Consider the following 70,641-nt stretch of genomic DNA (forward strand, 5'->3'; position numbering starts at 1 on the left):
CTGGCTTCTATGTCTATCTAGTGGCTGTTCTGTTCTCTGACTCCAGATAAGTTTATTAGGGTGCAAAATATATTGGGGGACACAATATCACCACAAAACAGAATTATAGTAGTTATTTTCATATTCAGTTTGTCATATGCATTTATATTTATATTCAGTTTGACTCTGATGTGAACTGATATATTTCATTGTATATTCCAAAATATTGTTCCATCTTTATCTGTGCATGTTATACACACTCGGAGGGGTTTTTCCCTCTTTTAAGTAGGAAATGAAGAATGTTTGAGGAGGTGGTTAAAAGCTTCTAAAAGGACAGATCAAACTAAAAAAAAAAAAAAGATGATTCTGAGAGCACAAAAATTTGGTGAAAAGGTTCAGCTGAAGCAACAAGACTTGTGTTTGTAAATGGAATGTACCAAAATACCTTTGGGAATTTGAAGGATATTGGGGAGGGCCTTATGGGAGGGAGGGTTTGGAGGGAGTAAAGGGAAGGGAGAAATGTAATCAAAGTATAATCTCAAAAATAAAAAAATTGACACAAAAGAAAAAAGAGAGCATCATTCTTTGGCTTACAAGATGATGGGAGACTTTAACGAAATGAGTGAATTAAAAATGTGCAGGATGGAATTGGAGGAAGATGGGAGAGGGTGGATTGCAAAGGCCAGTATGCATTATGTATAGTTGTACAGTTATTAAAAACAATCTTGATAAAATATTTGGAAATAAAAAGTATAGTTTATTTATGAAAAAAAGAAAGAAAGAAAGAATACAGCTGTTGCTGGACCTGACACGTAGTGGAAGAGCATTGGTAATTGGTTTGCAGGAAAGGTTTGGGAAACTGTGACCAAGCAGACTCCAGAAAGCCTAGAATGCTGCAGGTGGCTTCAGGGGTGACGGCTCCATAGATCAGAATGCTGACTGATAACGGCTAGGCTGATGAGATTTCAGATAAAGATGAGCAATCTGACAGAGATTGTTCTGTGGCCACTCCTGCTCCACTGTGACCACTAATCTGGAGGTATCTCATCCATTTCGGAGATTCTGTGGGAAGCTGAACTTCAAGTTGACAGAGTAGTTAATCTGCTGGAGGAAACTGCACCACAGACTGGCCGCAGTGTGGGCATTACTGTCTGCTTCTAATAGAATGGACAGAGGAGGGCAAAGATGTATGAAGATGGGCAGTTTGTTGAGAAAATAAGCACAAATAAAGGATCAGTCTAAGGGTGCCTTAGTTCCCTTTCTTGTTGCTCTGATAAAACACCCTGACAAAAGCAACTCCAGGGAGAAAGCATTTATTTTGGCAGACAGTGTGAGGGGACAGCCCCCCGTGGCAGGAACGCTGGCAGCAAGGGCTTGTCTACACATTATGTCTGCAGTCAGGAAGCAGAGAAGGATGAGCTTTGGTGTGCAGCTGCCTCTGTCCTTCTTGCAGGGTTCAGGACACAGGGTCAGGGAATGGCGCCATCACGATGAGTGGTTCTTCTCACCTCCATTAACTTAATCACAGTGCTCCCTCACAGGCCTGCTCAAAGGTTTGTCTCTTAGTTGATTCCAGATACTGTCAAATTGATAATCAACACTAACATCATAGAGGATGCAGTTGCAGTTATTAGTGCCATTAAAACTTAAAAGTAAAAATACATCAGCTTGGAAATTTAGAATACAGATTTCTGTACATTTAAATAATAGGTCACATGTGAGGAAAATCATTCAAGGAAACACAAATTAGATTCTGTGAGACACAGTTTGAGGTTAGTTCTTCATAATAAAAGAAAGCAAGTGTTTTGTAATCACAATAGGAAATATTCCTTGAAAGTGTCTCAGGAATTAGTAAGCTATAAAAGGTATATATAAAAGGTATAAATTTTTATTTTTTTAAAAAAGAAAGTATTTAAAATTACCTGGGGTCATATGTTTTGTTTAGCATAAAAATAGCATAATTTGAAAACTGACTGTGGTTGAAGCATGCTTATTTGTCTGCGTAACAATAAAATATTTTTCTTCTATAAAAAGTTGGTGTGAAGGTTCAGCTGAAGCAGCAAAACTTAATGCTTGTAAATGTACCATGCCCAAGCTGTGTTAGAATCTGCAAGGGGATTGTACCACAGTGTTGTCAGAAGTTCGAGGACATAAAGAGTGTTTGCTAATCTTTCATAAAAGCTATCTCCATAGCCTTAGATATTGATGAACAGTTAAGTAATAAGGCAAGTAGCTTAGGATCAATTCATTATCTGTTTGAAGGGGGATAGCCTCAAAGAAAAGTAAGTATGGATGAACTGAAGACCATTTTCTGTAATCTATAAATTCTGTATGAATTGATCCATAATTCACATGATTGGGGAGGACACAGTAGGGAAAGTAGATGACTTCTTAATAATCAACAAGATGTGAAAGCAATTTCAATATCCAGTGATGAATGGATAAAGAAAATAAGGCATGCATGGAAACATAAATGTCACATAATATCACACATATGTAGAACCTAAAATAGTTGATTATATAGAAGTTGGGAGTAGGAGAGTGGTTATGAGGAGATTATGTTATTGAATGGTTGGGTGAGGTTGGTCAAGGTATACAAAATTTCAGCATTTAAGTAGGGTGAATAAGTTCATGAGATCAATTGTGCTATACAGTGACTATAACAACACATTATGTTCTTGAAAATACTGCCAGTGGATGTTAAGTGTTCCTACTACAGAAGTGCTAAATATAGGAGGTAATAAATACTTAATTTACTTAGGACTACTCATTTTATTATATATGTGTGAAACATAATGCATGTTTCAAAACATCATGCTGTCCACATAAATGTAATCTTTAATTGTGGATTTGAAAAATAAATGTGATTAAAGTGGCATGAGGATACCTAACTCCTGTGAAGGAGTATACCCTTATACTAATTATTTGTAGCTGCATAATAAGCTCAGGAGCTTAAAGCAATGTATATTTATTATTTCCCTTATTTTGAATCAGGCATTCAGGCAAGCCTTAATGGGTTCTTCTCCATCAAAGCTTTATCAGATACTAGTAAATTAATGACCAGATAATAAAGCATAAATTTTTTTAGAAAGATTCAATCTGTTGCAACCTGCTAGAGCCTCAGTCAGTTGCTAATCTTTGTCTAGAATATACCTCCATTTCCTCATGAAGATGTGGACCTCTCTATAGGACACAGCATGACAAAGTACTTTATTGGAATGAGCAAATAGGAGAGCAGAAATCTGATCGTGGCAGAAGCCAAAGTCATATGCTAATCTTGGAATTGGCATCTCATTCTTTTTGATATTAGAAGCAAATCACTAGGTCAAGCATGTATTCAAAAGGAGAGACATTTATAGAACATGACTAACATGAGGTAGAGTCATTGGCAATGATCAAAGAAATAACACCATCGATTGGCCTACTTTCCAGAGCTTCACAGTGAAATGAAAGGTAAGATCTGTACTGGATGTGTATTGATTGAGAAAATTCTACATCAGTACTTAATGTCAGAACTTCTGGTACAAAAGGGTACAAGTATGTTGTCAATGAAAGAAGGCATTACCTGAAAATAGGACTGTATCTTCCCATGAAGAAAACATTTGCAAAAGGATAGAAGTCTCTTAATATATCAACTCTGATCAGTTCACTTCTGGGAGTGGATTAACTCTAACACAGAAACAAGAGCATCCTTTCCTGTTCCATGTTATGAAGTAGACTCTACCTTGGATACTCTAATTACATAAGTGATACATCACTCAACTCAGAGACTACTTATATCCCCATACCAAATGATACTATGACAGGAAGGAACCTTCCTTCTCATATTCCATCATTAAGCAGTGTCTTCTGAAATCTATTCAAATGAAATCTTAGCAACTATCCCACAGATCAGGTTGCAATGTGTCAGACAATAATATTTTATTATGGATATATAAAAATCACCTGGAGTTATAGCTAATTAAATATAAAACAAATTTAAATTGAAAATTAGGAATAAATAGATAAATTAACTTGAGGCTGGAATAGCTTTTTTGGGACTTTTAAGAATCATATATTAATTGTACAAAAGAATGAGCTTCACCATGACATTGTCATCTCAAAAGCATATAGAATCTTAGAAAGCCAAAAACTCTAAAATAAATAAGTTGATAATCACAATTAATGTATTTTGTGGTAAAATTTAAAATATTTACACTGATGACATTTTAAAACAAAATTACATTCTTTGTTAAGGTAAAATTATATCACTTGCAGGAAAGTGGATGCAAGTGAAATTATCCTATCAAGTGAATTTACTCAGATTCACAAGGACAAACGTCACATTTTCAAAATATTTGTGGACCTAGATTTTTATCTAGAAACATGAAATAATGTATGTGTATGTGATATTACACTAGAAACAAAACTGTAGATGAATGAGAGGGACCAATGGGAGAAGGAAGGGGCAGAAAGGGGGCTGGCTTTGGAGACAGGGAGAGCATGGTTAACGTACATTTTCTCAGCTGGAGGATGGCCCGTCTATCAAGCACTTGCTTTGCAACGTGGTGACCTGGCTTGACCCCCAGAATTCACCACTAAAACAAAGTATGGAAGCATGGGCTTGGAATCCCAGTGCTGAAAAGGCAGAGACAGGAGAAGTCGGGGCCTTTCCAGCCAGCCCTTCTAGCCAATTTGCGAGCTTCAGGTGGTGGATTCTACATCATTGAGAATGACACCTGAGACTGTACTATGGCCTGCACATGCACATGGACATACATTTGCACACAGACTTACATACATATGCAAAAGTATACATACAAACACACATGTACACAAATGTGCATACATGCATAAAAAGTACATTGTCGAATAAGCAAATGACAACATATCTTGGTGTGGATGTGGGGGAAAGTAAACAGCTTATACACTGCTTGTGGGAGTGCAAACCAGTACAACACCTATGGAAATCAGTGTCGAGGTCCTCAAAAAACTGAAAATAGATCTACCACATGACCCAGCTATACCACTCTTGGACATATACCCAAAGGATTCTATAATCTATTACAGAGATACTCATCAATCTATATTCATTGCTGCTTTACTCACAATAGCCAGGAAATGGAAACAGCCACGACATCCATCAATTGATGATTTGATAATGAAAATGTGGTACACAATGGAATATTATTCAGCTGTTAAAAAAATGAGATTGACAGGTAAATGGATGGAGTTGAAAATAATCATTCTGAATGAGGCAACCCAGGCACAGAAAGATAAACATTGCATGTTTCTTATCATTTCTGGATATTAGCTTTGAACCTTTTTTTTTTTTTTGAGACAGGGTTTCTCTGTGTAGTTTTGGTGCCTGTCCTGCATCTCACTCTGTAGACTAGGTTGGCCTTGAACTCAGAGATGAGTTCACTTGAACTCACTGTCTCTGCCTCCTGGGTGCTGGGATTAAAGGAATGCACCACGGCTAGCTTTGAACCTTTAGATAGGTATAGTCCATTTGGAATACCCACAGAGGTCAGGAATTTAGTAAGGAGCCATTAGGAGGGCCTTTCAAGAGAAGGGAGATAGAACACAGTGGTATAAAATGTTAAAGGTGTATAATGGAACAAGAAGCATTAAATTGGAGTGGAACATGGGAACGGAGGGTAGAGGATAGAATATGGGAAGGATAACTAACATTAAATGCCGTATGAAAAAGCCATATGGAAACTTATCACAATAGAAGCATCATAAGATATATACATACACATTAATATAAAGTTTTATTGGAGTTATCCTAAATGGAGGTACAATACCCCAAATAGACATCTCATTTTGTTAACAAAGAAAATCCCCAGTACCAGGAATAGGTTACCTCTTTTTGAGTTGCTGGCCAATGAGGGCCACATAGACCTTCCCCAGAATAATAGACTATTGCCAGTACTCTTGACTACTCTCCAGAACTTGATGATTAAGACTGTTACAGACATTGCATATTTGAGTCACAAAACATGGAGAAATCAAGGTGGTACTCACCTGGAACCTTCATTCCTATTGGCTGGCTTGTATGGCACTGGAAGGTGCTATGCATACTGCTAGGAGAGAAAAATAACCCACAGTACCACCCATCTGGGAATACTGAAAGCTATAAGGACTGGTCTAGTCAGATATGCCCTCTGGTGTGATGGTGGCACAAGTGTTATGAGGTAACCAACCACTTTCTGATCGGATCTAAGGCCTGCTCCATGAGAGGGAATCCATACCTGACACTATTAAAGGGCCCAAATAATGTGGCTAGATAGGTCTTAGGCCCCAGGGGAGAAACCATACTACTATTCTGCTGAATGAACACACTATTAAAACAATTCCTAGTGACACTTTTTAGCTATACCCAACAGATCAAAGCATCTCTCAACTCTCATCAGAGAAGCTTCTCTTTACAGTAGATATCAGTTAACACACAGAGATTTCTGGCTGGCCAATGTGCAGAGAATAAGAGACTGTGTGGTGCTAAGCACTAAATGGGACATACATCTCTCTCTCTCTCTCTCTCTCTCTCTCTCTCTCTCTCTCTCTCTCTCTCTCACACACACACACACACACACACACACACACACACACGCGGCTCAGGGATCTTTGTGGAAGCAGTGAACGGAATCAGTGTAAGAGCTAGAGGTGGTTGATAACATCAAGGAAACTTTTCTAGACACAACAGAGCAGTTGGACATAGGGACTCACAGTGATTGTGACAGCCTGCACAAGCTCCAGCCAGACAAAATCCCAGGACAAAGATGGGAAGAGGGGCACAACATCCCACCACTAGCTGAGGAGAGAGTCAGTTTTCTTTAACGATGTGACACCTGGTAGGTTGACCACACACTAGTTCAGACCCCACTACTGAGACTAGCTGAGCAACACAAACTGAATTTGATGGAGAAAGAAGAGGAAGAAGAGGAAGAGGAAGAGGAAGAAGAGGAAGAGGAGGAGAAAGAAATAGAAGAGGGACTCAAAATCGAGTGGGAAGGGATGGGGTAGTGAAGAGTGGTTATGGGAAGAGTTGGGGGAGGGAGGGTGAATACGTCCAAAATACATTGCATGAAATTCTCAAAGAATTAATAAAAACATGGTTTAAACAAGTACATTATCTACTTGTATGAAATGTCCTTATGGAGCTGAGTGGATGTGGGGCGTGTAAGAACACTTTCTCTGGCAGCATGAGTACTTAAGGTCTAATAGCACGTAAAGAGCCAGGCATGGCCATCACACATGTAAGCCCAGCATTGAGGAGAAGAAACGGGGGTGGGGTGGGGTGGGGTGTCCCAAGAGCTTGCTAGCAAGTCACCTTAGATGAAACCGCATGTGGCCGGTTCAGTGAGAGACCCTGTCTAAAAAATCAGGAAGATATCAAGGTCTTCCTCTGGCTTCCCCTCTTGCATGCTTGGGTGCTCACCCCTACCCTCACGTGGATGCGTCACAGAAATGCATTCAGTCACACAAAAAGAAAATGACTTCATGAAAGTCAATACTGTGTACAATGAATATACACCAATAAACATTAAATTTACTAAAATACTAAAAATGAGCCTGGGGATATAGCTAAGTTGTAGAATACTTCCCTAACATGCACGAGGCTCTGGGTTTGATCCCCAGCAACACATTACACAACAACAAAAATGACAAAAATGACTCCCTCAAAAATGGCTGTGGTGGCCATGCCTGTATATGCCATCACTAGGAGTAGAGGCAGGAGGATCAGAAGTTCAAGGTCATCTTCAGCTATATAGCAGGTTCAAAGTCAGCCTGGGATACATGAAAAGAAAAGTTAGAAGATGAGCAGATTATATATAATGAACTAAAATTAGTCCAAACCAAATGAAAAATAAATGAATCATTCCAAGAATCTGAAATGATGGAAACCCTGTAAGTCTTATTAAAATTTGGAATGTTGTTCTCTGGTAAAGATGTGCTGCCAATGACTAGCAAACTACCTACAAGGATTTTTTATCATCTATACATTGCATGTGTTGATCAAATAAGTTCATTCTAAACTACATTTCTTTATTTCCTTAGTATTGACTGATTATTGACTGAAGTACAGAAAAATCTATAGATTTCGTCTTATACCTGAAGACTGCATTTCTCTCAATACTTTATGTTGCATCCTGCATTCATATACACATAAAACACACATATTCACATACACACATGTACACATGAATATATATGTAAAACAGATTCTCACTAAGTCTTTGCAAATTTAAAGCATAGGAGAGAAAGTTGTACACTACCTCTATACATACCATTCAAACACCACACTAAGCACACTGGGAAAACAAGCCTGAAGCTTATACAACTTGGAGATACTGCTTTAAGAAAGAAGTATGAAATTGTAAATACAAACTTAGATACATCAGTTAATTTTTATTCACAATGAAGCTCATTATAATGCATTACATTTTTTTCATTAAAAAAATTGAGCCAGATGTGGTGGGGCACACCTTTAATCCCAGCACTTGGGAGGCAGAGACAGGCGGATCTCTGTGAGTTCGAGGCCAGCCTGGTCTACAAAGTGAGTTCCAAGACAGCCAGAACTACATAGTGAGATTCTGTCTCAAAAAATATTGATTAAAATATAATTACATCATTTACCCTTCCCTTTCCTCCCTTTAACCCTTCCCATGTCCCCTCCCTCCAGTTACTTCCATGTCCTATTCCTCACTCCCCCTCAAATTAATGAACTCTTTTCCTTGATTATTATTGTTACATATATAGGTACAAATATATAAATACAAATTGCTGGCTAAAAAACCACCATAAAATGTCACAAAACCTACAAAAGTATACATCTCTTATTTTGCATTTGTTGGTTACTCTTTTTTTTTTCTTGAGCTGAGGATCGAACCCAGGGCCTTGAAGGTTATTCTTCTTTGTTTCATATAAAAAGAATTACAAAATATCATTTGATAATTTTTAGTTATTGATAACAGATATACAAATAATAAAATTCATATGTGAGTATGTGCTATAAATTACATATATATGTTTCATGAAGGCAGGGACTACAATGAATTCTTTTCAATCAACTTCTATTTTTAAAAAAGCAAAAAATAGCCGGGCGGTGGTGGCGCACGCCTTTAATCCCAGCACTCGGGAGTCAGAGCCAGGCGGATCCCTGTGAGTTCGAGACCAGCCTGGTCTACAGAGTGAGATCCAGGAAAGGCGCAAAGCTACACAGAGAAACCCTGTCTCGAAAAACCTAAAAAAAAAAAAAAAAAAAAAAAAAAAAAAAGCAAAAAATATAGTTCATGCATAATTAGTTTCAAAGTCAGCTAGTAATATGAGAGCCAAGTATAGACAAAAGATCTGAATATCTATTGAGTTGCAAGTAAACATGCAATGTAGAATGTTGTATTAAAAAAGTAGAATAATATTTATGTGTAACTGAATGACCTATGATATATGATAAGGAGATCATTCAACTTATTGTCGTTTTTATTATTTTATATATTTTTCTTTTTATTTATTCTTCTCTCATACAATACATCTTGACCACAGCCTCCTCTCCATCTACTCCTCCCAGTTGCCCCCTACCTCCCCTCTCCCCCAGACCTACTGCTCTGCTGTTTCCCGTCCAAAACAGAGCAGGTTTTTAAAAAAAAATAAATTAGTATACTTTGCTTAATTTTTGTTTTGTTTTGTTTTTTGAGACAGGGTTTCTCTGTGTAACAGCCCTGGCTGTCCTGGAACTCACAAGAGATCCATCTGACTCTGCCTTCTGAGTGCTGGGATTAAAGACGTGTGCTACCACGGCCCAGCACTTTCCTTAACTTTTAAGTTATGAACTTGGTACTGGTTTCATATGGCAGTTTTATACACATAGGTTATTATACTTTGTTCTTATTCACTGTTTCCTCACTGTCCTCTCCCATTCCTCTCGTTCTCCATGGTTAGTGGTCCTCTTCTTTCTCCCTTCTCCTTCCATGCCATATGCATCTCATTTCCCTCACCCTTTTATGGTCCATTTCGCCTCCATGCCCCCTCGCACAATTTGCAATCTGGGTGGTGTAATATGGGCTAAACATGTAGTATCTGTCTTTTTGAGGTTGGTATATTTCACTCAATATAATGATTTCTAATTTTGCCCTTATTTTTGAAAATGCCATGGTTTATTTTGTTTTTCTTATCAGCTGAAACATTTTCTACTAGGTGCACATACTAAATTTTCTTTAACCATAGAACCTACGAGGGGTTGACTTTCTTAGCTATTGTGAAGAGTGGCAAAAGAATGGATATGAAAATATCCTTGGATATTTGTCCAGGCATAATATAGCTGGGTAATATGATAGTTTTATTTCCAGGTTTCTAAAGAATAAGCTTTATTTTATGTATATGGGTGTCTTGCCTGCAAGTATATCACAGCCCAGAAGAGGACATCAGATTCCCTGGAACAGGAGTTACAGACAGTTGTGAGCTGCCATTGGGGGTGCTTGGGATTGAACCTGGATCCTCTGGAAGAGAAGCAAGGCTCTTAACTACTGAGCCATCTCTCCAGCCTCTAATTTCTAGCTATTGAAAAACCTTCATACTCCCACTGGCATTACTATGGCTTTTTCTTTTTCCCACGCCACAGTATCATCTATTGCCTTTTTTTTTTTTTTTTTTTTTGGAGGCCTTCCGACTAGGATGAAATGAGGTCACAAAACAGTTCTAATTGGCTACCTTTTTTTTTTTTTTTGTTTTTGTTTTTTTCGAGACAGGGTTTCTCTGCGTAGTTTTGCGCCTTTCCTGGTGCTCACTTGGTAGCCCAGGCTGGCCTCGAACTCACAGCGATCCGCCTGGCTCTGCCTCCCGAGTGCTGGGATTAAAGGCGTGCGCCACCACCGCCCGGCTGGCTACCTTTTTTGATTGATAATTTTTTAAAATTTCTAAAATTAAAATTTAATTACATCATTTCCCCCTTCCCTTTCCATTCATGACACGTCAACAATATAGATGCCTAACCCAGACCTGAAGGACAACACCAGCAGACACACTAAAGGGGGAAAATCTCACAGGCTCACCCCTAGACAAAGAACTACAAACAACTAACGACTGCTGAGAGAGGGAGAATTAGTCTTCCCCAGGGATGAGCTCCTAAGTAGTCACCCCTGAAATAATATACAATGAGAACTTTAAATCATTAATTATGGATACCGAATAGCGCTGTTTAGGTGGTTCTATCTCCAACACAAAAAAGAGTCATTTTCAAGATATATACCTTAAATAGAATGTATCTCCCAATTCTATTTAACTGTGTTTCATGCATAATGAGTGAAAAACATCAGCACATAAGAATACACATAATACATTCATACTAACATTTGGCTTAAAATGTACCCTGGTTTTTAACAGGGGGTTCTAACTGACTAACTTTTTTCCCCAGTATCAGAGCTTTATTAGGAGGAGGTGGGGCAGAAGAACCAGGTCTGGGGGAGACGCATGTGCAGAGTAGAGAGAGAGAGACAGAGAGACAGAGAGAGATAGAGAGAGAGAGACAGACAGAGAGACAGACAGAGACAGAGACAGAGAAGAGGTAGTGTGGGGGGAGAGAGAACAAAGAAAGCTGACTAACTTTTAAAAACAGTTTTTCAAATACTTTTTGCTATTTTACTTGTTTTGACAACTGTCAATTCAGATCATTAATCCATTCAACAGTTCATAATTTGATTTTCTGTGTGTATCTAATTTTCCAGGTTTTAGAAATGTATTCTTTATCCTCTATCTGGGGTATTTGGATTGTAATTCTAGGTATTAATCCCATGTCTGATGTAATTCCCCCCTAATTTCTTTCATGGCAAGTTAATTATTGATATATAGAAAAGTTACTGATATGCATGTATTGGTTTTTGTAATTGCTAATTTGCTGAATGTGTGTGTCTTGTCGAAGTTTTATGACTGAGTGTTTAGGGTCTTTTAAGTATAAGATCATATCTTCTTTGGATATGTACAGTTTGACATCCTCATTTCCTATTTCTTTTCTTATCTTTTTTTTTGTTGTTGTTGTAGCTAAACCACCAAGCCCATATTCAATACAGTAAAGAGAGTGAGCACCCTCATCTCATTCTGGCTTTTAGAGAAAACACTTTCAGTTTCTCCCTAGTTAGCATAGTATTTGCTGTAAGTTTGCCATATACAGTCTTTATTATGTTGAGATGTCTTTCTTCTATTTCATCTTTCTGAGGGCTTTTATTGTAGAACAGTGTTGAACTTTGTCAGTCTCTGTTTGGTGATATGATCACGTGATTTCTCTCCCTGAGTCTATTTATGTACTGAGTTAAATTTATTGTCTGCATATATTGAACCCACCATACAGCTCTGCAATGAAACCAACTTGGTCATGGTTATCCTATCATGATCACATTAATGCAGTCATGAATTCAATTTGCTAGGAATTTATTGAGAATTTGTCCTTGTGTTTATTGATATTTGGAACTGGTACATAGTTTTCATTTTCTTGTCTTTATCTGGTTTTGATTACAGAGTAACACTGACTTTACAGAATGAGTTTCATAGTGTGCCTTCTGTTTCTCTTTTGTGAAGCAGTCTGAGGAATGTTGATAATTAACTCCCTAAAGGTTTGAAAGAAGTGGTATTCTGGCTGGCCATGAGTTTTTATTTTTTCCTATGCAAGCTTTTAGTATGACTTCAGCATCATAGTATTGTGTTCAATTTTCTATTGCTGTGAAAAAACACTGACCAAAAGCAATCTGGGGAGGAAAGGGTTTATTTCATCTTACAGCTTGTAGTCCATCATGAAGGAAAGTTGAGGCAGGAACTCAAGGCAGGAACCTGGAGGCAGGAACTAAACAGAAGCCACAGAGGAATGCTGCTTACTGGCTGGCTCTCCATGGCTTGCTCAGCCTGCTTTCTTATAGAACCCAGGACCACCTTTCCGGGGATGGCACTGCCCATAATGGTCTGAGTTCTCCCACATCAAGCACTAATTAAGAAAATGCACCACGAACTGTTAAAAAAAAGAAACAAATGGAGAAATACATGGGTAAAATAGGAAGAAAAAAAGCAAACAAAAAGAGTTGGAGAAACTTCTTTCTCAAACCTCAAAACTTGTCTACTGCCAATATATGGCCAGGGGATGAGAGTCAGTTGAGCGTGTGAGCCTTTGTCTTTGCTATGGATTATGCTGGGGTTGAGCCTGTATTGAACATGTGTATGATGCCCACTAGCTATCTTCATCTTATATCGTTTCCCTGTTTTACATACCAGAGGCCACTGCTGGCCATATTTAGCTCTGCAGTGTGTGGGCTAGGCAGGTTCTCTGACCCTCTCAAAGCTCCCTCGATCATATCTTCTGGTGTGACTCATGTTCCAGCTGGGGACTGTCTCCCAAGTGTGATGGGAACCTGAAAAGCAACCACAGTACTGAGATGCATATGGGCTGGGGACCTGTCTTTATAACTCAATATATCCTAAGTTGCATATGCTCTTCAGGGTTGTCAGGCTCTGTATCAGCAAAGAGTAGAAAGATGGCTAAAGAAGATGATGCACTTGCTGACCTCAGACTCAGGGCTACCAAATGTCACTGTTTTCTTCGGTTTATGAGCTCTGCTCCAGGCCACTGGGGGCTGGGTTACATACTTCACTGCCTAAGCTGAACCATCTGCAGCTTGCACTTTTGTTTGGTAATGCTGAGCCCATCCCCTACTTCCCACAGCTACCTCTCAGGGCTGTATCATACCCTGGGGTTCCCTGGCTCATGGTTGTTCTCGCTTCTCAGTCTCCCCACCGGGGGCAGGGCTCATTCTTAAATGGCATGCTTTTTCAAGGTTACCAATATCTCAGCGCTGTCCTCTGAACCATATAGACTGGTGAGATGAGATCTCTCTCCATTGCTAACTCATCTGCTGGAGGAAACACTGTGTCACCCAAAGTCTCAACATGACTCGAGGCTTGTGAGTTCTGTGGACTTGCTTCCAGCATAGTCCTACCAATGGAATTGCTCCAGGGTCACCTGCTTTACCGTTCAGAGCATCTGCTTCCTTTCTCCTATTTGGCAAGTAGCCCAGATGGAGCTGCATTCTGTTTGCCTTACTGGGCTGCCCATCCTTTTCTTTGCATTCTTCAGATACCCTACTATTACCTCTGAGGGTTTCTGAAGCTCGTCCACTCTGTGGAATAAAGTCTTTGCTTTCTTATGAGACTTGTACTTAGCCAGGCCATGCAGAACCAATTTTTGGCCTTCCTTATTACCCAAAAGTCTAGTGGTATTGTAACTGTATATGAAAAGTAAGAGTTAAATGTCATATCATGTAAGAATTCCTATTTGAAATCATTTGTGTGTTTGAGGAGTGACTTATATTGCTTTCCATGAGGAAAGGTTTTGAGAAATAGTGACATCAGCCAAGTTGTAAGCCTGTGGAGATTACATATACAGATATCAAGAAAACATTATTGCTGTGCTAAAATACAAGAGAGAGGAGAGAGAGAGAGAGAGAGAGAGAGAGAGAGAGAGAGAGAGAGAGAGAGAGAGAGAGAGAGAGAGAAAACAATCTCATTGGGTTAAGCAGATCTAAGAATTTGGAATGAGAAATGGCAGTTTGAGGAAGTGTTAAGAGAAAATGAGAAATTAATAGAAAAATGGTCTGATATGGTTGTCGAGACCAAAATTTCTGCATCTGTACCTCACCCTTGTTAGTCTCTGAATGAATGAATGTCTATGCTTTACAAGGATATCTTAAAAAGTCTAAAGAAGCTAGGTGTGGTGGCACACACCTTTGGGAGGCAGAAGCAGGTGGATCTCTGTGAATTTGAGGCCATCTTGGTCTACAGAGTAGGTTCTAGAACATCCAGGGCTACACAGACAAATCCTGTCTTGAAAAAAAAGCCTAAAGAAAGTCACCTCTACCATGCTCCTGCAGTCCTCATTTAGGGACATGTTGTAAAATCTCAAATTCCTTTGGGCAAAAACCAAATAAATTCGGGGATGCCCATCAGGGGAGGCAAGGTTTTATAGCTGTTTTTCAGTTTCTTATATTCATAAATACAGCCTGCTCAGTCAGTATAATGTTACTTGTATATATGTTTTTAGGGCTGACCATTTGTCACTGGACAACCAATTGGTGTGCTCTTCTCTCTTTTTAAAGGAAGATTCTACAGTAGTAGTTTTCATATGAATTTTTTGAAAGGTCTTTAGCATTATTTATTCCTCCCCACACTCCTTCCTCTAACCTGCTCTCCTCTCCCCCACTCCAATTTAACCTTTCCTGTTCCATTATTCTGGAGAATTGTCTTAGTTAATTCAATTAATGTAGGAAGACCCATCCTACTTTAGGTAGCACCATTCCCTAGGCAGGGGTCCTGAACTGTGTAAGAGTGGAGAGATTGAGCTGAGTGCACTTGAGCATGCATGCATTCATTTCTCTCTGCTCTTGACTATGGCTGTGTGTGATATGACCAGTTCTCTCAAGTTTCTGCTGCCATGACTTCCCTCTTAATGGACCTCAACCTGGAGTGAGCTAAACCTGTTCCTTCCTGAGTTGCCTGTTGTAAGGGTGTTTTATCATAGCGATAGAAATAGACTCTAATGGAATGTTCTGTTTCATTCTTGATGCCATATTTCTCTCTCTCTCTCTCTCTCTCTCTCTCTCTCTCTCTCTCTCTCTCTCTCTCTCTCTCTCTCTCTCTCCTTCCTTCCTTCCTTCCTTCCTTTCCTCCCCCCTTTCATCCTTCCAAATTTTGTTAAATGTTTATCCATTTCATTGATATTTCTAAAAACCAGTCTTTTACTTTTGTGATATTCTTTGGTCTTCTATTTTCAATCTTATCAGTTTCTGATCCATTCTTTATCATGTCTCTCCTTCTTTATTTCTATTCATTTTGTTCCCTTAAAAAGGACTCTTTAAATATAAGACTGTTATTGACTTAGGGCCTACAATTTAAAAGTTATATATATATCTGCCGGATATTCTGCAAGAAATGTGGCAAGCACCAACCCCACAAAGTGACCCAGTACAAAAAGGGCAAGGATTCTTTGTATGCCCAGGGAAAGCGGCGCTGTGACAGGAAACAAAGCGGCTATGGTGGGCAGACTAAGCCTATTTTTGGCAAAAAGGCTAAAACTACAAAGAAGGTTCTGCTGAGACTTGAGTGTGTTGAGCCCAACTGCAGATGGAAGAGGATGCTGGCCATTAAGAGATGCAAGCACTTCGAACTGGGAGGTGATAATAAGAGAAAGGGCCAGGTGATCCAGTTCTAAGCTGATCTTGTTATGAAGACAATAAAATCATGAGCTTGTACTCTCCTCTTACAATTGCAGTTGGTTTTGGGGGAGGAAATAAACAAATTCTCTGAAAAAAAAGTTATATATATATTTTGATACTTCATGTTTATCAGTGAATTATTTGGAAGGGTATGTTTAGTGTCTAAGTGGATAAATCCTTACTGTCTTTTTTCTTCATTTCTTTTGGGGCACTGAGGCATTGAACCTCAACCCTCATGCATAAAAGGTAAGCTTTCTATGAATTCAGGTTATAGCCCCAGCCTCTTTTTTTTGTTATTTTCCCATTTTTTCACTCTTAGTTTGAAATCATTATTACCAGAAAGCAAGGTTTATGGTTGAAATTCTTTTTAAAAGCATTGAGATTGATTTATGACTTATAATATGTTCTTTGTAAATGTACGTTGTGAATGTTCTTATGAATGGGTAGTTTAAAATAATGACCATCCAGAGCAAAAAGAATCTTTGAGAGGTGTTACCTTGACTTAGGTGGAAGACTTATGGAATGTGTTCCCAGATCTATGCTCATAAACATCTCATTTGCCTGAAGACTGATCTGCACCTTGGTCTGACTTTGGTGCAACTACCAACACTAACTACTAAGGAGTGTTGGAAAAGTCTCATACATTAATGTTTCAGGAGGCAGTACCAATGAATTCAGCGTTGGCCATACATTTTGGAAATACCTTTTAACTCACATCTAGCTTGCTGTTCTGTAATTTAAGATCAGTTTTGTATGCACAAAGTACCAAAGCAGAATATATCATTGCCAGGCAAGGCCTGCCAACCTAGGTACCACAGAAGATCCAAAATGCATCAAATCTGGGCTCCAGTTTCACTGACTTTAAACTAAGACTAATTGTGCATCTGTAGGAGGCTTCCTGGGGATTTCAGTGATCTGTCACTGGAACATGCTTGCTGCAGTAGTATTGTTTGAATGAGAATGGCCTCCATGGGCTCATATATTTGATTACTTTGTACCCAGTGGGAGGAGCTGTTTCAGAAGTATTAGATGTATCATTGTGGGAAGAGGTGTGTCACTGGGGATGGGCCTTGAGGTTTCAAAAGACTCATATCATTCCCAGTGTTCAAAGGTGCACTCCCCCACCTACTATTTGCAGATCAAGATGTGAGCTCTCAACAGCTTCTGTCACCATGACTGTCCCACAATCACAGACTCAAAGCCTCTGAAACTGTAAGCCAAATAGTAACCTTGATCATAATATTTTGTCACAGTAATAGAAAAGTAACTAAAACAGTGGTTTGAGTGAGATCTCCATAGTCTTGGACTTTTAAATACTAGGTCCCTAGTCGATGGCTCTTTGGAATATTTAGGAAGTATGGCCTTGTGGGAGGAAGTATATCACTGGACACAGGATTTGAGAATTTAAAGCAGTGGTTCTCAACCTTCCTAATGCTGTGACCCTTTAGTAAACTTTCTCATGCTGTGGTGATCTCCAACCATAAAATTATTTCATTGCTACTTCATAACTGTAATTTTACTACTATTATGAGTCATAATGTAAATGTCTAATATGCCACCCCAGAGGGGTCAGGACCCAAAGGTTGAGAACCACTTGTTTAAAGCATCACACCATTCCCAGTGCTCTGTCTTTGCTTCCTGCTTATGTTTTCAGCTGCAAGGTCTCAGCTTCTGCTCTGACTACCATGCCTGCAGTCTGCTGCCTCAGGTCTGTAGCATAGACTCTCTGGAACCATAAGCCAAATAACTTCTTTCTCCTATAAGTTGCCTCGGTCATGATATTTCATCACAGCAACAGACATGTAACCGATACACTTGGTAACCTCAATAACATGATACATATGAAATTGCTTCAAATAATCTCAAGCCCTTCTCAATCATGGTCTCAGAATATTCTGCTTATTTGAAGTCCAAGCTAAGAGACATGTCTTAGTCTATGGGGCAGACGTTCTAACATCAGTATCAAAACAGATGGTAAAGGGCTGTTAATCTCCTCCCTAACTTCTCTCCATTGTTGCTTGATATACTTGCCCACACAGGACCCAGAGGTAGCCACATTAATCAGTAACCCCCACAGGCTGACCTTCTGACCTTAGTATCTTTATAAACTTTGACAAAGGAATCAAATATCTTGGCTGTGTTCTGAAAACAGAACTGCTCATGTAGGAGCCTACCAGGAGACACATCTGTCTGTGACCCTGGAGACAAACTAGAAGACCTTTGTCTCAGTTATAGACATGGAAATAGCCCTGCTACTCAGTTTTAGCCCCTCTCAGTCACGGGATTGGTTACGGCTGCATGCCTCCAAGTCCCTGCAGTGATTCAGTGCAACACTGTCAGGCACATGGAAGAAAGCACACCCATTTGTGCATATAATAAGAGGACTAGTGGCCCTTGTGTGAGTGCTGACCTGGGAACTGACCTGATATTCCCAGAAAAAAAAAAAACCATAAGAGCTGTTTTCGAGTCAAGAGGTTCAAGGTATTACTAGACAGTCTAACCCACTCTGATAGCAGACAGGATCCCCATTTGGTAGATCAAAAGGCTATGTTAGTATTCTCATTGCTGGGAAAACCGTATCTGACAAAAAGGGTTTTGGAGGTGGAGGGGTTGATTGGGCTCACTGCTAGGAAGGTATGCGGTTGGGATTCTGCATCTCCTCATGGATTCATCACTTCTGGAACAAGGAAGGATGCAGAGAAAGGGGGGTGTTAGTCCTCAGTTGGCTTCCTCCTTTCCCCCTTGGAATTCAGTCCAGCCCCCCAAGCCTGAGCCCATGGGATGGTGAATCACACATTCACAGTGTGCTGTTTTGCTTTAGTTAATTTTCCCTTAGGGACTCCCTCACAGACACATCTAAATGCATGCCTCACTAATGTCCTAGCAATTTTCAAATCCAAAATAGTTGACAAAGAGGACTAATGACCATACTATTCCACTAACCACAGACCAAACTGTAAACTCAGCTGGAATATTGCTTATCATATAGTAGGACTAGGGTTTCTTGCCTCTATCTGTTGGCCTGAAGTCCTTAATTCTGAGAGACTTCTTTCTACGGCCCTCTCCATCTTCAAAACCAGCATGTTTTGAATCATTCTCTTGTGTTGCATTTCTTCCACTTACCCTTCTGTTGCTAAGACAATGAAATTCCTTTGAAATGGCTGTCCTGGTTTGGTCACACGTTCCTGGGTAATCTTAAGGTTAGCTAACTCAGGTCTTAAATTACATCTGGAAAAGTCTGCTCAGGAATACCCATATTAATGTCTTATTGAGTAATCAGAGAATGGAAACTTTGTAGGGCAGTTTTAGCATCTTTCTCCTTAGCCTCATAAATTCACATCCATAGAAAATGGAAATTAGAAGGCATCCTCATTTAAAGTCCTCAGAGGTTTTTCTCCACGGCATTATCAATTTAATGTCCATTTAGCTCTAATGTGCCCAAGTTTATCATCTCAGTCGTGAACATGAGATATGGTGAAAGGTCCCGGTCCATCTCTGAAGCATACCTTGGAGAGCACAGTCCTTCTCTGTCTGTGCCGCCAGCGCTCTCAGCTTGCAGTGCTGAGGTGTGTGTGTGTGTGTGTGTGTGTGTGTGTGTGTGTGTGTGTGTGAAGGTTAGAGGACAACTTGCATGACTTGCTTTTCTCTTTCTGTAACAAAGGATCCTAGGGATCTCCTTCATGTTGTTAGGTGGCAAGTGGCTCATCTACTGAACTATCTCATCAGCCCCTATGTCCTTTTATTTAATGATTTTTTTCAGATAGCACATTTTTGTGATGTGTATTGTTATCCATTCTGGAGATAGCAGAGTATCATGCATTGCTATTTATTCTCAAATATCATGTCCCTTATTTGTAGTATATTTTCCATTTCTATTTAATTTAATTACAACTACTGATACCTTATAGCTTTAATCTGAATTTTTTTTACTTGTGCTATCTTTATTTCTCTTTTCCCCCTTGCCTTTCATTTATATCTTTTTGATTATTATACAGATATGCATAAATTTCATCAATTCAAAAACAATTTGTAAGAAATATAAGTATGGCTTCCAACAGAAGTGTGATCCCTGGTCTTGGTACCAACTTGTCATATATGAGTTTGCAATGAAAAAGAAACTTTCAAATTAAATAATTTGTAACCAGAACTTTAATCTCAAGGATCCTGCCAAACATTAAAAATGACAGCATTGGGGGAGAGGGGACACTTGCATACTAATTCCCAAACTCAGCTCCACAAGAACCTTTGAACTGGAAGGACAATAGTCTCTCGATATCTCAGATTTCCAAAGAAAGACTATTACAGAAGCTGTGTATTCATATACAGCAATCATATGAGGAACTTAGGCCCCAAACAATGGTTAAATGCCATTCAATTTGTTGGATTCTACATACTTTATAACTAGGCAACCTTTGCCCAGAGTGTATACTAGCTGGATTTTTCAACAACACTTGATTGTAGTCAGCTTTATTTGTTGGCTTGTGTTCACAACAGCTTTTAAAGAGTGCTTAGTCATTCGCAGCTATGAAAGAAATTAAATCTCTGTTCAATGGCTGCCACTTTGGTTTCAGCATGTCACACTTTAGGCTGAGCAAGACTTAGGGATTTAGTTCAGTCTGTGAAATTAAAGTTCATAGCAAACCCAATCTTCCTTAAGGAAACATTTTTTTTTTCGAGACAGGGTTTCTCTGTGTAGCTTTGCGCCTTTCCTGGAACTCACTCTGTAGACCAGGCTGGCCTCGAACTCACAGAGGTCCTCCTGCCTCTGCCTCCCAAGTGCTGGGTTAAAGGCGTGCATCACCACCGCCCGGCAAGGAAACATTTTAAAGTAACAATATTTTATGTATTCTGTGCCTCATACAAACCATTTCAAACCATAAAGAATTATATCCTATGTGGTTTCTGTTCCAAGAGACAAATCTGAGCAGCTAGAACACCTTAAAATGTACCAAGCTTACAAAATTTCAAACCAAACTTGAATTTTCTGTATACACTCCTGTTGAATGAAGTTATTTTCTATGTACCAGCTCTCTTGTAAACTGTTCTTTTTCCTTTGACCTAGATGGGCTACCAGACCTAAAGAAGAATGTGGACAGCTGTGACTTATCTCCCAAGGCAGTGACCTCTCTCTTCTCTATCTGGATGAGGGGAAGGTTCCCAGGGGAGGAAGAACCTAGAGGAAGAGGACCCCAGGCCCAGAGTAGCCACTCTCCCTCTCAAGGACTGGCTCTATGGGCATCTCAGCAGCCTGCTGTGTTCAATGTTTGATATCCAAATTAAAATGGTGCTTGTTTGGAAGAACTCAGCAGAAGACTTAACTTTTTGTCATGAAATGTTTTTTTCTCCTACTGTGATTGATAGTTTTACTGGGTATAGTAGTTTAGTCTGGACTTGCATCTGTAATGGTGTCTTAGAGCTTGTAGAACATCCATTCAAGCCCTTCTTGCTTTTAGAATCTCCACTGAAAAATTAGGTATTATTTAATAGGCCTGCCTTTATATGTGACTTGGTCTTTTTGCCTTGCCATTTTTAATATATTTTCTTTGTTCAAAACATTTAGTGTTTTGATCATTATGTGTCACAGGGAATTTCTGTTCTTGTCCTATCTGTTTCTTGTTCTGTGTGCCTCTTACACCTTGATAGACAATATTTTCCTTAGATTGGGGAAATTTTCTTCTATGATTTTGTTAAGAACATTTTCTGTGTCTTTGACCTGGGTTTCTTCTTCTTCCTCTGTTTGATATTTTCTTAGTGCCCCATATTTTCTGGGTGTTTTTTTGTTTTTATTTTTGTTTTTGCATGAATCCTCTTTAGATTTAACATTGTCTTTGACTGAGCTATCCATTTCTTCTACCTTGTCTTCAAGATGTGAAATTCTCTCTTTTACTTCATTCAATCTGTTGGTGAGGTTTATCTTCCAGCCTTTTGTTTGGCTACCTGAGTTTTCCATTTTGAGTTTTAATCAGCTTGAGTTTTCTTTAGAGATTCTATTTCTTTGTTAAATTCTACTTTTATATCTTCAATTGTTTTCATTATTCCATACACGTGTTTGTGTTTTAATGGTCTTCATTGTAGCATGAATTACATATCCTCTTTAAGGTCCTTGAACATATTCATAATTGCTATTTTGAAGTCCTTATTTCTTTTGTAGTTAAAGTGGCTTTCTTGGGGCATCTTACAATGGGGTGCTGGCTTCTGAAGGAGGTATTTGTCTTGGTTGTTGATGTTTGTGGTGTTGCAATGGGATCTAGGTATCTAGAGTTATGACATTTGTATTTTTTCTTGGTGTGGATAAAACTGATCTCACCTTCGTTAAGTTACTGTTTGGTTCTTTGGTTGCTGCCATGCCAGTCTGGTGTGTTGTGGCTCGGCAGAATGATGACTAGTTTTCCATCTTGTGGCTGCTCTGGGTTGCAGGTCTCATACCCTTAAGTAGTTTCAGGTCGGTACAGTGGGTTGTGTAGGTGATAAGCCAGCATGCAGGGGAAAGGGTTTCTTAAACAGGACTCAGGCTCCAGCTTCATGAAGGGAGGCAGACACAGAAATAGGGGCACCCTGGATATAACCACAGATGGCAGGAGTCCCCAGGGAATGGAGGTGGGTTGGAAAAGGGGGCTGAGATATGCAGTAGCAACTGACCTAGGGCTACCCAAGAGAGACCAGAATGGAGGAGGGGAAGGAGGGCACAGGTAGCCAGCCTACCTAGGTCCCAGGCAAGGCTATGGGATCCTTGTTGTGGCCTATGGGAACACTTAAGAGTGTTCTTTGTTTGGTGGGGAATCACAGAAGACTGGAATTGGGCTGGGAGGAATGTCTGAGGCAGGTGGTGAGGAAAAACTAGGGAGACCCTTGGTTCACACCAGGAATAGTGGCCAAGTCTCAAAGGAACCCACTTTTTTTTTTTTAACATTTTGTCTGTGATCTGTCCTGAGGAGTTTCTTCTCTGATCATGTCTGTTTGCAGTTCTGCATACTCCTTGTATTTAGATGGCTCCTTCATTCTCTAAGTTTGAGCAATGTTCCGCTATGCTTTTATTTTTATTCCACTGTCTATCTATGACATTTGATCTGCCTCTGCTCTTCTACACCATTAATTTTCAGGTTTAACCTTGGGAGCATAGCCCAGAATTGAGGAAACGTCGCTCACATGCTTTCATTTTTCCCTCTTGTATGCATCTCTTTGTATTATTATCTCAAATTCGCCCTCCATCCTTGAAATGAATTCTTCTCCATGGTCTTGCCTGTTGATGATGGCATGAATTGCTATTTTATTTGATTGTCCACCTGGTTCCAAGTATTTCTGTTTGAGTGTTTTGAAATGTTTCAATATCCTTGCTTCACCCCACCCCCATACTTTTGCCTCTAATTTACTAACTGTGACATTCACTTTGGAGATTGTCTTGTAGAGGCCTGGGGCGAGTTTCCATACGTTCTGCATCTTTTTGTTTGAATCTTCTATATGATCGTTAATTCTTTTCAAAAAGTAAGACTGAAGTCTTTCTCAGATATTTCTGCTATCTTTGTAATTTTAGATTTCCTTATAGGGGAGTTGGTTGGCTGATGATAACATTTGGTGGTTGTATCATATTCTTTGCTGTGTTTTGCACATATTATAGTGGGTTTGTTTTTCAGTTTTAACTTCCCCTTGTCCAATCCTATTTGGATATTTTGTTTTCTGTAATTTGTCCTAGAGGTATATCTGCCTGAAGTTTAGCTACGGGGACTGGTGTAACTTGGTGTTGATTGTCAAATGCAGTCACTGATGTGATCTGCACTTGTCAGTGTGCCAACAGGACCAAGGGTGGGGCTGCAGGCTGAGCAGCGAGGTAGCATGGTACGGTGAAAACCTTTGTGACCCTCTGGATTTTGTGAACACGTGGGGAGCAGGGAGGGAGGGAAGGGGGAGATACCAAACATCAGACCCACCAAAGTCTGTCTACTATCAGTGGGCTGTGGATAGAGCCATGAACTCAAAGTAACCTCTGAGGCCACAGTCATATAGACTCTGGATCCTGCAAAGAGCACTGGAATCTCAGGAATCAGAAACCCACATCCACACTGACCTTAGAGACTACTGGAACCAAAGCCCCAGTCTCTCGGGAAACCCTGGGCACACTCGGTGCCAAAGCTTAGGTTTATCTGTATTTATCTCTGAGGTCACTGGGATGCAGACCGTGTTGTGGGGTTCTTTCTGGTGCCAAAGAAGCCAGATATGTGGGCACACTGTGCTCTGTGGTCCTGTAGAAGCCAGATATGTGGACACACTGTGTTCTGTGGTCCTGTAGAACCCAGATATGTGGACACACTGTGCTCTGTGGTCCTGTAGAAGCCAGAAGCCTAGTCATACACTGCTTCTGGTTCCACAGAAGCAGAGACCTGAAGGCCAGCTGCTCTCTGCTCCTGGGAAAGTCAGAGGCTTGGTCATCCCTTTGCTCTCTGATCTCACTGGAGCCAGAGGCCTGGTCTTCCAGTACTCTCGAGTTCTGAAGAAGCCAGAGGCCTAGCCTTGTAGTACTCTCTGGTATGGCTAGAGCCAGAGTCCTTGAAACTTGAAAATAAAAAAGAAGCTAAATATATAAAATGCAAATTACTCGATGAACAAGAGTTGAAATAAAATGACTGAAGAATCACTCACAAATTGTGTGGGCTGTTTGAATTTTACTAATGACTTTAAGGTATTGGTGAGTCTATTCCATTAGAATTTCACAACAGAAACTACCTTGGATATGCTTCCTCCCCAAGTCTTTTTAGGTTCTAGTCTTCTGGTTTTTCCTCTCTCCCCTGACATACAACTTCTCTTTTATCTGTCTCTCTGAAGTCTTGGAAAAGCTTTACACTTTCCTGTGTGGAAAAGTTTAGTTTTCATGTAGCTAATTCTATTCTTTTTTTTTTTTTTCAGCTGTGTGGGTAGAAGCTCTTCTTATTTTTTTCCTTTTATTTTATTTTACAATACCATTCAGTTCTACATATCAGCCACGATCCCCTTGTTCTCCCCCCTCCTGCCCCCTCCCCTTCTCTCCAGCCCACACCCCATTCCTACCTCCTCCAGGGCAAAGCCTCCCCTGAGGACTGAGATCGACCTGGTAGACTCAGTCCAGGCAGGTCCAGTCCCCTCCTCCCAGACTGAGCCAAGCATCCCTGCATAAGCTCCAGGTTTCAGACAGCCAACTCATGCAATGAGCACGGGACTGGGTCGCACTGCCTAGTTGCCTCCCAAACAGATCAAGCCAATCGACTGTCTCACCTATTCAGAGGGTCTGATCCAGCTGGGGGCCCCTCAGCCTTTGGTTCATAGTTCATGTGTTTCCATTCATTTGGCTATTTGTCCCTGTGCTTTATCCAACCTTGGTTTCAACAATTCTCGCTCATATAATAATTCTATTCTTATATATTCCACCTAGCATATACTATAAAAGTCACAAACTAGGTAGCTATATTGTATAGTATTGAAGAAAGCCAGATAGCATTAAAGAGGGAAGGCTTACTTTTCAGATTGTGTGTGTGTGTGTGTGTGTGCGCGCGCCAATCTACATAGAAATAACTAAGGAGTGTGCTGTGGAAAAGAGAAAAGAGGTTTCTGCAAATGAGGAAGGCTTGCCTCATTAATGAGATAAGGGACTAATTGTCCCTGTTGGTTTGTCGTTATAGAAGAGGTGGCAGCCCTGTTTTTATGTTGAAAAGAACACAAGTAAAGACATAAAGTTGATGGTGGTGAATGTAAATGATTTTATACTCAGCAGATAATACACAAGCATTTTTAGTGTTTCAATTTTAAATTCTTAACAGTTTATATATTCCATGGTGTTTGTATTACTTTAGTTTTGTTACTTTTTCAAAAAAAAAAAATTCCAGGCATAAAAATTATCTGACGTTGATTTTTGAGAAGGTAATACAAACACACATATTTATATTCTTTATGTTAACTACAACTAAAACCCCAGATATTATGTACAAAACAAACATAATAATACTATGAAGTGTTGTGGGATAATCTTTCTGATTGGCTCAATAAAAAACAAAATGGCCAATAGCTGGGCAGAATTTTCAGGGCAGAGAAAACGCTGGGATGAAGAAGGCAGAGATGCTGAGAGACACAGAGGAAGCAGGACATGCAGGAGAAGAGGTAACAGCCACAAGCCATGTGGCAGGAGGTAGATGAATAGAAACGGGTTAACTTAAGTTATAAGAACTAGTTAGGAACAAGCCTAAGATATAGGCCAAGCTTTCATAATTACTAAGAAGTCTCTATGTCATGATTTGGGAGCTGGCTGGCGGGACTCATTGCAATGAAAGGAACAGAGAAGAAGAAGAACAGATATGATCTTAAGTCATAAGAAACAACAAGGTGATGAGTTCTATACATTTGTTTTATATCCCAGCCTGGGTACTAGAAAAAGCAGCAACTCATAAAAGCCATATTATGCAGACAATAGTCTTCTAAACTCTTGCTTACTCTAGCCAAGGAACCTGGAAAAGGAAGGGCTAACATAATACTTTTAGATAGTAATTACTTTTCTTTCTTTCTTTCCTTCCTTCCTTCCTTCCTTCCTTCCTTCCTTCCTTCCTTCCTTCCTTCCTTCCTTCTTTCCTTCCTTCTTTCTTTCCTTCCTTTCTTCCTTCCTTTCTTTTTTTCGAGACAGGGTTTCTCTGTGTAGCTTTGGTGCCTGTCCTGGAACTCACTCTGTAGCCCAGGCTGGCCTTGAACTTACAGAGATCCACCTGCCTCTACCTCCCAAGTGTCTGGGATTAAAGGCGTGCACCACCACTGCCTGGCATAATTGCTTTTCTTAAGACAAACATCACTGAAAAACAATGGCTCCCTCCTTTCTAGCAAAGGCAAGGTGCAAAATACAGTAAACTGAAATAAGAAGTAGAATAAAGCATCATAAGAGAGAGGAGAACAGATTTCCTGAAATTGGGGATAAATGAATAGAAATTAGTCTGAACAACAGAGGTAAACATGACTGAACATGAAAAATAAATCTTTAGGAAACTGGAGGACCATAAAATAGACAGAGAATATGGCTTGAATGTATTTGAAAAAAGCAATTCCTGACAATGCCTCAAGTATTCAATAATAATTCCATATGAAAATAATCCCAAAGAATTATAGTCAAGACACAGCATAGTGAAATATCTGAAAACCAGACAAAAACTATCTTGAGATCACTGAGAACGAAGTAAAACGTTACCTATATGGAAAAGCTGACTCAGTGACAGCAGCTGTTCTCAAACGAAGACACAGATGTCATAAAGAAATGCTGTACCAGGCTGAAGAGATGGCTCAGTGGTTAAAAGTACTGGCTGCTCTTCCAGAGGTCCTGAGTTCAATTCCCACCAACCACATGGTGGCTCACAACCATCCGTAATGAGATCTGGCGCCCTCTTCTGGCCTGCAGGGATACATGGAGGCAGAACACTGTATACATAATACATAAATAAATCTTTAAAAAAATGCTGTACCATTTCAAAGGGCAAGAGAAAAACATGGCAAATTCACAAGCCCGTATCTGACCCCAATATTTTTCAGCTATTAACAGAAGAATTAGATGAAAGAAAACTAAGAAAATTACTCACTAACACCTCTACCCTAAAAGAATGGTCAAAGGTCTGCAATATGGCTCAGTGAGTAGAGGCATTTGCCACCAAGCCTGAAGACCTGAGTTCAAACCACATAGTGGAAGGAGAGAATTGACTTCTGCAAATTTTCTCTGATCTGTACATGTATGCCATGGAATAAGTTCACACACACACACACACACACACACACACACACACACACACACACACAATTTGTTCTTAAAAGGCATGATAGAATTTTCTCACATACAAAGGAAGTCATCTTTTCAAAAAGGAACGAAACTATGGGCACAGCAAACAGACATGAGCAAGCCAACAGACTTCTTCTCTTCTAGAATTATCTCTATCGTGTTTAATGGTTGAGACAAAACTTACAATGCAATGCTAGCTGATGTTTTCTAGATATGCGGAGAGGAAGTATTGAGATGATGACTTTATCATCAAGGAGAACACAGCAATGCAAAGGGTGGTAAGAAGTTTAAAGTTGACATGCATTGATAAAATGGTACCAGAATCTTAGGATAAGCTATGCTATGTGTATATTATAACGTCACTAAAACTATATAAATAGGCACATCTAAAACCATTAGATGAATCAATATTGACTAATAAGAATATACATGAAACCATTTTGTGGATGCAGGGGAAGTGAACCCACAGTGAGAAGATAGCCCTATCAGGGTGTGTGGGTTTGAGTCTCCATATTTATTTTTCCCCTTTTTACTAACTAATTTCCATGGCATAAGCTAAGTACATATTTAACAGTTTGGGTTTATGTATACAGTACATTTACTAAGCTATGTACAGAGTTTGGTTCCTATTAAGTCAAATAACAAAGCATGTGAAAAGGAGATTCAAATGCATCCTGTGGGCAGCTTCAGCAAAGCGTGTTTGGAAGCTTGACTTTCCATTTATTTACATTATGGAGTTTTTTTTCCTATAGATGGGACTTTTGCAGCCTCATCAGGGACTGGGAAAGTCACAGGAGCGGAAAGAAGGCCCCAGAGCAAACAGTCCTTTCAATCATTTCACTGAGTGCTTATTGCTGTTTCTTTCTCCCTGACAACTAAAAGGCACCAGATGCTCATGCCCTCTTTGCTATAAGCACTGACAAGAGTTTGCACTTGGCAGCTGGAGGCCTGATTAAATGGGGTCTGCACGGAAATTGCCACCTCTTGGGCTAGGGAGAGGTGGAGGTGGTATGAGGCGCTCCCTCAGACCTCCTCATTTCCTGGCTCACTTTGATCCATAATCTCTGGAAATGCACACATCAACACATGAAGCAGAAGCAGGTAGTCAGCATTTTGTCTTCCCAAGAGACTCTGAGACTCTGCAGTTCTTCTTATGATATCAAAATGCATTGCGATTCTTGTTGATTGGCATGTAAGGTTAAGGGACCAAGGAGTGGGGGAAGGAAGTGGGTCTAGAGAGGGAAATAGCAAGTCACTGGTATTATAATGGGGAAATGGGGAAAATGGAGTGGGGGATTTAACTGGGGACTGGATAAGAGAGAGCAATACAAATGGAATGGAGGGAAGAGGGATAATTAACTCTAGGGATGTTTAAAAAAACACAGTAATTATATTATTTTATGTCCCAGACAGTGACATCATCAGTTAGCATGCCAGCACAGATGGCAGAACTCTTACAAGGCCTCACCCCTAGATGAATGAGCCCCTAAATGGCTATCCAATACCAAATGGCCAACTCTAAAAATACATAAATACAAGCAGCACTAAAGGGACTAAATGGCTGTATTTATAATTTTTTATTTCTTAATTTTATTTTATTTTATGTGCTGTGAGTGTTTTGCCTGCATGTCCATGCACCGTGGATAGGCCTGTGGAGGCCAAAAGATGATGTTGGATCTTATGGATCTGGAGTTACTGATTGTTGTGGGATATTTGTATAATGTGTGAAGATGTACTGCTGTGGTTGGTATAGTAAAAAGTTGAATGTCCAATAGCTAGGCAGGAGGTATAGGTGGGATTTTCAGGGAGAGAAAGGAAGAGAAGGGAAATCTAGACACAAGGGAGATGCCAGGAGACACAGAGAGGAAATAGGAGGTACAAGACGGAAGAAAGGTCATGTCACATAACAGAACATAGATTAATAAAAATATGGGTTAATTTAAGTTATAAGAGCTAGTGAAAAACAAGCCTAACCTAAAGGCCAAGCTTTCCTATTAATAATATGTCTCTGTGTTGTTATTTGGGAGCTGGCTGGCGGGAAGAGAAAGACTTGTTATAACTGATGGTTGTAAGCTGTGATGTTGGTGTTGAGAACTGAACCTGGGTCCTCTAGATGAGCAGCCTGTGCTCTTCTTACCTGCTAAGCTATTTCTCCAGCCCAAGGTTGTATTTATCTAACGCTCTCTAGGCCTCCTTCTTTTCCCCACCCCTTAGGACCTTAGCTAGATTTCTCATTGATAGATTTCTCATTGATAGCCATTCTGACTGGGATGGGGTGATATCGGAAAGTAGTTTTAATTTACATTTCCCTGATGGCTAGGGATACTGAACACTTTAAACTATTGGCCATTTGTGGGCGCTTTTTTTTTTTAAAATTAATTTATTTATTATGTATACAGTGCATATATCCCTGCAGGCCAGAAGAGGGCACCAGATCTCATTACGGATGGTTGTGAGCCACCATGTGGTTGGTGGGAATTGAACTCAGGACTTCTGGAAGAGCAAGCAGTGCTCTTAACCTCTGAGCCATCTCTCCAGCCCCATTTGTGGGCTTTTAAAAAGCTGTGTATTAGCCGGGCAGCGGTGGCACATGCCTTGAATCCCAGCACTCGGGAGGCAGAGCCAGGCGGATCTCTGTGAGTTCGAGGCCAGCCTGGTCTACAGAGTAATATCCAGGGCAGGAACCAAAACTACACAGAGAAACCCTGTCTCGAAAAAACAAAACAAAAGAAAAAAAGAGCTGTGTATTCAACTCATTGACTCATTTGTTGATTGGCAGTTTATATAGTATGTATTCATGTAAGGATCATAAAGAAAAATAAAAGAAATAAAAAACAGAAAAAAATTAAATAAAATTAGAGATAATTTAAAAGAGAAACCTGACAAAAAGCATTGGAGAGACTGCAGGGAAAGATAAATCCATTATTAACTGCTGGTGGCAGTTCAAATTGATAGAGCCATTACAGAATGAGTTTGGAGCCCCCCCAAACAATTAAAACAGGATTACCATATGACCCAACTATTACACTCCTGGGCATGGTATTTTCATCATCATGTTTATTGCTGATTTTTTTTACCATAACAAAGAAGTGAAACCAACTTAGTTGTCTATCAGCAGATGAATAAACAATGAAAATCTGGCACATATATAAAATGGAATACTACTCAGTTATAAAGAAAAATTAAATGTAAAATTTGCAGGGAAATGAATGGATTTTAAATGTATAATATTAAGGTCACACAGTCTTCAAAAGAAAAAATTTGCATATTCTTCCTTATATGCAAGTCCTAGCTTGTACTATATATATGTTATATATGATATACATTTATATATTACATATATATGTGTGTGTTTGTAAACAAATATACGTGTGGGTACAGTATATATGCATGTAGAAAGAGATCAAGAAAGGATAGATATTAGGTGATGAGGAAGGACAGCATGAAGGTAAAGGACACATGAATTGTGAAAGAGCATATAAAGTTAATTGTATACACAGTCTTAACTCTGTCGTGGCTTTTTTTGTGGTAGGTAGATAAGTGCATAAAATATAACTAATAGTGGAAGTGTAAATGATAGTGAGATTCCCCAACTTCAGAATGACAATTCTAGCCATATAAAAGTTCAGTGAGATATAAAGATTTCAAGTCTGGCTAATCTCATTGCACATTGGTGGCCCTGTTTGTAGAGGTTTAGGAGGTGTGGCCTTGCTGGAGGAAGTATGTGTCTGGGGGATGGGCTTTGAGAATTTAAAGCCTTGCCCCACCTCCAGTTCACTCTCTTTGCTTCATGCTTTTGTTTGAGATGTGATCTCTCAGCTTCCTGCTTCTGCTACCATGCCATCATGGATTCTGATCCCCTTGGAAGCACAAATAAAAAGGAACTCTTTCTCCTATAGCTCACTTTTTGTCATGGTGTTTTATCAGATCAAAATAAAAGTAACTAATACATGTACCCACTGCTGAGTTCATCAGGCTCCAGTGAATGGTCACAAAGACAGCACTGATTAATCTCAGTGGAACAAAAAACCCCAACAAACTAGATATTCTTCAATGTGTGAGATAGATTTGTGGAGGAGAGGGTGTCAGGTATGATGGGGAAGTGGGGAATGAGAGCAGTCAGTCAGCATGCATTGTGTACATGTGCAAGAAGAAGAAATTTGATGAAAAATAAAATAAAGTAAAATACACATCTGCTCTCCTATGTTTATTGCAGCCTTACTTACTACAGCCAAAAACTTAAGTGCCTATCAACTGATAAGGAATAATGAATGGGTAATGAAATATAGTATACAGGCACCAAGGAATAGCTTCTAGCATAAAAGGATGACATTCCATAATCTGTGAGAACAGGAATGAAACTGGAGAATATTATGTCTAATAAACCACATACAGAAAGGCAAATGATACATAATCACACACATATGGGTAATAGCTAATGAAGCTACACTATATAGGAAGGGAGGTTATGTGCTGTTATGCAAAGTAGGAATCATTATGAGAACCACAAAGCAAGTAACTGAATAATGTACACAGAGGAAATGAAAAAGGGCTCAAAGTGGAACACAGATAAAACATAAACACTAGAGAAAGCATTTATAGAGAAATTATGAACAAAAAGTGTATATGATACACAGGGGCCATCAAGATGGCTTATCATGTAAAGGCACCAGCTATTAAGCCTGTCAACCTGATTTTAATTCACAGGAACCACATCTTAGAAGGAGAGAACCAAATCATGAAAATTGTCCTCTGGCTTCCACATATATGCCATGGAACATACATGCCCACAGATACTCTCTCTCTCTCTTTCTCTCTCTCTCTCTCTCTCTCTCTCTCTATATATATATATATATATATATATATAATTGTATATATATACAATTTTTATATAATAATATATATAAAATTGTATATATATAAAAATTGAAAAAGCCACTTTGGGCAGGAGAGGTGGCTCAGCAATTAAGAGCCCTGAATTCAGTTCCCAGCATCCACACTGTCACTACTGTCTATAACTCCAGCTCCCCTGGAGCCAATGAACTCTACTGATCTCCATGGATATCTGGATACACATGCACATACACACAGACCTACACAAATACATATAATAAAAAATAAAAACAAACTTAAAAAAGACACAAAGGAAAAGAGTTGGATCACCATACTAATATCAGAGGAAATAATATTTAAGTTCAAGTAATTTATAGGAAATAGAAGAATTTCATATGATAATAAAGTGATTAATTCATCAAGAAGATGTAACAGTTATAAACCTATATTCACCAATCAAAAAGTCCCTGAAATACTAAGCATAACTGACAGACTACAAGAGTGAAATAGACAGCAATACAATAAGTGCTTATTATTAAAGTACTCTGTTTTCAATAGTAGATATAACATATACACAGAGGACTTGAACAAAATTATAAATCAATTATACTTGAGATATATGGAACATTCTCTGGGATAAACTTCTAGGTCACTATATATATTAAGCCTCAGCAAGCTAATATTTTACAAATATTAGCAGTATACATGGTGTCTTTTCTAAGTATAGCAGAATGAAGCTGGATATTAATAATGCAAAGAAAGCTGGAAATTTTGCCAATACATGGAATTTAAACAAACTCTTAAATAGCCAAGACATCAAAATGGAAATCACAATAAAAATGAGAAATTACTTAGGTGGTGGTCTGAATGAGAATGGTCCCCATAGGCTCATATATTTTTAAACTTGGTCCTCAGTTGGTGAAACTGGCATGGATTAGAAGTCATTCCCTTGTTGGAGGAGGTGAGTCACTGGGGTACAGGCTTTGAAGTTTCAAAAAGCTCATGCAGTTCCCATTTAGTAACCCCCGAATCCTGCTTGTGGATTAAGATGAACTCTCAGCTATTGCTCCAGATCCATGTCTGCCTGTATGCTTTCTTGTTTCCCACCATGACAGTCATGGACTCTAAACCTCTGAAACTGTGAGCCCTAAATAAACTCTATCTTCTCTAAGTTGCCTTGGTCATGGTGTTTTATCACAGAAACAGGAAAGTAACTAAGACACTTAGAGATAAATGAAAATGAAACACAACATACTAAAATTTCTGAGATGCAGTGGAGCAATATTAGTGGAAAATTTATAGCACTATATGCCAATATTTAACAGCAGAAAGATTTTCAAAATAACCTAACAATGAAAGGATGGTAAATGGTGCTGGTTGTGGTGTGCAGCACTGGTTACTGCGTGGAAAGGTCATGGTCACGACAGAACCCAGATTCAGTATTCAGAGCTTTATTAGGAGGAAAAAAGGGGGGAGAGGGGACCAGGTCGGGTGAGAGAGAAAGATGGGTGGGGGAAGAGGGGAGCAGAGCAGAACAGGGAGCAGAGAGCAGAGAGCAGAGAGCAGAGAGAGCATTGGGTCTGCATCAGCTTTTAAGGCACAGATTGCGTGACCACACCACACATACATAGTTGTCAGTGCCCCTGATGATGTAAGATGCAAGACCCCAAACTGCGCATGTGCAGGAGTGAGGACAGGGTCCTAACAAACAATGCAGCTCAAGAACTTCTAAAGATAAAATCAAACTAAAACCAAGGCTGACAAGAAGAAAATAATAAATATTAGAGTTAGATAAAATGGATAATAGTAAAACATTAGAAATAATAAATGCCAAATTTATTTCTTTAAAGACTTAGAAGATTGACAGTTGATAAAAAATACTAAAATCAAAATTTGTGATATTATTACTGATACTACAGAAATAACATTGATTAAAGGAGAGTCATTACTACAATTCACTGTAGGCTCCACCCTCAACTTCAGATAACTTTTACTAATATTTAAATGAGTAAATTTCTGGAAATGCACCAAGTCTTTAAAAGATGACATCCAACATCTAAATACACATATAATGAGGAGACTGAATTAGTAGTCAGAGACCATGCAGCAAAGACAAATTGGGGCTCATATGGTTTCACTGTTGAAATTTTCAAATCTTGTTTTGAGACAGGCCCTCTCTATGTATCCCAGGCTGGCCTGGGACTCATGATGCTCTGCCACTCAAGTGTTGGAATTGCAGGTGTGCACAATTCTTTCTGGCTGAATTTTGCTAAATATTTAAAGTATTCAAACTCTTAATGATAAAAATCTGTAAGGAGAAATACTCAGCAGTGGAAAACTAAAATCATTTACCTTAACATTGGGAACAAGGAAAAGATCCATGATATCAACATTGTGATGGAAGTACTAGGCAGATCAATCAGATAAGAAAAATAGTAAATGGGATTCACATTGAAAGGAAAAATAAATCTATGTATACTCACAAAGTACAACATCTTAAAAGTAGAAAATCATAAGTAATTGTGCAAAATTAATAAATGAATGTATAAACTTATACTAATGTAACACAGATCTAAGGGTATAGTCTGAGACTGGATTCCTCACCAGTAAACCAGAACACCATACTTCTTATCATTTGCAGATGCAATATCCCATTGCAGATAACTCTCCCAACCAAGATAAGATGGTGATGAACAAACATCACTTCAGCATTGTGCTAATTTTACACAGCAAGAAAGGGAATAAAGCAAGATTTCTAACAACAACTTGGAATTATAAAGGTATTCAATAATCCCCTGCTGAAAAGTATACTTTCTCTTACATTCCTGGTTCCACCCAAGAAGTTAATTAAGCTTTTGCTATTGTGACCTCCCTACTGTGACTGGCAAATCAATATTAGGAGTGTACTGAGGGTATAATCTAACAGAGTGACATTTATGCACTTTCAGATAATGCAAAATTTTGAAGTATAAGTGAACTAACATTTCCCTTGAAAATAATATCTTATAAATTTTAAATATAATTAACCTTCAGGTATATCAAATACTCATGGAAGATGACTAAAAACAAAAATTACTTTAAGTATTAATGCAAAAAATTTAAAATAGGATATACAATTTTAATCAAAAGTTTAAAAAGCTTGTCTCCCTCCCTCCCTTCCTTCCTCCCTCCCTCCCTCCCTCCCTCCTGTCCTTCCCTTCTCTAGCTCCTACAATCTTTCCACCCTGTCTTCCACAATGATCCAAGCCTTGGGAGGAGGGGTGTAATACAGATGCCTCATTGAAGTCTGAGCATTCTGTAGTCTCTTATTCTCAGCACCCTGAGCAGTTGTTGGTCTCTATTTTTAAGAGCCAAAAGTGGGGATGACGAAAAAATAATTAGCAGTTTCTGTACACAGCAGGGTAGTTTCACATATGAATTCAGAATGGTTAATTACCCAATACTAAGTGGTCAGCCCTAAAATCATATACAAGTAAGTAATACTAAATGGACCCACAGGTTGTATTTATATGTTTATTCATTTATACACAATAATACTTTTTTTTTTCAAGACAGGGTTTATCTGTGTAGCTCTGGCTGTCCCGGAACTAGCTCTGTAGGCCAGGCTGGCCTCGAAATCACAAAGATCTGAGTGCTGGGATTAAAGGTGTGCACCACCACACTTGGCCTACACAATAATAATTAAAGAAAAAGAGGCCATGAATTTCAGAGGGAGTCTGGAAAACATGGGGGTTATATAATATTTTAATTAAAAATAAAATTTTAAAAATGTGTGGGTGGTGATCAGACATTACAGATACCTTGACAGTGGCCTTAAAAATTAGTGGAATTTTGGAAGTTTTTCCTTAAATAAGGAAAATTAGTAAAAGGCGAAAGATTTATATGATCTGAAGAATAACCAGAGTAGGAAATGAGCTACCTAGAGTAGAAATGAATCATAACTAAATAGCCATCTAGCAGCACACACACATGTTATTTCTTAAGATGCTTGCTATATGAGCTCTAAGAGGTATAGGATAACCTTCCTATCAATATTACAATAAAAATCGAGCAATCAATGTAGCATTTATAATGCCTGTCATATCCCAGACCACTCTCATAACTGGTTATGTAAGGCCATAAAAATCATGTTTTTTGCTCTTTAAATACTAAAAAAAAATAAGTTTTTAAAAAGTAAAGCATAAGCCTGTAAGTGCTGATCTCTGTGTGAGTGAGGGACTCTGTTGGAGAGAAACCAGTTGAACACAAATATAAAAAGTTCTCAAACAAGAAACTAAGAGAGCTCATGCTTTCCCTGTATCGACAGAGCTCACCTGTCCTGGCATTTCACTGGGGATTGCGATCACGCCCTTGATTATATCAGTGACACTCACTGCCTGCCTGAGATCTTCAGTCCTGTATCCAATGATCTGTGAGGCCCCCTTCTTGACTGTGAAGTAGCAGAGTGATAGGAAGGCACACATGAACACAGACCAGAAGGCTCTAATCCAAGAGCATGGATGAAACACCAAAAACCTCCACAAGGGCTCAGTGACAGCTAGTTCTATCCTGGTCACACAAGATGGTTCATCCTGGTCACACAGCCAGCAACACTTCCAAATTGGTTCTAGGAGAAATGCTGGGCCTATCTTCTGTCCAATGACACATGGGCATAAGTGATGTGTATTATCCGTAGCACAGTGTAAGATAGCCCAGTGCAACTATTTCTCTCTTATCTCTCAAGTACACCGTTGTTAGTAGGGCCGAATGTAGTCATCACATGGGTTGTAGGGAAACTAGGTATCTCCATTTTCTACTTGAAGGAGAGATGCTCAGAAAAGCCTCCTGACAGGGAACATCCTTAGGAGTGTTTGTGTGAGTAAAAAGCACACAGCATCCAGTCTTTTGTACTCTTACTAACGCATACTCCTGAGAGTCAAAAGAAGACTAGGAATGATCAGCAGTCTATCTTTAATAATATATTGCAGATTATTATAAAGGAACAAATAAGGGTCACTATCATTTTTCAAGCAAAGAGCATGTCTCATCATGAATAATCAAATCACCTCTTTACTGAGTGGTATGTTTGAGGTTCTGCTGAGTAAATAGATAGCTCTGAAATATGTCAGGCTGGATATGAGCTCTTATCTCATTGTCAAGCAGGTGGGCAAACAGGCAAACACATTAACTGCACTAAAAACTGATGATGGCGCTGGCAGGACGGAAAGACAGGCGACTCCAGGAACAGGGACCGAAGCACAGCAGAGAGACATTAATAATGCTCTGAAGGGTAAGGAAGCTATTAACTGTCCGATGGTGACACCTACCTTTGAGCACATTGTATAAGTAAACTATTACCAGCATAGAGCCTGGGACCAGCTGGGCCTTTTTGTTTTGTTTGGTTTGGTTTTGATGTCACAACCTAGATGCGAGCCCTGGCTTTGCTACTTACTAATTTGCCACTTAGTTTCTTTCTTTCTTTCTTTCTTTCTTTCTTTCTTTCTTTCTTTCTTTCTTTCTTTCTTTCTTTCTTTCTTTCTTTCTTTCTTTCTTTCTTTCTTCCTTCCTTCCTTCCTTCCTTTCCTCTCTCTCTCTCTTCCTTCCTTCCTCCTTTCCTTCCTTTCTTTGTGTTTTTTGTTTTTTTTTTCAGAATTAAAGTCATGATCCACCACCGACCAGCTCCCATTTAGCTTGTTAAATTCTTTCCTTCAGTTCCTTATCTGAAAGAGAGGGATTTCAAGAACTACATTCAACGTGTTAGGGAAATCACAGAAGCAAAAAGCCCAGTGCAGTGATGACTATTGGTAAGGAACGACATTGTTTCCTTATATGTGGAGTCCAGATGTGTGTGTGTGTGTGTGTGTGTGTGTGTGTGTGTGTACACTAAAAAGGGGACTGTGTCATGGGAGGAAAATATCCTGAAGGAGGAGTTAGAGGACAAATGGAGAGGATAATGAAATGCATATGATGAGAAAGCAAAGGGGGCATTTAGGGGAAAGGGTCCAGGAAGAGTAGGGTAAATGAAAATCTATATATCTATGCCCATATGTTAGTGTGGCTCCCAGACTTCAGCAGAGAAATTTCCTTGTGTTGTTGACAGTGGTTAATGCAGGAACGTACAATGAGTCCAAGTACAGAGAATAAATGTCTGTGTACAGCAAGGCCACAAATCCGCCATCTACATTAGCACCTTGCTAAAAGCTCAGGGGCTGACCACTGAGGAAGAAAATGGCAGAAAGATGGTAAGAGCCACAGGCCAGGTGGGACTGGAGCGACACGGTCTTTTCTGGATATGACAGGACCAGTGGACTCATGAACTCACAGCACTTGTGACTGTCTGAACAAAATCAAGCCAGTCAACATTCCAGCATGGGCTGGGCGGCAGGCTCCAGAGGTCCAACCCCTAACTGAAGTGCTCTTGACAGCTGATGCCTTTTAGGGGAAGGGAGAGCCAGTTTTCTTTAAGGGTGTAAGTTAACCACACTCATCAGATGGTCCCCACCCATGAGTTCACATGAAACACAAGTTGGACTCAGAGTGGGCTATTATTTTCAAAAAGAGGACATGAAGCTGGGGGTAGGGAGGTGGAGATGGACTTGTTAAGAGCCAGGAGGGGCAGTGGGGAGTGAATATGGTTAAAATACACTGTAGTATAATAATAATAATAATAATAATAATAATAATAATAATAATAATAATAATAAAAGGCCAGGTGGTGGCACATGCCTTTAATCCCAGCACTCGGGAGGCAGAGGCAGGTGGATCTCTGTGAGTTCAAGACCAGCCTGGGCTACACAGTGAGTTCCGGGAATACTCGCAAAACTACACAGAGAAACCCTGCCTCAAAAAATCATACTCATCCCACCCTCCACAAAACAATAACAACAACAACAAAAACAAAACAAAACAAAATACATTGTCTTAAATTCTCAAAGCATTAATAAAAATGTTTTTAAAAGAAGGAGGCAGGGAGATAGATTGGGAAATGGGAAACAGGGACAAACAAGAACAAAATATAATGACATACACACATGAAAAAGTCCCAATGAAACCCATTATGCTGCATGCTAACTTGAAAGTTAATTTAAAATAAAAATAAAGGACATCATGGAGATGTCTACCTGTGTCCACAATGTGAAATTCTAAATAGTAAGGACTTTTTCAGCGCTGTCCCTATGATAGCCATTAGTCCTGCACAATTCTTGGCAACCAGGGAAATTGGAACCAAGCTTCAGTCTCTTCCATTTAAAAATTGAAAGTGTCTGACTTGGAGGTCCGTTGTCACGGTGATATTCAGTGTTTCTATAGAAACCGATTTATTTTTCCATCAAAGTCCTCTGTGCGGAAAGTTCCATTTGCTAGATTGTGACCATTACCGTGGTGTTTTTACATTTACACCCTCCATCTTGCGCGTGTGTGCCCATGTGTGGAAGTCAGTGGACAACCTGGCGGGAGGGGGGGCGGTCAACCCTCTCCTTCCACTATGTGGGACCTAGGGACCAAACTCAGGCCAGCAGACTTGGCAGCAAGTGCCCCTATCTGCTGAGCCACAGCACCAACACAATTACCATATTTGTTATGTGCATCTTTAAACTGTATATCCATAGGGATCCGCTAAATATGGTTGTTTACAGAAGATTGGATGACACAGACAAGACACATATCATTTTATACCCAGTAGACTTGACATCATATTCGAAAGTTGTGACTATAATAAATATCATTTAGCAACAAATGATGGGTCAGGTTTGTAAAAATAATGGAGTGTTGTCCAAAAAGTATTATCTGATTTTTGTTAAGTTTCACGGTGTGGTTTTATTTTATTGAGTATTCTTTCCTGAATATACAAAAAGCCAGATAGTGGACTATCTCCCTCAGCAATGATGAACCACAGGCTGGGAAGATGGCAAGTGTGAGGACCTGGGTTTGAAAGCCCAGAACCCAGGTAAAGGCAAGTGTGGTAGCTTGCATCTGTAACCCCAGATTACACTGAAGACATTATCTTAAGCAAGGCTGAGGGTAAGGATGAATACCTAAGGCTGTCTGTTCTCTGACCTGCACAAACACGCCATGGCACATGTGCATCTACATACACATGAACACATTCACACATAGACACATGATATTATTTATTTCAATTGTTTACTTTAAAAATTCATACATTAGTACTGTACCTCATTATTTCTACCTCTCCTCCTTTTCTGCTTCCTCTCAAATTAATAATCTCTTTTTCATTATTGTTATACACATACATATACATACACATATACACAGAAGCCTACTGAATCTACATACTGTTGCTTATATGTGTATGGGTTTAGAGATGACGGTTTGGGATTGGCTAATTCATCAGAGTGGCTCATCCCTGGAGGAAACTGAATCTCCCTCTCTCAGAAGCTCATGCTTGCCTGAAAGTCTTCATTTAGGTGTGATGCCTTGTGAGATTTGCCTTGTCTAAGCTGACGAGTTGACTGGTGTTGTCATGGTCTTGTTTAGGCAACATACTGTTAAGATTTCCTAGGTACACCTTCCCTGTCATGTCTAGAGGACAGTAGCTCACATCAGATGTTCCGGTCTTTTACGTTCTTTCTACCCCCACTTCCATGATTTTCCTTGAGCCCTAGGTATAGAAACTGTGTTGTAGATATATCAGTTGGGTTTGGGCATCCCACAGTCTGTTGTTCTCTGCATTTTGATCAGTTGTGAATCTTTGTAATAGTCTCTGTTGCAAAAAGAAACTTCTTTGATGATGGGTAATGGCTATGCTTATCTGTGGCAATAAGAATAAATACTTAAAAAATATTTACAAATTATATTGGTCTGTGTAAATGGCAGTCAAAGGTTCTACTCTAGGGTCTATGACCTCTCTAGTCAAGGGTAGTTGTCTATGTTTATAGTACCAAGAATGAATTCCTTTCTATTGAGTGGGCCTTAAATCCAACTAGCCTAAAAACCAACAGCTGTTGGTTACCTCCAAGATATTTAGTGCTACCATTTCACTACTGGGGATATCACCCTGGTCATTGTTGTGGTTTGTAGCCTCTACAGCTAGGTGAAACTATTGATTTCTTTTCTCCCTTGGCAGCTTGAGAACTAGTCCTCAGGAAGGCGGCCTCTAGATCAATCCCTGCAGGCTCTTAAGACACATAATCTTTTTATCATGTAAATATGTACATCATGTAGAGTGGGGACCCACATGACAAGATGGACTTGTGGGGGGTTAGAGGACAACTCTGTGGAATCTGTTCTCCTTTATATGGGTTCTGAGGATAGCACTCAGGTTGTCAGGCTTGTACAGTGTGTGCCTCACCACTGAGGCAGCTCACCAGCTCAAATGTATTAAAAAAAAAAACCTCTTAAATTATGCACCCGTGAAGCTAAATATTGTGGGTCTCTTGTTAAGTGAGAAAATTCTAGTACTTTGTATTTTCCCATATATATATATATATATATATACACACACATATATATATATATATATACATATACACACACATATATATACATACATACATATGAGACATTTCTATAAAGGATGGAACTCTGAATATAGGAAAAAAATCAGTGGGGGTCATTTATCAGGTTGTGAGAGATGGTAAAACCATGAAAGAATTGTACAAGGAAGTATTTTAGGATGCTATAGCTACTCTATATCTTGATTGTGATGGTAATATCATAAATCTATATATGTGTTTAAAAATCATAGATTTAATCCTAAAATATGGTGACTAGACCTTGAAAACTTAAAAGTTAAACTGTTTTGAGGATAACTGACTATTTTTTGATTGGATTTGACGTCTGCCCACTGGAAGAAACTCATGACTGATGCTGTAACCCTGGCTTAAATGGATGGTTGTGGAGGTCACAGGCCCCCAGGGAAAAACGACTACTATTAATTTTCTAAATGGGTGTATAGTCAAGCTACCTTCTAAATCCTTATATCTATCCCCATAGATTAGTGCTGCTCTTGGCCTTGGGCAGGAAGCTTCTTTTTGCAGTGTGTGATGGTGAATGCAGAAACTCATAACTGGTCAAAATTGTGAGAATAAGTATCTGTTGAGTGCTTACCCTTATAAGGGACATCTATATAACCTCTTCCAAGGCCCAGGAAACATTGTGGAAGACCAGGTGGAAAATGGGTAAAAGCTGGAAGATGGAGAAGAACACTATGAAAGCCTGTTTTCTGGATATGATATGGCTTTTGCAATCATGTACACAGTAGCTATGGTTGCTTACACAAGGTGGAGCTCTTCAACATTCTATCATGGATAGGTGAAGGGCTTGTGAGGCCCCCACCCCTGGCTGAGGAGCTATTGGCAGTTAATGGTTGCTAGAGGAGGAAGAGTAACTTTCTTCTGTGATAGAGCCACTAGTAAATTGGAGCCCATGCTTCAGTAAATAACCTACCCATGGTATACGAGCAGCTCCAATTAAACACACACACACACACACACACACACACACACACACACACACACACACACGTGAGGAAGACTAGTTAGGAAGAGTGAAGGAGTAGGAGGGGGATAAGACAAGGGATAGTGAGAAGGGAAAAAGATCTTTTTGTTTTGCTTTGTTTTGGGTTCTTTTGGTTGTTTTTCTGGGTTTTTAAATTTTCTCATTTATTTTGTTTTGTGTGTGCCTATGTGCATGTGTGTATCTGTGTTGGTGCACATGTGAGTGTGAGAGCATCAGAGGACAACCTGCAGTAGTATGTTCTCTCCTTCCACCATGTGAGTCCCAGACTGCCAGGCTTGGCTGCAAGACCTTTCCCTACTGAGGCATCTCATGGGCCTCTGTTTTGTTTTTGAGGTTCTCATGAAGCCCAGGCTGGCATCAAACTCGTGAACTTCCCGCCTTCCTCTCTCAAGGGTTAGGATTACAGACATGTACCATCACATTTGACTGGAAGAAGGTATCTTAAGGGAGGGATGAGGAAGGAGAAAGAGAGGGTAATGGAATTTACATGGCTTCCAAGCATGGGCTGGCTATTAAGAGGAAAGGGAGCCAGCCAGAGGGAAGCAGCAGGACAGGAAAAGCGTTGGGAGAGGGAGGTGGATAAGAACAAGTATGTATGAAAATGCCATAATGAACCCATCATGCTGTATACTAACTTAAATTTTTAATTTCAAAAGGTCCAGAAAGATGGCTCAGTGATTAAAAACACTAGCCATGAAAGTCTGACAGCCCTAGTTTGATACCTAGAACCCACATAAAGGCAAAAGGAGAGAACTGACTCCACAAAATTGTCCTCTGACCTCCACGTGTGTGTCATGGTATGAGTGTGCCCACACAAATCATACACATAACACACACTAGTAATAATAAATAAGATAAAATACATTAGTAATTGTCAAAGAACAAAATGCACTAATAAAAATTAGTAAATTAAAAAGAAGATTATTTTCTGTTTATTTAAAAGTAAAAGCATGTCCTTGCTACCTGGTTTTTATTATAGACCCAAGCTGCAAATTGGTTAAAGTGTTAACCCACGGGGGACTGATTAAACAAAGTGTGCCACATCTGTGCACTGATGTGTCATTCAGGAAAAAGAAAAACGAAAAATGATGAGTGAAATCATTCAAACAACAGAAAAAGACTGATTATCAATCTCGGTGTAGTAGTTTATGCCTTTAATCTCAGCAGTTTGGAGTCTGAGACAGAAAGACCACCCCTTGAAAACCAGGACTACTTAGCAAGATTGTATCTTGTTTTGTTTTTTGTAAATCACTATGTATTGGGCAAAGGAAGAAATACATATGATGAGGATGTAAGCAAAGAGGAAGGAACCATGGTGGGAGTATAAAGTGGTATAGATACTTTGCAAATCAGTATGCAGGTTCCTCAAAAGAATTAAATTGAATCACATATGACCCAGCTACACCACTCTTGGGTACTGACCTTAAGGACTCTACATCCTGACACAGAGATGTTTGCACATACTCATTATTTATTTCATTGTTTAGTGCTGTTGGATATGCACCAGGAGAGGAGCAGACAAAAAAGTTTGCTATACATACACACACACACACACACACACACACACACACACACGCACACACAATGGAATTTTACTCAGCCATGAAGAAGAATGAAATGGTGATATTTGTAAGAAAACGGTTGAAACTGGAGATCATTAGGTTAAACAAAATAAGACAAAGAAAAACAAATACTTCAGTTTTCTGTCATATGCAAAGCCTAAATTTACATGTTTATGTACATACATGTAAATGAAAGTGGAGAAGGGATTATGAGAAGGAAGGTGCCAGAAGGGAGGGATGAGTGTGGAACAAGAGGGGACTTGAAAGGAGGAAGAAGTATTTCAGGAGGAAGGAGAAAGTATTTCAAGAGGGAGGAGGGGAGTGGGCAATGGGGGGGAGGGGCATGCAATTACAATTAGTGAAAAAGAGGCCATGGATCTGAAGAAAAGTGGGGCAGGACGTATATGAGAGGGTGTGGAGGAAGGAAAGGGAAGGGAGAAATGTAATTATGCTATAATTTCAAAAATTAAAAAATGATTGAAATATTAAAAGAAAAAAGACCAAAATACAATGGCATATATTGATGAAGCTGCGCCAATGAAGCTATGAACCCCATTACTTTGCATGGTAATTCAAGACAATTTAAAAATTCTAGGAAAGCACTTACTGTTTGAATTTATTCCCATAAATGACAGGAAATGTAATGTAATCTCTTGTGATAGAGAGCTGGTAACTGTGCCTAGGATGGAGGAAAGGTAGAGAAAAGCAACAAAGGAGACAGTTATAACAGAGCAGGAAGAAATTTGATGACGAATAATATAACAATTGGGCTGGTGAGATGGCTCAGCAGGCTGACTAAAGACGCTTGCCTCCAAGCCTGAACGCCAAAATTCAATCCTCAGGTCCCACCGAGTGGAGGGAAAACCCCAGTCCTGAGGTTTGTTCTTTGGCCTCTGTTAGCATACTGCAGCATATGTGCACCCCCATGAAACAAGTGTAACAAAAATATTCTAAAAAAATGCAATGATTATCTTAATCCTAGTACCAGTTACACACGAGTTAAAATCTATCAAATTGTACAATTTTAGTATGTGCACTTTATGCTAATCACTCATAAAAATAACAAGGAGAAGATGTGCTAGTTCACCCATCAGACTGCTAATGTATTATACACTTAATGTTTAGGGAAGATGAAGATGTGGTACAAACATACTATCCATTCACTGCTGGTGATGCTTATGAAGAAAGGACACAACTATTCAAGGGAATAAGGCTGGACATTTGCATCATGATTTACATGTACCAAGCCATCCAAATCACTAGTTCTGTGACTAGAAATACAAATAAGTAGACAAGCACACAAATGTGTATGGAATGTTGCTTTTAAAAGCGAGCAACTATGTTTAAGCGGTGGGGTTCTAGTATAATAAATTACGGTGTGACTATACAGCATATATAATATTATAAACTAAAAACTCTATGTGTGCCTCAAGATCCTCACGTCATACTGATGATGGAACTAAAATATGGCCCATAGACAGAATAGTTTCTAATCACTGAAACCTCTGAGTCTGTTCATTTTGGCTTTCAGCTCCTCAAACATCTATTTGTATGCAACCTTTTCCCTTTTCTACTGCATATAACTCCCACTAAGCAGTAAGGTTTCAGCCCAATGTTGACTTACTTATTTAGATATACCCTTCCTGATTACACTAAATTAATCTGATATCGCTTACTTCATGCTTGGATGCCTCATGCATGGTTCTGCTAATCAGAGCCAGCATCTTTTACACTAAGCTTTTTGAAAATGCTAAGCTTTTAAACTGTTTTTGCTAACAGACTGGGAACTCACTCTGAAAACTCCAACGAGTTTGGATCAATGCCTAACACATAATAGATGTTATATAACTATGGTTCTTGCATAGATAAAATTTCTGGTCCAGAGCTATTGTTGTCACTAATATTTAATTTTGCACTACTTTATAATAACTAATTTAATCCCTCCCAAAGGAAATTACCTGACAAGTATAGTCTCCATGATTTCATAGATAGCAGTGATTCAGCAACATCCCAAGGATTTTAATCTCATATATGGTAGAATCTGGAACTGAGCCAAAAAATATCTCCCTTTGGAGTCCATGCCTTTAAAACCTGTATATGATTCTTTCCTCTAAATAAATGACCAGAAAGCACTATAGGAATCAGTTTTTGTGGCTTAGCAGAAAAAGCCTAGAGTCTAAGCCCTGTTCCCACTTACTTCTCTAGGAAAACTAGATGGGAGTTGAGGCCCTAGGCTATACATTGTTAGTTGGCTCTCTCTATCCTGCTGTGCAGAGTTGAATTGTCCTTGTGGAGTGAAACAATGGTTCATTTATGTAAAGACAAGGGGAAATGGCACCCTCTCCTCAATCCACTGGTGTGGCAGCATTAAATATACCCCAAATTGCGTTACCAAGCAGGAAGTGGAATTACATTCTCATATGTACTATCAAAATTGGAAAGAAATTACCCAAAATTTCAGTATATATACAAAATCAAAACTATGGTAATAAATGAATAAATATATAATAAATAAATCCCAAGTCAAGGGGACCTTCTGTAATGGTTCAGGGAACAGGGGCAAAGATTGGGGGCATAAAGAATGTAAGAGCCAGAGGACCAGAGACTTTGCTGTGAGATTGTGTCTCTTACTAATGTCAGAAAGCACACCCATAATGTCTCACCAACATGACAGCCTAAATGAGTGCTGAACAAGGATGACACCAATGAACAAGGCGAACTGGACTGGAAAAAACCCATGAAGTCTCAACCCTACACAAAAAAACTACTGGCAACTATGAAAAGCTGGGAACAGAAGACATAGTATTCCCCGAGGAAGAGACACCAACTGGTTGTCCAGTGCTGAACAGTCAGCTCTGAAAACATACACACAAGTAACATTATAGAGAAGGAACAGGTTCTATTTAGGAATATATACATATATGCGTGCAATAACAACTTGTGAAACAAAGAATCCTGAATTGAAAGGACAGTAGGAAAGGACATATGGGACAGTTTTGAGGGGCGAAAAGGAAGGAAGAAATGTTGTAATTATATTGTTATCACAAAAATAAAATAAAAGGAAAGAAAAAACTGGAAAATGACTAGTATGAAGTGGTAACTTCCACATAGACTGACAGCAAGCTAGACAGACAATGCAAGAGAGATCAGCTTTTTCTGTACAGAACAAGTCAGAGGACTGGGATAGTCGATACACTAACTCATCAAGGGCTTGGAACTGACACAAACTGGCCCCAAATTCATGTGCCCAGCTCTGATTTCAGTGGCTTTCTCCCCAGCAGCCATCTCCTTTCTCCCCAGATGCAGGAGTCTGGGCCTCTCTGGGTGACGTTCTGCTGGCAATCCTGTTGCTAGTGACACACTGCCCCGCCACGGAGTTCATTCACTAGATAAAGCCATATCCGATCCCCCAAACTCCACCAAAAAGCTGGGACATGTCAAAGTCTACGAGCGCCACGGGGTCAGTCCCCAGTAGGATTACAAACTGAGACTGTCCAGCACACGTTTCATCCCTTCTAGCCGAACAAGTACAAAGTATCCATTTGCCTTTTAAGAAATAAGAGCGCCTGTGAGCGGCTGGAGCCATGGCTCAGCACTCAGGAGCACTTGCTGCTCTTCCAGAAGAACCGAGTTAGGTTGCCAGCACCCACATCAGGCAGATCGCGACCACCTACGACTCGGTGCCAGGGGATCCCACGCCCTCTGCTACGCATGCACACAAATTAAAGCGCGTCTTCAGCAAACCCCCTGTAAAAACCTTTTCCATCGCGTACTTCTTCAACATGCACTTACTAAAGGCCACTCTCACCTGCTGCTGCTTGAAACCCACTTAGAGGCAAAGCCTGTGCTTACTATGCAGTAAAGGCTTTCATTGCATTCCCACAACCCTCTGAAGCCAGTACTTGAGTTACATCCACTTTAAAGGGGTGGGGTGGGGGTGGGGAGCCAGGCTCTGAGCAAGTTCACGCTTCAGATGACACAAGAAAAGCAGAATGCCTAGCTGTGGGGCCTCCCCTGGGGAGTAAGGACTGACTCATTCCTCTTTGGGGCAGGCCAGAATCAACTTGAGCAAGCAGGTGGGACTCAGGCGGTGCAGAATGGAGGGGAGGCATTTCAGGCAGAGGAATCTGAGCAAGAGGAAGGAGCGGACAGAGGTCAGAGTGTGCACCCGGGGAACAGGCCAAGGCAGGTGTGCTGGCTCGCTGGCCTGGAAAGCTAAGATCCAACTGCACTGTACCATCTCTCTGCTCCCCATTCCCATCCATTGTCTGAAGCCTGCCAGTGGTCTCCCTTCAAATGCCTTTCTGTCTCTCAGTCCCCATGGCAACAGCCTTAAAGCTCACTTTCATCCAGCTGCTTCTTATTCTAATTGCTTCCTCTGTGGCCTGCCAGGAAGTATTCTGGCCCTCTGTGAGGCTGCGCAAATCTAGGCCTGATCTTCTCACTGGCCCGCTTAATTGCCCAGGCCAACACGTACAGGCTCTGCGCCTCTCGAGCACTGCTAGCTGCCCCTGCACTCCCCTCCCCTCCCCTCACCCACCGCTTTGGTCATTAAGTCTATTATTCAGGTCCCTCATGGGCCCACGAATTAATTAGCCACACATAAACGCCTTCTGAAACCCGGGCGGGAGAATGAATGTGCTGCGTAAGCCAAGACAGCCAAGGAGGGCTGGGGTCAGCTGACCCCTTGCAAGACTATGCTCCGCCGCGCCCCTCCCCCACCCTCTCAGCCCGCCTTTGGTGAGAATGGAAGGGCCTGCTGTTTGCCAAAACCTATGAACCAATAGGATAACGTGTGCACCTGCCTAAAGAATACCGAGATTCTTCTCTCCTGCGCACAGGACAAATCCCCGCCAACCCTTAGCTGTCTTATCTACCCTTGTGGGACCCAAAATGCAGCCCGCTCCTTTTCCTTTCGGCGAGCGGAAGTTCCTGTGCGGGAGCGTCCCACTTCCTCTTGGGTGTTCGGCGTGTGCGTGGCAGGAGAGGCGGGGCCAACGCTGCTCCGGTTTCTCGCGCGCTTGGCGCTGCGGCCAGTGCGGGCGGCGACTGCTTGCGCAAGTCTGCTTGCCAGGGAAAGGGCTTTGTGGCCGAAACGACCGCTTCCTTGCTACAAAGACTCCGCTGGCGTTTGCGGTTCGGCGGCTCTCCCCGCGTAAGATAATCACGTTGCTCCGACGCTGCAGATCGCCTTCTCCAGAACTGCTGCAGGCTTTGAGCGCTTGGCAGGAGCCATGCCTCGGGGACGGAAGAGTCGGCGCCGCCGGAACGCAAAGGCAGCAGAAGAGAATCGCAACAATCGCAAGATCCAGGCCTCAGAGGCCTCTAAGACCCCGATGGCGGCTTCTGTGGTCCCGAGCACACCCGAAGACTACCTGAGCGGCCCTGAGGAAGACACAAGCACTCCGGAGAAGGCCTCCACTACCCCTGAAGAAGCTTCAAGCACTGCCCGAGTGCAAAAACCTATTACCCGGAGCAATTTCCAGGGCACCAAGAAAAGTCTGCTCATGTCCATATTAGCCCTCATCTTCATCATGGGCAACAGCGCCAAGGAGGCCCTGGTGTGGAAAGTCCTGGGGAAGTTAGGGATGCAGCCTGGGAGGCAGCACAGCATCTTTGGAGATCCGAAGAAGGTCGTTACAGAAGAGTTTGTTCGCAGAGGGTATCTGCTTTATAAGCCAGTGCCCCGCAGCAGTCCGGTGGAGTATGAGTTCTTCTGGGGCCCTCGAGCACACGTGGAGTCCAGCAAGCTGAAAGTCATGCATTTTGTGGCAAGAGTTCGGAACCGATGCTCCAAAGACTGGCCATGTAACTATGACTGGGATTCGGATGATGATGCAGAGGTTGAGGCTATACTCAATTCGGGTGCTAGGGGTTATTCCACTCCATAGAGAGATCCCAGGCAGACCCTTAGGAGTGGAAAAGAGAATCCAAAGTACTCCATGGAGTAGATAGGCAGGGTCCTAAAATCAAAACGATGTGGAGGGTGGGGAGGGCACTGTATTTGGTATTTGTGATCAGTACTAATTGTTAAAGTGCGAAATAGTGTTTGCTTTAGATATTGTAATCTTGTATTCATTTTATAACACTGTCGATTAAGAACCACAATATGTTTAAATTTATAAATGAAAAGATGTTTATGTTCTTGTTCCTGTCATTGACATTTGCTACAACAGCTGTGCAAACCTTATTAAATGAAGGCCTTCTGTCATGTTGTGGGATGTACAGATTTGTACCACGGAAAGGGGCTGTTCTTAGAAAGTTTGGAATAACCAGTACAATGTGAGTGAGGGAAAATGACAGGCTCGTTCTGTCTTACCTTTGTGTCTGATGTCTTGTGAAGAAACACATCTGTGCAAATAGCATAAATAAAAGCAGAGTAAATAGTCTATTTTCTTCATTTATTGTCCACCTGTTAAGTGAGGTTCAAGTTTACATTCTAGGAACAGTCCTTAGCAGATAGCAAGGACAAGCAGATAGCAAGCACCTATTTTCCAAGAAACTTCTACACGGTGGGGGAGGGGAAAAGGAGGAAACGCAGCAAGTGTTGTAGAGATTGAGAATTAAGAAGTAAGGAGAAGGTAGACAAGCTGATGATATCACCTGGGGGGATAGACCAAGAAAAGAGGGTGTCATAGGGTGCCTGGGAAACCAAGGAACACTTGGAGAATGTAGAGGAGATGAGGAAGGGCCATCATGATATATTATTTGGTATAGGGTGTGTCATTGGAATCTTAATGCACCTTGACAGAAAAGCCATTGGCAAAGATTTGAACCCCTTCTAGAATACGATTAAAATAGAAGATACACATTTATTGTCTTGAGAGAAGGATAGCAGGAAAAAAATAGGTAGCCGTGGGGACCCTAAAAGTGAAAAGGAGGAGACGATAAGAAAAAATTTTGACGCTATGTCAATCTGAGTTCTAAAGGTAATATTGGGTGAGAGTAAATCTGGAGACACTGAAGGCAACACAGAAATTTAAAGAATAAGAAATTCCTCAATGAACTGATCAGGTGTTGTTACAGCTTACAATAAGGCAGTGATAATAAAATCATGAATAGCCATGATGACCTGGGATACTTGGGAGAAAAGCCCTGAAACATCTGGCCTTCAGCATGTGGGAGGAGCCTGAGAGAAGATTCAACCTGTAAGTTCACAGCAGGACACTTACAAGTTTCTCAGGTGTTAACACTTTCTTGCACTGTACAGTGCTCAAAATGTTCAGTGTGTGTGTGTGTGGGGGGGGTTTCAGGGTCAAAGTAATGTTGGGATTTCCCTTTGAGGTAAGGTGGTGACTTACCTCAAAGGTAAGTGTGGAGATACAGTAGCCTCCTCCCCATTCTCCTTGCTACCTGGCTGAGAACATGGAGGAGAACTGTCCAGCTTTAGAGCTGACCACATTTACCACAAAGAAAGCACTAAGAGAGCAGACTGCACTCTCCTGGGGAACATGAAGGACATGCCAGACCCAGACATGCCACACAAACCAGAGACCAAGATGCTTTAGGCCTGCCTCCACTACAGTTTCACCTGGCACATAGCTGAGAACAAGGCCCAGTCACTGGGTGCAGGGCAGGGTGGCAGACCATTTCCTGCAAAGCTCAAACCCACAGCCAGCAGTGTGCAGGCTAAGAAGACTTCATGTGGAAGCAGAGCCCATGAAGTAAGCTTCAGCAGCTCCCAACACACATGGTGAGCACCTTCTATGGTGCAGGAGGGGCCCAAGAAGCCCGGCACAGACACTCAGGAGGCTGGTCATTTGCCCTGAAGGTACATGTGGGTCAGTCTCCCTAAAGAGGTGGGTGGACAGGGAAACCTGGGAAGGTCAGCAGTAGGCTTTCTGGGCCAGAGCCATTGAAGGGGTGGCCCTGAGACAAGATCCTGGGTCCCTCTCCACACTCCCAGAGTTCCTTTCTCTAGGCCACCCTGCTATCTGTTAAGGCTTGCCAGGGCACATTCACACCTCCAAGGAGATGTGAAGGTTCAGCCCCCTGTCATCAGTCCCATGGAAGGGGAGGCCCACTGGATCTCCTTGCACAGAGGCTCCTCTTAGCAGTCATTCACCCCAGGAAAATCAGCTAGGAGGTAGGAGAGCCTGTGGCAGAGGTTTCTCCAGCACTTCTGCATGCCAGAGGAGGGACACATTTTGTCCCTCCCAGGCCATGATGACCAATGAACCAGTTTTACAGAAGTGTCAGCTAGCTCAGGGCTGGATGTGATTTATGACCATCTAAAGCCTGCCTGAGTCTGTGACAGCTCTCTTGGGCACAAAGATCCAAAGGCCTAAAGTGGTTTTCCTGTGTACAGGCCAAGAAGCTTCGTGAAGACCCCAAGCGAAGGAGAGCCCCTACATGGGGAAAAAGAACAGGAGTAAGCCTGCAGCTGCACTGTACCACGGATTGCTGCTGGAATCCCAAAAGCTTGAGCAGGAGGCTCTGCTCAGCTGGAATGTGGAAACCAAGGCTTGGGTGGCCTGCTTAGCCCAGGGGTGGAACCTTCAAGGGGCTAGGCTCATCTCCCTGCAGGTTGAGTCCTCCCACCACACTGTTGAAGCCCTGCAAAGTGACCCTCTCTTCGGTGGAGTGAAAGGGAGGGAGGGCGAGATTCCCAGTGGCTGTGAGATGAGTGACAGGACTCGGGAGAGGCAGGAAAGGGGGCTCACGGAAGAGGGTGAGCCAAAGAGCATGCTCACTGTAGCATGCATCCACACAGATTCTTTCAGCCTTGAATTCTGTGGAGATGAGACAGCAAACTCTGATGCCTTGCTTCGGGAAACCTGAAGGCCAAAGTGGTCCCACCCCTGCAGCGTTTCCAAGAAATCAGTGGGAAAGCTGCGGTTTCAGTTTGCAAGATTGAAGGAGAGGGGGTAAACACCTGGGTCCTGGACCACTCCAGCGGGTTAGGGGACAAGGTCTTGCTAAGGGCAGAGAAAGGGAGCGGGAGGGAGACTCAAAGGGACAGCGATGGGGGATTGCCAAGGCTAGCAAGAGTACTGAGTTGGCCTCACCTGAGTACCTAAATGATGCCAGGCACTTCTGGGGCTATTTCCATGCACTGTCTCTAATCATGGGCCAGCTGCTATTTTGAGGTAGAGGACTCCAGGCCAGGTTGACAACATCAGAAGCTAACTTCACGGCCACAGACCCCTGGGGTCCTCATGTCTGCAAGTGAAATGTGAGCCTGGATAGGAGGAGGCACTGTGTGGCTTGTGCAGTGAGACCTGGCATGCCTGGAAGGAGGACTACGCATGACCCAATGTCGTCAGCATGGAGCAATTGCAGGCAGGGGAAGGGGAGCACAGGGAGCAGGCAGGAAGCCAGGCCAGAGATGGGCACTGAGGACTTCCTGGGCACACTCCTGTGTGGTGGGAACAGCAAAGGCCCTCCCCATTTCAAGGAACCTCCACAGATTTCCTGAGGAACTGGATGTCACACGTCAGGGAGGAGCGAGCCTGAATCTGGCTGTTCCCTCCACTACCCACTTCCTCTCCTCTGGGAAGTTACTGACCTGTGGTCAGAAGGCCAGGGATAGGGAGGGCTGCAGGGGAGAACGGGGGAAACAGAGAGGTCATCAGAAACTGAAGACAGCCCATGTGGGACCCAGATGTCCATGGGCACTTTGTGAACTGAGTAAGTACTTGCAGAGGCAACTCTGGAATTTGTTGAATGCTGTCCTTGTTAGGTTTATTAAGGATATGATGAAATAGCATGACCTGGGGAAGAAAACAGTTTACTGGACTCACACTTCCACTTAGGGTCCGGATCTCCAGAATGTCGGGAGAGGGACAAATCCAGGGACCCAAACTGGAGGCAGGAACTGATGCAGAGACCATGGAAGGGTTCTGCTCACTGGCTTGAGCTCCACGTCTTGCTCAGCGGCTTTCTTACAGAACCAGGTCAGGGGTGGCATCACCCACAACGGACTGGGCCCTCCCACATCAATTGCTAATTAAGGAAACGGCCGACAGGCTTACCTTCATTCTGATCCTATGGAGGCATTATTCCAAATGACGTTCCCTCTTCTCAGATGACAGCAGCTTGTGTCAAGTAGACACACAAGTAGCCAGCACAAAGGGTCTGTGCTGTAGATATGCAGGTGGCCAAGCTTTGCCAGAACTAAGCTGGGGGTAGCAGTCGACTGTCCATGGAGAAGGTCAGTAGACAAGTAAGAATCCTGAGCATGACAGCATCAAGGAGAAATGAGAGGTGCTCAGGGGCTGGAGAAGGGGCCACAAGGGATGAAGGAAGAAAACCAAGAGTCCCCTCTGAGCCACAAGAAGGAAACTCTGTCAAGAGGACCACCCTGACCACACTATTTAGAACGACAAAGGCAGCTGAAAAGGGGGCAGAAACCAGCCATTGGCTCCAGCAATACAGACGTCTCTGGCAACATTTGTAAGATGGACTTCATCGCAGGATTGCATGACAAGCCTGATCTGGAGAGGGTTAAGAGGCGACAGAGGCAGAGGATCAATGAGTACATGAGCATGTTAAGTGCAGTGTTGCAGTGGGGGTGGGGGGAGACGAAAGGTGGGCACAAGGTAGGAGACGCGTTCACCAGATGGGTAAAGAAGCCTGTGTAGAACACACACGCTGTGGAGGGAGGGAAATGGCTGGCACAGGGGTGGCAGAGCTGAACTGATAGTTCAGAAGGACAGAAGGGCTCATTTTGAACATCCATCAAGGGTTGCCCATTAGCAGGATCTGGACAGGTTAGAGGTCTTCCAGGCACTCTGGACCCAATTAACTCGGGTGCCTGCGGTCAGCCTGCAGCCCGTGTGTTGTACCAGGGTCTGTGGAGCATCTATAACTACCAAGCACACTTTAGGTACCCAAGTGATGTTTACTGCCTCAAAGGGCCCAAATATGGGTGCTATCCAAATGCCCGTTACTCAAGCGAGAGAGCTGCTCACAAGGGGAGGGTGTGGACTGGCAAGAGACAGAGAAAACAGACGGGAGAAGGGACCGAAGGCCTTTGTCCTACACACTGTCTGTCCAGATGTTTGTAAGCCCAGTCTGGGACCTTCAGCAAAATCAAAAGGCAGCACTGATGACCATCAGGCCCTTGCGGTAGGACAGACAAACCTAGTTGATGGAGCCGTCGCGTTCAGTGATGCCACAGAAGCCACAGCCTCTAGGCCTGGCACCCGCCCCACTTTCTTAGAGGGCACTGCCATTTCAGTGTGCTGGCACTGTTGTGCGCCCGAGGCTCAGGAGGCCAGGCTCTCAGTGACCTTGCGTTCTTGCATCAGTCCCTACCTCTGACAGCTGCCACTCACAGACAGCCCAGAACAACGCACAGAACTGTCCTCTCACTGACATTTGACCCCAAGGCCCTTTACCTGCTCCAGCTGGCCCACACAGCATGAGTTTTCTCCTTAGGGATTGTAATGAGTGCAGAGTCATTACTGTGGAGCTGAAGGCTTTTCACTTTGTCACCTGCCAGCTCCAAATCCAACTGTGTCAAAGAGTGATCCCCCCTGGCCGGACCCAGGAAGTAATCTCCATAGGAGAAGCAGAGCTCCAGGTGTACGGAGAGCCAGGCATTAATGACAAGTTGGGCAATATGTTCCTGGAAGGCAGGCCCATCCCTGGTCAGATCTACAGCCAGTGTCCTTCTCTGAGCTGCAGAGGGTGAGGCTAGAACATACTTGAGACAGAAGGGAAGGACCTATCATCATCAGACTCCCAGGTTTGGAAGGAGGTGTGTGTGTGTGTGTGTGTGTGTGTGTGTGTGTGTGTGTGTGTGTGTGTGTATTTTATGGTGTGTTTCCAGACCATCTTTTTCACAGCACACAAACCACCTTTCCTGTGACTAGCCAATGTCCTGTGTGGAAAGGAGAGTGAAGCTCTATGTGGAACCCCCTCTTCAGAGCACTTGGACATTTCATGTCTTTTCGGTCTGGTTTCCCCTGAACTGTCATGATTGAACATGTTTCTCACTATTATCAGAGAAGGGATCTTCTAAGACTCTATGGAACTGTTGTAGCCCCTGGCCAAGCGATTCCTGGGGTAGCCGGAGCTGTCATGGACCTGTGTGATGCTGGGCACTGGGGACAAGCTGCCATGTCTGGTGTGGGTGCTTCAGAATTCCTGATGGTGGCAGTTGATAGAAAGGATGCATGTTGAGAGAGCATGCTAGCCCCGGGACGAGGGTTTCTACTCCACAGCGAGTTTGGGGACGTTCTTGAAATTAACTAACACATGCATCTTTTGTTTACATGTCCCAAATCATGAGCAATGCCTCCTCAGTTGTGAACATGTTGGAACAATTCACCAGTGGGCCATGAACAACTCTTAGAGCAGTGAACCTCAACCCTTGGGTCACAAACACTTAAAAATATTCCTGCATAAAAGGCGGGAATATTAGGAAGGTTCTGGACCCTCATCTCCCACTGAGGCTTCTAACTCTGGGGTGAAGTAAAACTTACTCTTTTCCTCACATCAGTTCCCGGCAGATCAGTACTTCACTGAACCAATCAGAGGAAGAGTGGACTATTAGAACAAAGAGACCTGCTTAAGACATCTAAACCCAGATCCCTGTTTGATTTTGTCCTCAGAAAGACCCTGGCTGGGTGACACAGGCCTTCCTAAACGTGCATTGTCCCTCAGACCTGGGTAGACACTGGGCAAGGCAGCATGATTCCACAGGGGGCACTGGCCTCTGCACTGGGCTCCACAAGCCTTTCATCTAGATCAAGGAAGGCCTGGCTGGATGTGCCTTTGTAGCCTACGGGTGTTAGAAAAGTTCCTGACCACGGTTCAAAGGTCTACATGCCCTGAAAACCATGGAGGTATAAAACACTGCTCTATTTCCACAAACACAGGTTGCCTTGGCTAACATTTGTGCTAACAGGCTCAGGATTTATACAGGAAGTTGATACCAATGCTAATTAAAATAGCAGCCACACAAACATACACAGAGTCATGCTGTGGGAGCTCACATCCTTTTAAAGCCTCCTCCCCATATTCTGTCCAAAATGGAGGCCCTTCCCTGGGGGCAGCTCATGCTCTTAGCATTGCTGACCTGTCTGATAGAGATTCCTACACTTGTGTTTGGGAGAGTCCCAAAGAGTGACACATGACACTAAGCAGGCTCTTGTGAGTGCTAAATATCCACCAAGTCATCAGAGAGAGCCTTGAGAGAGCCTTGCAAAATCCTCTAACAGACCATGAGAGTCTGGTGTTGGCACCTCCTTTATGAGGGTCAAGACCCAGAGGCTGTTCCTGCCTTTATCCCAGGGGCCCAGTGGGGATGGTACCATTCCTCACAGTGTACTGACTGGCAACTTGTGAATCAACTCTGCTGAAGCCTCATAGTGGCCCCGTCAGGAAGGCTGATCCCACAGGGCCTCATTGCACATTCTCTATCTCTGTCACAGCTTTTCCACGGTTCAAGGGAAGTCACAGTTGTTACTTGACATGTCACAGCCACATTAGCATGACTTCAGATAATCTACAGTACAAAAATTAGAAAGAGACACTCTAGAGGAGTGTCTAACATCAGTGGATGGCCACGAGTTTCAGAAACCTGGCCATGTCACTTGCTGCAGCTGAAATAGATACACATGAAGGTTAGTTTCCACACACACACACCACACAGGCACACAAAACCATCACACAACCCCTATACACACACACACCACCACCACCACCACCATCACAGCACACAAAATGTCACACACACACACACACACACACACACACACACACACACACACACGCACACACCACAGGGATGCCACATGCTTGTTTTCTCATATGGACCCATATGAATGGGGTTCCAGAGAAATAGCTGCTTGGGTGGATGGACAGCAGATATCAGAGCTGACACATCTGTCCTTACCTCAGGCCGCTCCGGCACTGATTTCTGCACCTGAGCTTTCAAAACAATGCATTCCCTCCACAGATACTGCAGGGAGAAAGTATTATTTGCCTCTAGGGACTGTACTGCGGGCCAAAGATAAGCCAAACGATAAAGCCCTCAGCTGAGAAAGACTCATCTGCACAGAGTTCACGCCTGGAGCCAGTCTGCACATTGCCATCTGCTGGCTACTGTCCCCACCCCACAGACGGGGACTTAGGTCCTCCTTATTTGCCCACCATCAGGCTGAGGTATAATGGAGGTGGCACACAGTCCAGCTGGCCAGGGGGCCCCTTTTCTCCAAACTTGTTTCCCATCCTGCTCTGGGGCAGCACCTGCTTTCTCACACTCCTTCCCTGCATTTGGGCTGCAGCCCATTTCCTTGTTATCCATTACCTATGTCTGACCTCTCACTGTGGGCCCTGAGGCCCTGACAGAAACCAGGGAGCCAGCTGCATGTGGAGGGCTTGCTTCACTCTTGCACCTGACATGGCTGCTCTTGGCTTCCTGCCCCACACCCCGTCTCCATACTCCTGTTGGCCTAGGTACTCTCCCATCTTGGCTTTCCTGTCTCTCTTGGTTTCCCAAGAGGAGATGGATCCACAGATCTTTGGCTGATAGTGCTCACAGGCATGTACTGGGCCCCGAGTGAGAGAAGACCACTCCACACCATCTAACACTCATACCCCACTTTGTTATCCTTGGACACATGAACTGCTCCTCAAAAATGGATGACCGGGTCCCTTAGCCACAGACAGACACTTCACATATTTTGGGGTTCTCTGAAGTACAGAATCATCAGAGCCCAATTCCTTATAAATGTGTGTGTGTGTGTGTGTGTGTGTATGTGTGTGTGTGTGTGTGACCGGTGTGGTGGTTGTTTAGCATCTCATGCTCCACATCACATACATTCAGGTATGCTGCACACATTGGCCATCAAATTATCACTGGCCACACCTCCTCACCACACAAACATACCTCATGTTCTAGTGTGCCCTCAAACAAATCTGCAACTTCACAGGTACTTTTGAGGTACACATTGCAGGCATCTTATGCAGTCTCTGCTACACAAAGACAGGAAGGATCACAGAGCCGTATGATGCCCACCAAGGGATGGTAATGATTTATTTGCACCTCCACCTACTACCCTCCACATAAGTCACTAAGGAAATCACACTACACAGTTAGTCCATATGACACACAGGTGCACAGGGAATCACACAGACTCTTGAGATGTTACCAGTGGATAAAAAATGATTGCTCTTTGGATGAAGAGAGAAAATAAATGATGGGATCCTAAGCCAGGGCTCTTGCCCTTAGCTTTGCCTGGAAAATCCAGTGAAGAGGCACAAGGTCTGCATGGTGTGGTCTGGATCCTACAAGACAGAGCCGAGGCACTCTGCTGTGGTCCTGTTTCTGTATCTGTGTCTGTCTGTCTTCCTGCCCTTGCTCTTTCTTTTACTTATCTCGACTGCCTGCCCCTCCTTGTCTCCTGTCTCCCTCTCTCCTTTCCTCTCACCTCCACCGTACTGCTTCTCTGAGAGGGAGCAACTGTGTGAGGGACAGTATCCTTCCTCTTCCTGAGGAGCAGGTACTCTGAGATGGTGGCACATATACCACCTTAGACCACTAGTACACAGAGGACCCCACTTTTTGGTGCCCAAACTGCACAGCTCACATGGACAGAAAATGGTCACTGGCTCTCAGATCATTCTCTGTGCTCTCCTGGCTGTTCAACCTCCTTGCATGACCAGCTGGACACTGCCAGCATGACAGAGGTGGACACTGTTATCGTGTAAAACAAGCTTCAGAATTCCCACCACAGAACAAGGCAGAGTGTACAGTGAGTCTCTAGAGTATCCTGTACCTGCCATGGCAAGGAAGAGGAGAGTAACATGTGAGGTAGCAGGCCTTTACCAGGGCTAGAATGTAAGTGGACCAGACACAGTGGACCCGCACCCATTCTTGCCTACTAGAGATCATGTCCACCATCATGTACTGTGGGTGTGTAAATGTGTGAGTTCTGCTCCAATGGAGACCTGTGAACCATGAAAGTAAGCTGCTTTGGTCACACAGTGTGGTACTCAGGAAGAGGCAGACTGGCCATCATTGGGCCTGATGTCACTAGGGAAGGCCTTGCTAGACTTTTTCCACCCCTGAGTATGCATCATCAGAGAAAGCTTTTCGGGACTCCAGACATGCAGATATACGAATCAGGCACACAAATCAGACATTTCCAGATAATAAATCATACCGGTGGCATATTATGATAGTGGCGGTCAGGGGAGGCACATTTAGGGCCAGAGAGCCCAACAGGTGCTTTCAGGAAGTGTCCACAGTTAGTGGCAAAACTTCCCCAGAGCTTTTGCATTCAGTCGGCCCTGCAGGCCTTGGACAACTTGTACTCGACAGGCAGGCTCTAGTTTTGGCACATAAACGCCCTCAGAGGACAGCAGCAGCTCACACCCCACACACATGGACATCCAACTTGGTTGTTTTTGGTTTTTTGAGACAGGGCTTCTCTGTGTAGCTTTGTGCCTTTCCAGCAACTCGATTTGGAGACCAGGCTGGCCTCGAACTCACAGAGATCCTCCTGGCTCTGCCGCTCGAGTGCTGGGATTAAAGGCGTGTGCCACTACCGCCCGGCATTTTTTTGTTTTTTGGTTGTTTTTTGTTTCCAACTTGACCAGTTTGATTAAGACCAATTTGTCTAAGCCTCTCTTCCTGACCTGGGTTAGGCCTGATGGCCCCACCACCAACAGCATGGGGACCATCTTGTGGAAATGTATACCTCAGGAGTTCTGGCTGGTGCAACCCACTGGGAACAGGATCACACTGAGGGTTTCTGCAACCCACATCGGGAAACAGCCCGAGTAGGAAGTCTTCCCACAGCCTACAAGACAGTGTGCAAGACGAGCTCAGAGTGTATCCAACACTTCTTCAGGTTGGCCTCTATGCCTCACCATTTCCTGCAAGATGGATCAATGCTAATGCTGGCTACACAGGACTGTTAGCAAGTTTCCAAAGCATCAAATTCAAATGACCAACTTGTTAAAGATGTCAGTCCTGTCCTAACAAGCATTCGGAAAGGAATTGTATTTCATGGGTTTTTCTTGTCTTCTTGGCTCCCAGGGAATCAAGACAGGACACAGTCCTTGCCTTTGCTCCCATTTGCATATATCCTTGCTTTGGTTCATCTGCTTACCTCGGTAGCTAAGCATATTTATTACTCAAGGGAAGCTGAAGACACAGACAGGAATCACCGTGTTGCATTTTGGTTCATGGGGGACAGTAGAGACTACCCAGATCAGTCCTGAGAGGATAGACATCCATCTGGAGGATGGCGGGGTGGGGGCTTTATGTACCTTCAGGAACTCTGGTGTCCTGAGAGACAGTTTAATTCCCAAGTTATAATAGTGACTTCCTGAACCACCTTGTGACAAGCAGAATGGAGATGATTGTCGTGCAGATAAGAGCTGAGTAAGACTTCTTCCTTACATACATAAAATTTGGGTTTCTTTCTCTTTCAATAATTACTTAGTCTATGAATTGATAGAAATAGGAGCTAACTTAATGGTTCAGCTTCTGTGAGTATTTCCTAATAAGCACATTTCCTGTCATGTATTAGAGCAGACAAATAGAAGCACCAGGAGACTACAGACATGCCCACACTCATGTATAAAGACAGATTTTAAACAAAAGCACAGGCCTTTTAGCTCTAGCCTGGATGGATTACTTCACTCATTAGTTAGATTGCTTCAAAACCACACAGGGTCTTTCCATTGATCTGGAGGGCTCCCCATAACTAGATGGCAAGTTTCTGTTGCTGAAAACACCACACATTTTGTTTGCAGGATACAGAGAACCCAATCTTGATGAAAAGGAAGCTCTCCTTGCTAAATACCCCACAGCAGACCAGGAGGCACAATGCAGGTTGTTTGGGAGGCTGAGGGTGAGATTAAGAAGACATTAGTAGTCTATCCTGCACTGTACCTTGCATTCGACCACAGTGACCTGCCAAGGCAGAGGGTGTATGTAACATTGGTGCCATTGTTTATGGGGGTAATCAACCACACTCTTGGTTGCATTGAAAGCATGCTCTACAGGAGGAAATTCATGCCTGGGACTGTATGTAAACTAGCTTCAGAACCATGACCAAGGAAATCATAGGCCTCAAGGGAGAACCTATTGATGTTGCTTTTAAAGGCATTCTGTTACCTCCCTGCCCACTAAAAATGCATCTGTCTATCCCGATATTTGTGCTGCTCTCACACTGTGGCAATGGGTACTGCTTGATGGACAGACACATCCCTCTTCAAAGTGTGGAGAATGACAGACTCTGAGTGCTCGGTCACACAGAGAGAGGACACCTACATAAAACCTGCACCACACCCCACCTAACCAAACACCCAAGGGCCAGGAAACAGCCCAGAAGACCTGCCAGAAAGGCTTTATGAGCCAGAGAACAGGGAGGGGTGCTTTGAAAGGTTGTCCTCTGGACATGACATGGCCTTTGCCCACCTACATGGAACCAGGACAAGATCAAGCCAGTTAAGAATTCCAGCACATCGGGGGAGGGACTCCATCCCTAGACTAGCAGATATTGGCAACTGAGCGCTGGTGTGGATAGGGAGAGTCAGTTTCCTTTGGAATGGGGCCTTTGGAAGGTTGTCAGTGCCCCAGTGGATGACCCCAAATCTCTGAGCATAAGGGCAGCATGAGCTGCACTCAATGGACAAAATGAATGAATGATTAAATAAGAAAATGAGCATTAAGTCAGTAAAGACTCTTGAAGTTGTGGTGGAGATGGGATGGCATTGGTATCTTTACCACAATAGTTTCTCTTGGTTCTTTTTGTTTGTTTGTTTGTTTGTTTTTTCCAGACAGGGTTTCTCTGTGTAATTTTACTGCCTGTCCTGGATCTCTCTGTGTAGAAAAGGCTGGCCTCGAACTCACAGAGATCCACCTGGCTCTGCCTCCCGAGTGCTGGAATTAAGGGCCTGTGCCACCACTTCCCTGCTGCTCTGGGTCTTAAACATTGTTACAGCTTACAACCCTGTCTGCTCTCAGATCCTCTCAAATGACAAACTGCTGTCAGCCAGCATTTACATGAACTCTCAAACTACTAGAGTGTTACGGACATTACAACTTCAACAAAAGTCGGCACATGGCAAGGGATTGAAGCCCATCGCTCACTACTACTGCATTTGCAATTGCACAGATATGAAGACACAAATTATGCACATTGACTCTTGCATTTCAAGTATATATTCCAGTGGGACTGAGAGGCGATCACTTACATGGGTAAAGGGTCTTCAGTCCCTTCCACTTTAGCCACTAAATTTGAAGTAACTGTGTTAATTCTACAGTCTATTTACATCGTTTCCTCCCTATGTAGAAATCAGGAGCCTGGAGGAAGGGAGTCACTTTCAGCAGGGGAATTTCTGGGTCCCGTTCAGGCTGAGTGCTAGCCTTCTGGTTCTGAGGATGTGTCTGTGCAAGCTGGGTGCTGCTTCCTTATTGGACTGCTACTTTTCTGAACATGTGGCTACATGAAGAGAGTTCAGCATTAACTTGAGGTGATCTGCAGTGTGAGTGTCCAGTGTGAAATTCACTATTGCAACAGGCTTTAATATACTTCATCAGAAGCTGTCTGTGGGCTGAGTGGTACTCCAGCCTCAAATTTAGTGTTTCAAAGTTCCAAACTTTCCTAGCTGTCATTAGTCATGATTAGGCCATACTGCATTGGGGCAGACTCCAATACCAACTCAACTGTCCTCTTCATGGAAGCATGGAGGGCACCCAGTGACAGATAGGGAAGCAGAGGAACGCACTGGGAAAGTAAAAACTGATTTCAGGTGGAAGCACCTCCCAGGTCAGGAGCAGCAAGGATGACTGCTGGAACCCAGGACGCGGTCTCTCTAGGGGTTTAGAGGACTCACCTTCCTGCCAACACCTTTCTATTACACTCCCCACGTCTAGAACAGTGGCAGAACACTATCTAGTGTTTTCCTGAACTAACTCCACTTGTGAGCCTTTCTTAGAACCCTGGGGAGAAATGAGCACTCACCACTAAAAGAGTATTTGGAAGCACGACTCAAGGTCCTGTGTTCTTAGTAGATCACACATTGTATGTCTCAGACACTGGACTCTTACAGAATTGCCATCAAGAAGCACACACACACACACACACACACACACACACCTACACAAACACACACACACACACACAAACACACACACACACACACACACACACACACACACACTCCTTGAATGGATGTTATATCAAATAATAATGTGTAGAATTTCTACAATTTCTGTCCAGTCAGCCCATGGCCTTCTTGTGGCCTCCCTGTGTGTCTGTCCAGCCCACTTGTAGACTGAGCTACTCCAAATTCCCTTTCAGTTCATCAGGGTGAATGAGTTGTGCTCACCAAAACTTTGAGATGGCCCATGAACCCTGGCATGAGAATACTGGCTCACTAGGACAATGCTTTTTGGTTGAGGTGGTGGTAGTGTTTGTGTGGACCCAGTGTTGTGAGAGATTGTTTCAAGAAGCCTGAGTTGGCCTTGAAGTCACTATGCAGCTCAAATTCTGATCTTCCTGCCTCTGCTTCCCCAGAGCTGGGATTATAGGGGTGTGTCCCCATGCCAAGTTTACAATGTGCTTGTCAAGGTCCCTAGCAACTGAGCTCCGTTCTGATCTCCTCTGATACAGTGTTAACCTCTGCTAACACAGGACATGGGGATGGTTTGGGGTTTGGGGGTGCAGGTATGAGTCCATGTGGCATCTCTCAGTTAGACTGCAGTAAATTATCGCCTCCCTGCATTAACTGAGGCCTCCATATTGGGGGGCTAGAGCCCCCCACTGCAAACTTCCTACACATCCACTTACAACATTTTCATGAACATATGGTGAGTCAATCAGACTTAAACAGATTTCTCCCTGTGTGTCTCTGTCTGTGGCCCTGTATTCCTGCCTCTACCTCCCCCAAACACACCTCCACTCTCAGTCTCTGTTCTTTCACCCTCCAGCCCTCCTTCCTTCCCTAACTTACTTTTCCTCAAGCCTACCCACCTCCAGTGGATCCTGCTACAACTTCCTATGGGAGGAAAACATTTTGCCTTACTCTTTCACTGTTGGAGACTGAAGTCTGCTTCACAACAGCCTCCCCTCTCTTCCCCAGCATGCCACATCTCCTAAAGGGAACACACATACTGTCCACCCCTAGGGCTATTGGAAGACCAAAGATCCATGCAGAAGAATGGTAAACTGTGTTTCTCATATAAATATAGTGTCCCCATCATCCAGTTGCTTGTGGACATTGCCCAACGCTGGCAGCCACATCTGTGGGGACCATCATCATCACTGCTCCCTTTCTCACTAAACCAAGGCAGAGGCAGTGAGCTCACGAGGCCAGGTGGACACCTGGTATCCACTGGTCAAGATTTCCAGAAAAGCCTAAGCCCTGTAGGTCATGAGGCAATATGTAGCAGATCTGTGGAATTTTAAAGTGATATTTGAGCTGTCTGTTTGTCCCTAGAATTGAGGTAAAAGTCCTCTTGCATCCCATCATCACCACACCCCACGGGGAATATTTACCCTTAGGTCAGGGACAAGCAAAGTTTCCTAGTGATCCTGCTGGGATTTGTCACAGTCTGGTCCACTGAAGGGTCAGAAGGAAGCAAGCAAGGGCAGTTAGAACTGGTTTGTGTTTTCCAGAGAAATGTGCTCAGACAGAGATGTATGCACTGGGGAAGGTCGAACCCCGCCACATGGCAGTAAAAGGCACGTGGTCCTTCTGAGGCCCTTTGTGTCTGTTTGCTCACCTACTGAAAACAGGCTGACTAAGGCAAAAACGTGTGGAAAGACACACTTCAGATAGGAGAAGCAGTGATCTTCCAGAAGCATCCAGGGTCAACCACCAGGCTCATAAGTCAGGGAATCCTTAACTCCCCCTATCCCCCACCTGTCCTGCTAAACCAAGACCCTGTGCGATATCCTTCCCCCCTCGAAACAGCTTGTCTTTCCCACAACAAAGGAACGCATTTCGTTGTGAATCTGACAGGCACAGCACCCGCAGGAACAGGCATAGACCTTCACATCCCCTGAAAACCTTCCCTGGGACAACTGGGACTAGAGAGAGGAGTGGACTGGTGGTGATGGGGAGGAACCCCTGCTCATTTTCTTGACTATACTATGGTTCAGAGGGTATGTTTAAAAATGTCCTTATCTGTTTATTCCTGGAGGAAAGGATTTGATGTGTGTACTTGGCTCCTCAGCAGGGCCCAGGAGGCGGGGATGATGATGGAGGAAAGATGAAACAAGAATTGAAAAAAGTTAATGATTGCTGAAGCTGATGACTCTTGAGCCTAATGGGTACATGGAGTGCACTGATTACATTGTAGCACACTTTCTGCTTTCATGGGTTTGAAAATTTCCATAATAGATTATCAAAAAATTTTAAAACACTCAAATGCTCAGACTAGTGAGGGGCCGGCAGTGGCTGGGGGCCAGAAATCAGGACAGGAGAATAGCAAACTTGCCCTGTCGTGGGAACAACAGCAAATGGAACACAAACATATCCTGAGGACAGGTCTCTAGGCCTCCTTCCAAACACAGATGCCAGCACACAGAGGAAGCCACCCTCCACAGCCGAGAAGCCACACAGGGAAGGAAGGGAATGTCTTCCTAAGCTTTGATTGAGACCTTCTTATTTACATGGGATCCACTGATTGTCATTGCCTTTGAAGGACAAACAAGATATATATATATCATCATAATGTACGTCTCAGGGTAAGGCAATTGTCTGTGCTGTACTTTAACACACACGCACATGCACGCACGCACATGAATGCACACACTGTCACAGGAACCCGCAGTAAGAAAAAGCCAGGTGACAGAAATTTTTTTCTGAGTTTAGCAGAGAAACCATCAAGACACACATAGGTTTTTCAGGGTCACAAGGAAGGTATCCTTTTCCAAAATAGTCAGGACCCTTTTCAGGGCAACAGCAACTTAGTAAAGGATCCTTGCACCAGGAAGGTCCTTCTGGCTAACAGCTGCTCTGTCCCTGAAGACCCACTTCCTCCACAGAGGTGGGGGTGACAATCTTTCCAGAGTACAGAATCAAATACCATACCTAGGGGTGAGATGAGGTTCTTAGCACCTGAGTCAAATTCCCAGAGCCTGTGTATGTGGGAGGCACACTTAAGCGCTTGGGTAGATGGTGCTATGTGTGTGGCTGCATGTGTGTGTGGATGCATGTGTAAAGTCCAATTTTAAGAAGTGGAGATCAAAAACCTCCCTCTGTGGGAAATGAAGAGTTGGACGCATATTCACTCCACATCATCTGCCTTGTAATACAATCTACATACAACAGTAATCAGAGAGTTTGAGCTTCTTTGTTGCTCTTTAGTGGATGTCAGTATGCACATTTCTGCATTCAGAGAAATCACATTCTAACCCTAAGTCCACACCTATGAATATCATACACACCCCCATACGTGCCTGTGAAGAATGAAAGCAACAGGCACTCTCTTTTAAACAGTGAACGTATGTGATAAGTGTCCAAGTCGACCCCGGAAGTGTTGGTTATGTGTGAGAGTTTCCCCCTTTACGTCCCTCAGCTGTAAAAGCAGGCATGGGAGCGACTCCCACCCAGTTGCAGAAACACTGAGAATAGCACAGCTCGCTTTGCACACATGCACAAGGATTTGCAACAGGCCCTTGAACTCCACAGCATCCTGCTCCACAGGCCTGGTGGATTCTAACAGCAGGTTAGAGGCCTCAAGTCTCCAGTCACTCGAACACTGTGAGGTGGGTGGTGGACACAGCAGGTCAGGAGCCTGTGGTCCAGGGTTGAGACCTGACACCCAGGACACTTGCTCCTTCTAGCATCCAGCTCACGCACAGTGCCTCAGCTCATAATTTGTGCGCACACCAAAAACGAGGGTGGGGGTGGCAGAAACCTCATGGACAGGCAGTACAATCAATTGTGATGGAGAAGACTGAGAGGTAGAGAGAACCCATCCTGATTTCCACGACCATTTCCTCCTACTCCAATGGACCACATCACAGATGAAAATGGCAAAACCTTTGTGTCAGGTGTGGTGCGGAGGGGATGAGGGCCAATAACCACCATGGGACACCATAGTCCCCCTGAAAACAGAGGCCTCTGGGCTATCATAGACTGGTCACACTGGACCAAACCCCACTTTGTTCCTTTCCTACAACTGCTCTGTGGAAACAAGCAAAGTTTGCCTTCCTGAATCAGAAGATCAAAGAGAGACACTGCGGTCCTCGGCCATGATTGGAATCTTCCAGGCCCAGGGTTGCCCGGCAGCTCTAGTGGTGTTCCCCAGAACACACTGCACCTGCAGTGTACAGCAAGTCAATTGACTCACACCAACCTTGTTCCCCTAGCTTAGGATATTCATCTTGGAAGGCGGCAACAGTCTCCATCCCTCTGAAGACTGCCATGAACCCAGAAACACAGGGAGCTAAGGAATGCTAGGCATGAGCCTCTACACCTACCCAGCCCAACACTTGGAGAGAGAGAGAGAGAGAGAGAGAGAGAGAGAGAGAGAGAGAGAGAGAGAGAGAGAGAGAGGAGGACTGTGAGTTCAATACAGCTTAGGACACTCAGAATGCCATCTGCCTCAAAGAAAGAGCAGAGAGAAAGGATCCTCGATTCTTTGTCTCCAAGCAAGTGTGACTTTTCTCCTCCATATGCACACTGAAAAGACAGGGCCAATGTAAACCTGCCTGTTTCCATTCATTCTGCAGCTCCCCATTACAGAGCATTGAAAGATCTGATCCAGTAAACAGGATGCCCACCTTGTTCTCTGCACTGGTGGAAAGGGGTGGTAGGCCCTTCACTGTGTTTCCTTGGACCCCCCTCTCCATCCTATTGAATCATGTTTTGTTTGTTTGTTTGTTTTTCTTAACTCTGGATTTTGAGATTGACTTGTGATCTTGGCTCTTCTAGGACCTATTCTGGGATCTACCCCTCAGGCCTTAGGTAACTCCCACATCAATGAGAAGGAATTAATGGCCAGGGAGGGACATGGCTGGTGTTCCATCCCTCCCAACCTAGCCAGCAACAGACTTTCAGCGGAAAGTCTTTCTTTGAGTAGACACCTGGGGATGTTTGGTTGGCACAGACACGTAATCTTGGGAAGAGGTTGTGTAAATATTTCCCCAGCAGCCCTGGCTGCAATGTCAAAAGGGGTTTGATATGTTGTCCCCCCCAGGCCCCCCCGTCTTCTGATAGAGCCCCTCTTTTCTGACTTACGTGTTATGAGAAGGTTCACTAGCCCCTCTCTTCCGACTTACGTGTTATGAGAAGGTTCACTAGAGGATAAAATAAATCATTGCAGCTAGGTAGATCGGAGGGGAAATCAAAGAGGGATGTCAGAGTCCTGGAAAAACCTGAGTCTTTGGTATGAGTCCCCAAAGGTGTGGACTCAGTTGATAGTGCTGTTCCCATAGTCCTAGTTAGGGCAGGCCGAGGCTACAATCACCCCTCTGGGATGCTGGCCTGAGGGCATTGAGATCACTGTAGGAGAACAGACCCAGTTTGGCAGACTGAACAGTGTTAGGTTTCAGTAAGGAAGGTATTTTTCTGATGAAATTGTTAGATAAAGACTGGAGGACTCATTTCACCTGCAAGAGGCTATTCATATGCAGGTGTTTCATGCAATCAGTGGAATCAGAGATCGCCCCAAATCCTAAACCCTCCAGTCCCCCAGACCTGTTAGTGTAATTTTGGAAATCTTGTGCTATGTGCCTGCCTGTGGTTTTCCTACTTGGATCTATCCAAATGACATTTGTCTTCTGGTGATATATTACAGGCCAAGTTAAGGATTTTTTTCCCCATCCAGTTGCTTCCCAACATTTTTAAAGCAATGTAGCAATCACACCTTCTCCATGTTAAGTTA

General features: G+C 42.5%; 1 protein-coding gene, 1 long non-coding RNA gene and 1 other non-coding gene across 3 annotated transcripts; 1 reads left to right on the forward strand and 2 right to left on the reverse strand.

Moving 5' to 3' along the window:
• Nucleotides 1-12,827: 12,827 nt before the first annotated feature.
• LOC114702853 lies at nt 12,828-27,543 on the reverse strand. Its single transcript, XR_003736044.2, has 3 exons — nt 27,400-27,543; nt 13,213-13,352; nt 12,828-12,955 (listed from the first exon to the last, which is right to left on the reverse strand). It is a non-coding gene; the product is annotated as an uncharacterized LOC114702853 (transcript).
• A 16-nt stretch (nt 27,544-27,559) lies between these two features.
• Nucleotides 27,560-48,739, reverse strand: LOC114702854. Its single transcript, XR_003736045.2, has 4 exons — nt 46,790-48,739; nt 45,439-45,510; nt 42,859-42,936; nt 27,560-27,600 (listed from the first exon to the last, which is right to left on the reverse strand). It is a non-coding gene; the product is annotated as an uncharacterized LOC114702854 (long non-coding RNA).
• Nucleotides 48,740-49,844: 1,105 nt separating this feature from the next.
• On the forward strand, nt 49,845-51,220 carry Mageh1 (MAGE family member H1). Its single transcript, XM_028883429.1, has one exon. The coding sequence runs from the start codon at nt 50,066-50,068 to the stop codon at nt 50,720-50,722; it is 657 nt and encodes a 218-aa protein (XP_028739262.1). The 5' UTR covers nt 49,845-50,065; the 3' UTR covers nt 50,723-51,220.
• Nucleotides 51,221-70,641: the final 19,421 nt, after the last annotated feature.

The sequence above is a fragment of the Peromyscus leucopus genome, chromosome X (assembly GCF_004664715.2).
Source record: "Peromyscus leucopus breed LL Stock chromosome X, UCI_PerLeu_2.1, whole genome shotgun sequence".
Lineage (NCBI taxonomy): Eukaryota > Metazoa > Chordata > Mammalia > Rodentia > Cricetidae > Peromyscus > Peromyscus leucopus.

Excerpts from the sequence above, each read along its gene's own strand:
- Mageh1 (XM_028883429.1), top strand. The coding sequence starts at position 50,066 with ATGCCTCGGGGACGGAAGAGTCGGCGCCGCCGGAACGCAAAGGCAGCA.